Source organism: Musca autumnalis, unplaced genomic scaffold, assembly GCF_047663935.1.
Source record: "Musca autumnalis isolate F117 unplaced genomic scaffold, ASM4766393v1 scaffold_3, whole genome shotgun sequence".
Taxonomy (NCBI): Eukaryota; Metazoa; Arthropoda; class Insecta; order Diptera; family Muscidae; genus Musca; species Musca autumnalis.
This window is the reverse complement of record NW_027411866.1, coordinates 117,412,042-117,484,130: the sequence shown is the minus strand read 5'-3', so window position 1 is coordinate 117,484,130 and position 72,089 is coordinate 117,412,042. Positions and strand designations below refer to the sequence as shown.

Genomic DNA, 72,089 nt, shown 5'->3' with positions numbered 1-72,089 from the left:
TTGGTAGGGAATAACAGAATCATTCTCGTAGCCTTCCATGCCCACCATGCCATGTCCCATCTACCAGCCGACACTCGATGCAGTGAACTTACGGACCAGATAGACTGCTCCGAATTCAAATCTCCCTGACATCACCATCGTCAGCTGGTCATTTCTTGCGTTAACAGCCAGGCAAACTAAGATCTCACTTGCGTCCGATCACATCCCTATAGTGATCACAGAGAAGAAGCCCAGTGACCTTGTGGTCTAAGACAAGCGATCGTTCATGAACTTCAATAAATCAGACTGGCAAGGCTTCATGAATCACGTTGACGGAATTTTATGTAAACTGCCGCCAAACTAATGTACCAGACAGGGTAAAAATTAACTGAAAACGGGTATACTCAGTGTGGACAGACGCTATATACCAGCACGGGAATTCCAAATTATAGGTCACACTTCCCATCGGCAGCAGTCGGTTTAACGGACATAAGGGATCAACTATACCAAGTTCAGCCAGATGATCAACGCATTTCGATTCTAACGGCAAATATAAACAATCTCATGAACCATAACCATAACATGAAGCTGGTTCATGAAAAGTATCTGTTTTGAGTAAAGACTAGAGTTGTGCTAATTCAACTATATGGAACGATCTAGTTTACTACCTAGTTCCAATCGTCCACATCGCTTGAATGAAAAACACTGTGTATATGTAATTTCACACTTTGTTTGACGAACTCATATGTTTTGGAACTAGGACAGTGAACTAGGAACTAGATTGCCTTACTCTAGTAAATACTAAGGTAACATAGCAGCGGATTTAGTGATGTACAGGTAGAATGTGGCCAAAAGAGGGCTCTCCTTAGAAAGGCCAGGAAAGTAAGACCGGAATTGGTACCTCGCAATATACCCCCACACAGGTTACTTACTTAGTTGGCCTATTACAGAACATTTGTAATAAGAAAAAATATTTCCATTCCTTTCTATTTGTTGCTTTGCTTTTTGGAATACCGCTTTTTTTTCCATATATTTTTCCACTTGTTTGTTCCATCGAAGGCTTAGCCTTGGTATTTATACGCCTTTTTAGCGGGTGACATGGCCTTGCCCACGTAATCGTTGTTTCTCGGTACGAATAAATATACTGATGTCGTTGTATAGTAGATATACACGCTTCGGAACAATATATTAGCACGGGTAGTATCAGTGTTTTGTTTGCCGAGATGTGGCTTTGCTTTTAAAGTGCTTACCTATGCCAAAGTAGCATCGGTTGGCCAAGCTCCATAGACGCATCGCGCGTCGACACCATCAACTTGGTCTTCTCGCCGTTTACCGCCAGACCCACTTTAGCAGATTCTCCTTCGACCTTCTTAAAGTTATCAGTTACTTCTTATACTGATCCGCCCATGTTATCTATGTATATCGCCAGCATAAGCAAGTAACATGTGGCTACTGGTGTAAATTGTGTCAATTCTTTTAACTTCTGCATCTCGTATAACCTTTTCCAGTAGTAAGCACGTTTGGTACTAAACTCTTGGAAGAAGTTCTTTCCTATTTTAACTGAGGACTGAGTATCAGTTAATGTGATTTTATAAAGCCAAGCGGAGATACCAAACATGGCTTGAAATACCTTTCAACGTAGGGACTGTCGAAGGCTGCTTTATAATCGTATATGTATGTATATATATATATATATATATATATTTGCTATAAGTCAATTTTGATCGAATAGCCTTCAAATTTAATATATACTATTTTCTTATGCCCCTTAGTAGCTCTACCGATTTTCACAAAAATCGGTTCAGATTTGGATATAGCTCCTATATATATCTTTCCCCAATTTTACTATAAATCGCTCAATTTTTGATGAATAGCCTTCAAATTTAACATGGGATGTTTCATCAGGCCATGGTTCAGTTTTACCGATTTTGATTTGATTTCGCAAAAATTGGTACAGATATAGATTTAGCCTCCATATATAGCCTTCAAATTTAACATGGGGTGTTTTCTTAAGCCCTTTTTAAGTTTCACCAATTTTGACAAAAATGTATGTAAATGGGGGCTATATCCAAATCTGAACTGATTTTTACGAAAATCGGTGAACCTATCCAGGGACATAAGAAAATATCACATATAAAATTTGAAGGCTATTCGATTAAAATTGACGGAGTTATAGCAAATTCGGGGAAGATAATATGGGGGCTATATCCAAATCTGAACCTATTTTTGTAAAAATCGGTAGAGCTACTCAGGGGCTTAAGTAAATATTACATATTAAATTTGAAGGCTATTCGATCAAAATTTACCAAGTTATAGCAACATCGGGGAAAGATATATATGAGGGCTATATCCAAATCTGAACCGATTTTTCTGAAATTCGGTGTAGCTGTTTAGGGGCCTAAGAAAATAACTCATATTAAATTTCAAGCATATTCGATCAAAATTTAACGAGTTATAATCGGGAAAATATATATAAGGGGGCTATATAAAATCTGAACCGATATATCTCAGAAGGTTGCTGGGATGGGCAGAATGTTTTTACACATTTCCCTTCAGAAGAGATGTCCAACTAACGGAAATCAAGAGCCAAGGTCGCAATAGGTGGCAATAAAAAGATATACTCTACGAAATATTAAGAATTTATACTTTTTAAAAAAATAGAACATTGGTGGCGTTTATTTAATTGGGATAGCTGTTACAATTTTGATTTTTCAAAATAGTCTGGCTTAATCCCTTTTGTTGTTTTAATATTTAAAACAACAAGTTTATTAGTGGAGAAGGTTTGGCATTGTTCGCCAAGGGGTAAGGCAAGGAAGACTAGTTTCGATCCACGCCACTGGATCTCATCAGTTCCCTTTGTTTCTTATTTGTGGATATTCTCCACCGAAGTTATTTTTCAATAACTTCTTCAACAAGAAACTTTTTATACCCAAACATCAATCGTCAGCTCGAAGTATAAACGTTAACAAAGAAAAGCATTCAATGAGAAGTTTTTCTTTGGTAACCTAACACAACTCCGACGAAAGTGTTTACGAAACAAAGCAAACCTTCTTCCACTCGTATGTGTCGTTGATTTTTCAACAAATGCACATACCCAAATGCTGTTTGGTAGCTTATATACCAACAACACACAAAACCGTGCCAGTGTTTCTCAAATAGAACATTGGTGGCGTTTATTTAATTGGGATAGCTGTTACAATTTTGATTTTTCAAAATAGTCTGGCTTAATCCCTTTTGTTGTTTTAATATTTAAAACAACAAGTTTATTAGTGGAGAAGGTTTGGCATTGTTCGCCAAGGGGTAAGGCAAGGAAGACTAGTTTCGATCCACGCCACTGGATCTCATCAGTTCCCTTTGTTTCTTATTTGTGGATATTCTCCACCGAAGTTATTTTTCAATAACTTCTTCAACAAGAAACTTTTTATACCCAAACATCAATCGTCAGCTCGAAGTATAAACGTTAACAAAGAAAAGCATTCAATGAGAAGTTTTTCTTTGGTAACCTAACACAACTCCGACGAAAGTGTTTACGAAACAAAGCAAACCTTCTTCCACTCGTATGTGTCGTTGATTTTTCAACAAATGCACATACCCAAATGCTGTTTGGTAGCGTGGATCGAAACTAGTCTTCCTTGCCTTACCCCTTGGCGAACAATGCCAAACCTTCTCCACTAATAAACTTGTTGTTTTAAATATTAAAACAACAAAAGGGATTAAGCCAGACTATTTTGAAAAATCAAAACTTTTTAAAAAAATATAAATTTTTAGTTCTTGATAACGGTACTTTGCCCATGTGTAGTTGATGTCAACTTTTTGTACTAAAATTTTTTATTAATAGCCCACCCATCAAATCCCCATCCAAAACTTTTATTACTATCAACAAACTTTTCAGAAAATGTTTTTTTAAATGTCGTCTAATTTTCATATGATTATCGCTTTAGATTATCTGGGAAATATTTTTCCTATTTAAAGAGCTATAACTTCATTATGGATGCACATATCGACAAATTTTTTTCAGATTCGTTGTATCGAATGTGTAAGAAAAAAACATAAACATATGTAAAAGTTAACATCACATTTTTTGATTTTTGTCCACGCGGCAACACTGTGCGCCGTTCGGACTCGTCGATAAACTGTAGGTCCCATATCATTGAGCTTATATGAATCGGATGAAAGGAATTTTCTACTTTCCAGAACTTGAGCTCAATTTCGTCGCATAGTTTAATAAATGCGCCTACTTTACAGCCTAACACAATGTAGGGTACAACACAAGATACAAATTACGCATCATTTAATTAAGTAAATGCCTTGTAAACTACAAAAATTGCGCCAAAAAGCACGTGCCGCTTATGGTAAACGTTGTGTGTTTCCTTAAGCTGGTCACCTAAATTAGATTTTCATTTTTACTATAGGAGATTTTTAACCCTCTATTCATATAATAGGAGACAAATGGGGTATATAATATAATGTAAGATACATACAATGGTTTCAGAAATAAAATGAAAATGTCTAGAAATCATCTTAGACAATCTCAGTTAATATTCATCCCACCACATTGATTTTTATACCCTCCACCATAATCTGAAGGATATAGATAAATTTGTCATTCCGTTTGTAACAAATCGATATATTCATCGGAGGCCGTACAAAGTATATTTTCTTGATCAGGGTAAAATTTTAAGTCGATATAACCATGCCCGTCTGTCCGTCCGTCTGATGAAATCATGATACAGCTCGCAATTTTTAAGATTGAGTTTTGTAATTTGGTATAGAAGTTTCTATTACTCTAGGATATTTGGTATTGCAAATGGGCTATATCGGTCGACGTTTTAGCCCCCATATAACGGTACCGCCCGATTTTTGGTATTTTGAAGGTTTTAGCCTCAATACCACACCGAAATAGCTGGAATTTGGTATTTAGTCTTAGTTGGGTTTATAAAACTATCCCCCAGACTTTTGCCGGTACAGATCCACGCCTAAATATAGCCTCCATAGAACGGTACCTCCCGATTTTTGGTATTTTGAATGTTGTGGCCACAATAATCCACCGAAATGACTGAAATTTGGTATTTAGTCTTCGTTTGGGATATAAAATTTTCTACATGAAATGTGTGGGTATAGGTCCACGCCCTACCTCCCGATTTTCGGTATTTTGATAATTGTGACTTCAATATTCCCCCACAATGGCTGAAAATTGATATTTAGTCTTCGTTGGAAGTATAAAACTTTCCCCCAGATATTTGTCGGTACAGATCCACACCTTGATATAGTTAGGTATAGGCCTACGACTTCATATTGCCCCCATAGGACGGTACCTCCCGATTTTCGGTATTTTGAAAGTTGTGGCCACAATAATCCACCGAAATGGCTGAAATTTGGTATTTAGTCTTCCATTGGTTATAAAATATTCCACAAGTCAATTATCAGTATAGGTCTACGTCTTCCTATATCCGCCATAGAAGCGTATCTCTTGATTTTCGGTATTTTGAAGGTTTTAGCCACATTATCTTACCGAATATTCGGAAATTTGGTATTTAGTCTTCTTCGAGTCTACAAACTTTTCGTCAGAAATTTTTCGGTATAGATCGATGTTTTAATATGGCCCCCCCCTAGAACGGTACCTCCCGGTATTTCGGTATTTTGAAGGTTAGCCACATTGTTTTGCCGGTATTTCTTCATAAACAAAAGGTCCATTTTACTTCAATATAACTCGTGGTGGAGGGTATAACAACTTAACGGCATTCTCACTTGTTCAATTGTCCTATTCTATTAGCAACGCCATAGACAGAAACAAAACAAAATAAATATTATATTTAATTTAAAATACATTAAATATATATTAAATGTACAAAATTAATAATTATTAAGCACATCCATTAGTTTGGAATTAAAATGTAATATACATGTATGTATATGATGCAAATTTCAAATACAGCGTATGAGTAAATGTGGTCCAGTTATATTTAAATCGTTCTATAATAAAGTTGTGAACTTAGTATCAAAAATGTTAAGTCGCAAATATTTTATGAATTTCGTATTTTTAATCGCAGTTTTTAACGGTGTTGATTATTCGCAGGTAAATTAAATAGTCTCCTTATTATCGATTTAATTTTGTTGTTTTTCTCTTTCGAGTCGAGCTAATTGATCAAAGGTTTTTGTAAATGAATGAAGAATGTAAGAGAAATTGTAGGTCCTTTGTTTAATGGGTCTGGGTTCTCCCATAGGATCTTTGTCATTTTATAGCCACCATCATAGTATGGATGGTACACTGCCGCTCACTTGAATATAACCCCCTTGCAAAATTTTTTTCATCCTCCATTTTTTTCAGAATTATACAAGATATAAAGTTTTTAATTTTTATTATATTTTGCTTTATGTGTTTGGAGTAAACCTAGTCATTCATTTGCTTTGAAATCCAATTTGTATTAGAATAATACAAGGAAAACAAAATAAGGTCAAAAATAGAAGTAAAAACTTGGGAATACAGAAAGATTGCATTAGAATATCGATGTATATTCACTCTATATTGTAAACGAAGTAGTTTCAGCAATATTCAGTAAAAGTATATCCCTCCTCATTAAAGATACACCCGTATATCCTGCTTTGGCAATGATTCTTTAAATAATCATGTGTAATGCCTAACAAAGCTTGCTTTTTTCTTTGAACAAGTTTATGTTTGAAAGCATGCTGTCTCATTTAGTCGTATATTTTACGCATAAGTCATTCCCATACATTTTTGAGAATATTTACTACTGTAGAATATGACCGCCCTCCAGGATATCCGCATTTCTTTCCAAAAATTCAAGTTTTGATGACTCGAAGTGTACAAAAGTTTATAAAATCTTGATGAAATTGCCCCTCGGGATATCCGAAAACGCTTCTCTACTGGAAATGCTTGTTTTCAAACTCCTTTGTAAATTGTCCTGCGCATTTAGGGTGAAATAAATTGACGCCCAAGTCCTTCTTAATTGAATGAATATGAATATAATAAAAATTAAAAAAAATAATATGAATATAATAAAAATTAAAAACTTTATATCTTGTATAATTCCGAAAAAATGGAGGATGAAAAAAATTTTGCAGGGGGTTCTATTCTAGTGAGCGGCAGTGTATATAAAGTTGGTTTTTCCGTTTGTATCGCATTGAAATATTCATTTGCGACCCTATAAAGTACATGGCGATTTCTGAGTAAAATCGGACACTTACAAAAAGTGGCTTCTGATTTACGTTATTTTTTACTGTGTTGGTGCTGCTCAAATAGAAAAATGAAGAAGTTTTAGGATAAAAAGTATCTTTTTATTTTTATTTTGTTTTTTTTTTTTGTTTGTTTTCAAAATGGTCTGGCTTAATCCCATTGTTGTTGTTTTAAAACAACTAATTTATTAGTGGAAAAAGTTTGACATTGTTCGCCAAGGGGTAAGGCAGGGAAGACTTGTTTGGATCTCATCAGTTCTTTGTTTTTAGTTGAAGAAGTTATTGAAAAATAACTTCGGTGGAGAATATGCACAAACAAGAAACAAGCGAACTTATGAGATCCAATGGCGAGGATCGAAACTAGTTTCAATGCATTACCCGTTGGTGAACAATGCCAAACATTTTTGCTAATAAATTAGTTGTTTTAAAATATTAAAACAACAACAATGGGATTAAACCAGACTATTTTGAAAAAAAAAACAAAATTGTATCAGCTATCCCAATAAAAAACGACACCAATGTTCTATTTTATTATTGGTAAAATAACAAATGTTCGTACAGGTATAATGGAAACATTTTATACACAAATTTAAAAAAAGTGAAAAATGTAACTATTCAAATCCCACCGACAAATAGGACTTAAAATGTTTGTAATTAATCGTAGTTAAATACAATTTATATAAAATCGGAGTACACAAAAATTGATAAAAATTGATTTTAAACATTGAATCGCGAAAATTGACTCAAGCCCACAATGATTTTTTAATTTCTATTAGATATTTGATAAAACAAGTAAAGAGTTCTGCACGTTCGGCCTGCACCATAAAATATTCTTAACTAAAATGGAATACTTAGTTTCATTTTAGGTACAAACATTTTTCGATAACAGATACCCCAAATGCCTAAATTATCTAATATAAATAATATGTTAAATCAGGTGGTACACTTATATGGGGGATATATTAAAGTGTGGACCTATCTTGACAATTTTTGCTGGAAAAGTTTTATAACTGCAGGGAACTTCTAATATCAAATTATGGGTAGTTCCGTTATATAGGGTCTATCAAAACATGAACCTATGTTGACGATTTTTAGTGAAAAAATTTCGTGACCACTGAGAACCTCAAGTGTCCAATTACAGATAGTTCTATCAAAAATGGATCATTGAACAGACCCTTAACCGAACTTAAACCAAAATGTTGATCATTTGCGTGTGTACCACCTACTAACGTGTGGACCGATAGGGCCCACTTTTGAACATAAACTAAGTTTGGACAAAATATGTCGAGATATTTTTATCTGGACGAAATAGGTTGCTCCGTTTATGAGATATTGCGCGTAGCATTTTAGTGAATATTTCGAACTTTTGTGGGGGAGGTACCGGAAGGAGTGGACCTATAATTTCATCTAATATTTGAGGAAATATTACGATATGCAAAGGGTGCACTAACGCAGTATACGGCTCGAGAGTTGCCGTGCGCACAAGACACTGCACATACTGGCCGTAAGTGGTTTTTACAGCTTTCGGGTCATTTTGTCAAGAATTATGGAAAACGTTTACCATCCTAATGGGGGCATACAGGTTGTTAAAACAATAATCAAAAGAATTCGAGAGGAGGTCTTAAACACATTTCCGAAATTTTGTGTTGGAGGTACACGAAGGAGTGGACCGATATAGTCCATATTCGAACTTTATCTATGTCTGGTAGAAATATTACGATATGCAAAGCATGAACCAAAATCGGTTAGTCCCCACGAGAGTTATCGTGCGCATAATTTTTGCGAACAAAATTGAACTTTTGTGGGGAGGTACCCGAGCGAGTGGACCGATATGGCCCATTTTCGAACTTAAACTAAGTTTAGACAAAATATTACGAAGGCCAAATTTTCGACCCTAGTAATTGCTTCGTACGAGAGTTATCGTGAGCACCAGCCAGCCAGACAGACATACGGTCAGACGGACGGACATTGCAAAATCGACTCCAAATAGTCTAAAATGGATTTCGTCCAAACATACTTGGGGTCTAAAACCATTATTTCGATGAGGCACATTTTGCCCGTATGGAAGTGTAAATACCCTCGTTAGCATAAATGCTGAGGGTATAAAAAAGAGGTACGCTCGGCGGGGCCGATCTTTTATATCGTCCACCATGAAATAAACTGAACTTGAGAACGGCTGGATCGATTTGGATATTTTGTAATGTTCGTCAGGGAACAACTTAGAATTTTATCAAAAGAAGAATTGACCAAATCCACTTTTTCAAATTTGTAATACCTACAAAACTAAGGAAGAATTAGATATTCTTTATGTTACGAAAGTACAAACGCCCACAATTTTAGGTGGCTACCAAAGCTGAAAACTTTGTGAGCTATACCACAACGTGGGTTAAAAACCTCTAAAAATGCAATCGGTGGTACCGCTCCATGAGACCACACCACAACATATACCTAGGTTCTCAATTTTTTGAGAAGATGTGTTTTAACCACTTTGAACCCAAAATTTCATTCCGAAAATGTATCTAAAAACGTCAAAATACCTTAAATCGAGTGGTACCGTTATATGGGAGCTAACCAAAACCTCTTCGATCCCTCAATATCAAATTAAAGCTAATTCGGTCTGAAATGTAGCTAAAAACGTATGGGGCCCTTTTTCAAAGCATAAACCCATATCCAAAAAATTTAGTAGAAAAGTTTTCTGACCAATACGCACCCTCAATACCAAATTATAGTAAATTATGTCTGCAAATGTTCCTAAAAACGTCAAAATGCTTGAAATCGGGTGGTACCGTAATATTGGGGTTCATACCAAAAAATTGATCTACGTTACAAATTTTTATACCCTCCACCTTAAAATAGGGGTATAATAAAATTTGTCATTCCGTTTGTAACACATCGAAATCTTCATAGGAGACCACATGAAGTATGTACGAGTATATTCTTGATCAGGGTAAAATTCTAAGACGATATAACCATTTCCGTCTGCCCGCCCGTCTGTTGGAATCAATATACAGCTCGCAATTTTTAAGATAGAGCGTCGTAAGTTGGTATAGAAGTTTCTACTTCTCATAGGACGTTTGGTATTGCAAATGGGCTATACCGGTCCACGTTTTGATATAGCCCCCATAGTACCTCCCGATTTTCGGTAATTTGAAAGTTTTAGCCTAATTATCACAGCGAAATGAATGAAATTTGGTACATAGTCTTCGTTGGAGGTACAAAATTTTCCCCCAGAAATTTGCCGGTATAGGTCCACGCCTTCATATAGCCCCCATAAAACGGTACCTCCCGAGCTCGGTTATTTTAAAGGTTGTGTCCACAATAACCCACCGAAATGTTGTGGCTTCAATATTCCACTGAAATGGTTGAACTTTGGAATTTAGTCTTCAATGGTGGTATAAAATATTCCTTCAGAAATATGTTGGTACAGGTCAACTTCTTATATAGCTTCTTATTTTCGGTATTCTGAAAGTTGTGGCTTCAATATTCCACCGAAATAGTTGAAATTTGGTAATTAGTCTTCGTTGGTAGTGTGGTATAAAATATTCCTTCAGAAATATGTTAGTACAGGTCAACTTCTTATATAGCTTCTTATTTTCGGTATTCTGAAAGTTGTGGCTTCAATATTCCACCAAAATAGTTGAAATTTGGTAATTAGTCTTCGTTGGTAGTGTAAAAATTTCCCACAGAAATTTGTCGGTATAGGTCTACGCCTTCATATAGCCCCCATACCTTCCAGTACCTTGCAATTTTCGGTATTTTGAAGGTTGTGGCCACAAGAACCCACCAAAACTGTAGATATTCGGTATTTTGTCTACGTTGGAGGTAAACAATTTTCCGATTGAAATTAGTCTACGTTGGAGGTAAACACTTTTCCGATTGAAATTCGTCGGTAAAGGTCCACGTTTCGATGTAGCCCCCCATAGAACGGTACCACCCGATTTTCGTAATTCTGAAGATTGTGGCGTCAATAGTTCACCGAATTGACTTATATTTGTTATTTAGTCTTCAACGGAGTTATAAATTATTCCAGAAGAGAATTATCAGTATAGGTCCACGTCTTCATATATCTCCCTCAGAAGCATGCCTCCCGACTTTCCGTATCTTGAAGGTTTTAGCCACATTATCTTACCGAAATGTCGGAAATTTGATATTTAGTCTTCTTTGAGTCTAAAAACTTTCCTCCAGAAATTTGTCGGTATGGATCGACGTTTTGATATAGACCCCATTGAACGGTACTTCCCGAATTTCTTTATTTGGAAGGTTAGCCACATTGTTTTACCGAACTTGCTGAAGTGTGGTTTTTAGCCTTCTTCATAAAGGAAAGAAACTAATTGTTTCTTTTGTTACTTTAATACAACACGTGGTGAAAGGTTTAACAAGTTCGGCCGTGCCGAACTTAACGCCGTTCTTACTTGTTCGTAGATATGTTTGCTGACCCTTTTGATCCTTCAGTTGCAAATTTTAGCTTATTCGGTCTGAAATTGTAGGTAAAAACGTCAAAACACCTAAAATCGGGTGGTATCGTTATGTGGGGGTTTTGGTACATCTTCGAACTTGACCTCCACGCAAAAACAAAGACGCATCTTTTCAAAATTTTAACATCCTATCTTGGATCAAGAAAATACATACTTTATGGGGTCACAGATGATTATTTTAATGCGATACAAGCGAAAAAAACAAACTTTACATACATATGGTGGAGGGTATATTAGACGTTCTACCGATCTAAGTAGAAATCGGCGATTGTTATCACTAATTTCTTGTAGAAAAGCTTCTCACTCGATTGAACATAGCAAAGAAATACGATCTGACACAACACGGAAGCATTACATTGCAAACTGCAATCATTGCATACAGCAAAATTAGGGTCACAACTATCCAGGAAGCTGAACGACATTTGCACTTCTCAGTATAAGATAAGTAACAAGTAACGACGTTGTTATACCCTTCACCACGAGTTGTATAGAAATAAAATGGAAAAATTAGTTTCCTTTCGTATATTAAGAAGACTACCACATTACATTTCCGCAAGTTCGGTAAGACAATGTGGCTAACCTTCAAAATACTAAAATACGAGAAGTACCGTTCTATGGGGGCTATATCAAACCGTCGCACAGTGCGAAATATGAGAACTTTAGTGGAACTTTACTCAAAAATTAAAGTACATAGAACTACCTATATTCTTGTTGGGATCTATTTGTCGTGGGATACTAAGACAAATGCCTCATATTCAGTTTTGTGATTTACCCCGCGAAACGACTAGAAATGCACTTAAAAGTTGCACTTTAGTTTTACAATATTTACTTACTTACTTAACTGGCCCATTAGAGAACATTTGTTCCACAAACCGAACTAAGAAAAGATCTTCGATCCTCTCTGTTTCGTGCTTCGCTTTTTGGAATACCGCGCCTTGTCATCTCTTCATCCACTTGTTTGCGCCATTTATTCTTTGGCCTGCCAATTCTGCGTGCACCCTCATTTGGCTCGAATTTATACGCCTTTTTAGCGGGTACATCATCGCTCATTTTTATTATATGGCTTAGACAACGCAATCGCTGCATCTCGATACGTTTAACTATATTGATGTCGTTGTACAGGAGATACAGTTCGTGGTTCATACGACGTCGATATTCACCGTCACCGCAGATCGGTCCGTAGATGCCTTATCTGCTTGCGCAAGTACCTAGGCTTCGGAACCATACATCAGCACGGGTAGTATCAGTGCTTTGTAAAGCGTTATTTTTGTTTGACGAGTCGTGGCTTTATTTTTGAAGTGCTTACTTAAGCCAAAGTAGCATCTGTTGGCCAATACAATTCTTCTTTTTATTTCACAACTGATGTCGTTTGTTGTGTTTACGACGAGGCATACGAAGTCTTTTACTACCTCAAAATTATAGGAACCAACTTCAACACTTGGTCCGATGACTCATTGCGCGTCGACACCATCAACTTGGTCTTCTCGCCGTTTACCGCCAAACCGACTTTAGCGGATTCTCCTTCGACGTTCATAAAGGTATCGGTTACTTCTTTTGCTGATCGTCCCATGATGTCTATATCATCAGCATAAGCAAGTAACATGTGGCTCTTGGTGTAGATTGTGCCACTTCTTTTGACGTTTGCCTCTCGTATAACCTTTTCTAGCAGGATGTTAAATAGATCACACGAAAGCCTGACTCCTTGCCTGAAAGCCGAATGAGCTTTGCGGCGATACCAAATTCAGATATGGCTTGGAATACTTTTGAACGTAGGAGGCTGTCGAAGGCTGTTTTATAATCGACAAAAAGGTGGTAGGTGTCGATCTGCATCTCTTGGGTCTTCTCCAGGATTTGATCTTCTGATCAATGGTGGACTTGTCAGGTCTAAAGCCGCATTGGTAGGGTCCATGATGCATACACCTTATCAGCGTGTCGCCTCCCGTTTAAACAGCTCTGCTGGTAGGTCATCAGCTCCTGCTGCCTTATTATTCTTCAGCCGGTTTATTGCTGTCTTTACCTTATCTTGGCCGCGTGGTATGCATTCAATACCATCTTCTGGGATTGCATCTGTGGTATCTTCGTCGACTTCGCTACTATTGGATACCAACAGTTTGGTAAAATGCTCTTTCCATATCCTAAGCACACTATCTGTATCAGTTACCAGATAACCTTGCTGGCCTCTACAGGAGGATGTAGCAGTTCCAAAGCCACCAGTTTGATTTTACTCTTTGGTAGAATTTTCGGACTTCATTGTCTCGTGTACATCTCGATTTGTTAACACTCCCGCTTTTCCATCTCTCTCTATTTCCTGCGCAAAAGACATTTCTCTTCTCTCCTTTTCTCCCGATACCTCTCTCGTGCGCTACGCGTTGTTACTGATTGAAAAGTAGCCCTATATGCCGCATTTTTTTCTTCGGTAGCAGCACGGCACTCCTGGTCATACCATGGATTCCTTGGTGGAGGTCTCTGGTATCCAAGTATGGATTTTGCGGCTGTTTGCATGGAGTGGGCAATGTTTTGCCATTGTCCTGATAAGTTATCGGGACGAGGAGTGCTTTGATTAAGCGGTTGGGCCAGTTGAATGGAATATGCTGTGGCTATCTGTTGTGATTGCAGCTTACCGATGTCCAACTTCCGTGTTGTGTCTGTTCGCACTTTGTTTGCTACGTTTAAACTGGTACGTACCTTTGCTGCAACAAGGTAGTGGTCAGAGTTTATGTTTGCACCTCGGAACGATAGTACATCCAACACGCTTGATGCATGTCTTCCATCTATCACAACGTGATCAATTTACAATATTTATTGTCCTTAAATATTGTTTCTAGATTTGCTTAAGTAATATAGTGATACAAACAAATGGTAAGTTAATTGACTATATTTTTTGTCGGTGTTATTGACATGACAAATTTTAAAATTCTACTAAATTATTTTTTTATATGTTTTGGAAGTTTTTTATTGTTGTGGTGAATTGCAGAATAAATCGCACATTTTCTGAGAGGAAGGATAGTTTTCTTTGGGTAAACCAAAAATTAGCACAGGTTTGCGCAGGTTTGAGAGATGTGCGACTTTTTCGAAAAGTCGTTTGAATATTTATATATCAATATTTTTGAAAATTTGATAGAAAAACCGGCATTAGACGTCATTATTGGTTTCGTTTATGCCAAAATGGCTTCACCAATTCTAAGAAATGTTGCTTTTTATAGCTTGAAGGCTATTCTTGCAAATTTCATTCACATTACATAAAAAAATTGTCAAATATGAGCAGGTTTCGCACGACATCGTCAATACCTAAAACAAATCATAGTTACATCAGATGCTATTAGGCGATAGCCTCATTTGTAGAAGCGTGTAATAAGATATACATATCCTCAATCGAAAAGTTCAATTTGTAAAATTGATGATATAATTGACACTATACTAAAAAGAAAAAATATCAAAAAATATTTTTTTGATTTTCATTTGTCAATGTTTGTGTATGTTTGGGAGAAGGGCGGTTCGGGCCAAATCAAGGATCTATGTTTTATTAGAACATTATCTATTGAACGAATACAAATTTTCAAGTAAACTAAACTAGATTGTTCAATGATTACCTAACACTTTCAAAATATCTCAAATGGGGGACCCCTTATATTGGAGCTATAGCAAAACGAGAACCTACGTTGCTAATATTTACCCAGTTGTTCGGGTAACTAGGGAATAACTAGCAATTTTGCTGGCTACTGGTAAACACCCCTAGTTACCGCCCAATCTACTCGCAATGTTATAGACTGGTGAATTTAACATGGGGATGTCATAGGAAGGGGTCTATTGCCCCCTCACTGCATTACCAGTAACCAGGCAATTCGATAGTCTTGGAAAGTCAATTGTCCCTTCATTGCATTACCAGTAACCAGGCAATTCGATAGTCTTGGAAAGTCAATTGTTCCTTCATTGCATTACCAGTAACCAGGCAATTGGATAGTCTTGGGAAACTCAATTGTCCCTTCATTGCATTACCAGTAACCAGTTAAATCGATAGTTAGAAATGATAGCCAAATTCACTAGTATGTTTTGATCAGCTAAATGTGTAAATGCTTAACTTGTAAAGGATATTATATCAGTTTAAAAAATATAATTATAACAGTTAATCTGTATATGCGCTAACCACGCTTTATTTAATTACATAACGTGTATATACATACATACATATATCACAAAGGACAATTTAATGTTAATCTTTTGATTCTTGTTATTGAAACTTGTGTGTGAATCCATGAACTAGAACTGTATATTTGGTCCTGGGAATGTTCATCTCAAGTGTCCTTCAGATAATTCAGAAGTACCTGAAATAAAATGTACAAAATGTAATGAGATAATAAAAAATCTATTGTCGCAAAAATATCGATACTTACCAAATATTTTTCTGTTCTTCACGTTTGTTGTACGAATCTTTATTTAACAACAACTTTTTGCACATCAACGCATCAAAATACGTCTTTTATAAATTCAGAAAAAAATTAAATTAAATTAAATTGACATTTTTTCTATTTTGTTTTCAAAAAGAGAAATAATAATTTTGAAAAGAGATTACAAGAGAAAAACTTTGTTGATTACACTATCCATCGGTAGTCTATAAAATATTCAATAGGTTACACTCCGCATTACCAGTAACTAGTGAATTAACATGGTAGGCAGGGAAGCCCATTTCCAGTGACAAAAGCAGGCTATATGCTATTTTGTGTGCCATTTTTGGGTGTAAAGTAACTAGGATCAATGAGTAACTAGTTACATAACTATGTCAATGTAGACAATTGCTATTTCTTGAACAACTGGGTAGCAAAGCGACTTTCTACCTGCGAAGAACAAAAAAATTTCAAAATACAATCAAATAGGTTGGTAAATGTGCTTGGAACCTTTAAAATATGTCATCTCGGCCGGTACCGCTCAATGGGGACTATACCAAAACGCGAACAGATATTGACAATATTTAGTACATATCGCTCATTTACTCCAAGAGTGGCAGAACTCAAAAAATGGGTTTTTTGAGTTAGCAATTTCTATTTTTTCTACGACTTCTACTTTGTATTGTGTCAAATTTTCATGCTGATATCTCTAAAACTCATCGAGCTACAGCTTATTTACTACGGGTCTGACATAATTCAACAAAAAAGTTTTTTGAGTTTATGAAGCACTAAACCACTTCAAATCATGCTTGATCTTGCACCGAAATGTAGCACTGATATCTGGCTAGTTATTTGCAAAAAATGGTTGAAGTAGTTATTTTATTTTTTGTGTAATATTATTTTTAAATAGGAAGCCCAAGTTTCAATCGTCAACTTAAAACGCGTTTTCTCGAAACTAGATTTTTTGAAATGTGTCACTCTTTGAGTAAATGAGCGATATGTTCTCCATCCACTGAAACCACAATATACCAATTTGCAGGAAAATTGGTTGAAAAACGAACCGAATAAGTAAAAACGGTCGCCACTGTTACATGAGCGCAACCGAAAACGGCGGTTATATCTGGTCCATATTTAGTTCCATGCTACGCACTTATATAAGAAACGTTTTTGCAAAATGTTGGTATCCTACGTCCTTTACATTAAAAGTTATTAGTACAGTTCCACTAATGTGCTCATATTTCGCACTGTGCGTCGATCTATACCTACAAATATCTGGCGGAAAGTTTTTAGACTCAAATAAGACTAAATACCAAATATCCGATATTTCCGTAAAACCTTCAAAATCAAGAATCAACCAAAATCAACCCGAAAATCAAGAAGTACGCTTCTGTGTGGGATATAGGAACCAACGGACCTATACTAATAATTCCCTTCTGGAATATTCTACAACCCCATGGATGATTAAATAACAAATTGCAGTTTTTCGGTGGGATATTGACGTCACAACCTTCAGAATTACGAAAATGGAGTGGTACCGTTCTATGAGGGCTGTATCGAAACGTGGGCCTTTACCGACGAATTTCAGTCAGAAAGGCCAACAAAGACTAAATACCAAATTCCAGCCATTTCGATGGGTTGCTGTGGTCACAATCTTCAAAATACCGGAAATAGGGAGGTAGCGTTCTATGCGGACTATCACAAGGCGTGGACCCATACCGACAAATTTCATGTGTGCTATATGAAGGCGAGGACCTACCCGACAAATTTCTGGTGGAACGTTGTATACCCCCAACGAAGACTAAGTACCCAATTTCAGGCATTTAGATGTAATAATGAGGAAAAAACCTTCAAAATTCCGAAAATCGTTCTATGGAGGCTTTTTATCAAATTTCAGAATTTGTACGCATTAAAAACCCTCTTATGTTATCATTTATGCAATACTAGAATGCTACCAAATTTAGTATATTTCATACATCTGGGTTTAAACTTCCAAAAGTTACGTCCCTATATTATTCCTATATACCAACCACGATTCTAATTTCCATCATTATCCGTTCCCCCAAACACCAATAATATTACTATTTAGTTCTTTACATATAAATACATGAAATTGTAGCAAGTTCAGCACCATTTAGTACTTTTCACTGTATGTATTTCCAATACCATCTCCATATCTTAACACTAAACACCAACAGTGACTCTAAGAACAAATTTTAGAAGTCCAGCTCTGTTCCTACACCCAATACCAAATTTAGAACGATTTGATACCAACGCTATACACCAACACTCACCCTGACTCCAAAAAATTACAGATTCCAACTCTAACCCTACACCCAATAACAAATTGAGTACTATTTAGTGCTTTTCGTGTATATATGGTACGTACTTCAACAACCACATAAATATGTATCTCAATCCTACATTGTCAATAATAAAAAAGAAAAACAATAATTTTAATTGAAAATTTCGGGTTTTCTACACTATCCGTTCTTCCAAATAGAAATTGCATCAAATTTAGCACCATTTAGTAATTTTCGTACCAATATGTATGACATTCTAAAACTACCTACCTCATTCCCACACTCCAACTGCAATCTTAATTCCAAATTTAAGGATTCCAGGGGCTCGATTCCTGATCTATGAAAATTTGAAATGAAAAATATTTTCTTTATAATTTTTTTCATTTGACATTTATTTCCTTTATAAAATTTTTCATTTCAATTTTTCATTTCACTTTTTCATAGAAACAGTAGCTTTGTTCCAGTACTTTTCTAATGGCAAAAGTAGTAAAAGAGCAAACTGTCAAAATTGCTCTCACAGCAGATATATTTTCAAAAAGTATGGGAACGGAAAAACTGTGAGAAATGTTTAAATGTTTCATATAAAAAATGGCAGACGTCATGTAAAAACATAACAACAAAGATATATTTTTAAGAATTTGTTATACCCTCCACCATAGGATGGGGGTATATTAAGTTTGTCACTACGTTTGTAACTACTCGAAATAATAATTGTAGATCCCACAAACTATATATATTCTTGATCAGCGTGCAATTCTACATCGATAGAGCCATGTCCGTCCGTCTGTCTGTCTGTCCGTCTGTCCGTCTGTGGAAATCACTCTAGCGTCCGAACGGATTGACGTAGGTGGATGAATTTTTGGGAAAATCTATTATTTGTACGTAGGACTTTTGGTATTGAAAGTGGGCTATGTAGGTACACGCTTTCGTATAGTCCCCATACAAAATGACGCGTGACGCGTCGTCGTTTTATGGAATTTTTAAGATATTTGTCCCATTTTACCACCGAATTGGTTGTAATTTGGTATTTTGTGTCTCCAGAGGCCAAAAAACATTCCTACCAAAGTTGGTTTATATAGGTCCACGTTTTGGTATAGCCCCCATATAACGCCCCATATAAAGTACGCGTCATTTTAATATATTTTGAATGTATTAGTCCCATTTGACAACAGAATCGGTTGCAACTTTGTATTTTGTGTTTCCAGAGGCTAAAAAACATTTCGACCATAAAATGTTTATATAGGTCCACGTTTTGATATAGCCCCCATAGGACGATATCTCCCGATTTTCGGTATTTTGAAGGTTTTGGCCTCATTATCACACCGAGATGGCTGAAATTTGGTATTTAGTCTTCGTTGGGGATATAAAACTCCCCCCCCCCAGAAATTTGTAGGTATAGGTCCGCGCCATCATATAGCTCCCATAGAACGGTAACTTCCGATTTTCGGTATTTTGAATGTTGTGGCCACATTAATCCAACGAAATGGCTGACATTTGTGGTGGAGGGTATAAAAAGTTCGGCCCGACCGAACTTAACGCTTTTCCCACTTGTTTTATTTTAATTGTTTAACATGAAAGGACACTTGCAAATTAGCTATAGGAACCAACACCAATTTTACGCATTCCTCTGATCACTTTACAGCTGTATGTAGTACGAAATTTTAAGATTAAAATCTCTCCAGGAAAGAGATCGAAATTTAGTGTTAAATGGCCTCAGTAACTACTAATGGAGAATGCCGTTTGCAAACATTGGGTTTTGCTGCACCCAATGTTTGCAAACGGCATTCTCCTGGTCAAGCTTTTCCTTTTTTATTTAAAATAAAAAACAATATTTTTATGAAAACCTGCGTTTCTTTGCTAAATGTATGATGATGTTCATCTGATTTATAAAATGCAATTACGTTGTGAAACAAAATATAAAGTATTTAAAGAAAATTTAAAATACATTTAAACCAGGCCTGCTCAAGGTGCGCACCTGAGCTGTCGGTGTGTGTCAATTTTCTCACACACACAATTTAAAAAGAGAGCTTTTGTTTTTGTTTTGAATATTTTCAAAATTAAAAATCAGTCTCTATTGAACATTCAATGAGGAAGGTTCTGTTTTCGAATTTGTCTATGAATTTATATGCGTACACTGAAAAAATGAATGAAGATACTGAATACGAATTTTTATTTGCCTAAAATTTTTACGGCAAATTAGAGTGTTTGGTTTGTCAACGCACTTTGGTTTGTCACGAACTTGATTTGCAACAAATTATAACATCAACAGTCACATTTGGTCAAAATAAAATAATTATTCTACTCTATATTTTGAAATATAAAATAAAAAAAAAAAACTGTTACGATATTTCTCTCCCGGGGGGCCCGGCGTTATGGAATTTTCGGCGGTGGAATTTTCTTTATTTTTTGGACCTGCAGATGCCTACAGCTAACGAAACTGGGTGGAACCCATCGATTTGCATTCACTTTCCTGAGCTAAAATATCAAATTTTGGATTGGAAAGGTAGAATTTTGAATTATCTTTACCATATTTCCTCTGTTTCGGCCTCATAAACCTATTAAATGTGACTTTTTTGTAATTTTATTGCAGTATAGAAAATTTTGAACATAATTCAGTATAAAATTTTGTCTTTATAAATTGTTTCTACCGATTTCTTCATAAAAATATGTTTTGGAGCTCTAAGCCTCGATTTTCATCAAATTTCAAGGCCCTAATACAAATTTTTGCACAATATTTGTTGGCAATCAACACTAACGGCATTTATTTCTAATTATAAATAGTTTTTTGTTAAAGTTTACCACATCTAACAAAGGATTTGTGTAAATTCTTAGGATGGTTCTATCCTGGTGAACCATTAAAAAATGCTAATATTTTGACATTTTTTCATAAAGCGAGTGAAAAGTACCGTTATAACGCAAATGTGAAACATGTTAGGTATTGAAAATATCGGCTACTATATACTCTACATGTCCACAAAATTATAATTTACAATTCCTCTCCTTTCGTCAGATATAACGGTATTTGTTAGCAAATATTGGTTGGTTCTATTCAGATGAACCGGAGTGTATTTGAAAATATAAAAATAATGGACAAGTAAGGTTTATTGAGCAATTTTATTCATAGTTCTTCTTAAGTTTTAATGTGTTGTATAAGCGTTTAATCGGAATTTTAGGCTGACTGTAAGTGTTACTGAGTTCAGAACAAAACGTTTATTTCTATTTATTTATTTAACGTTTGTAACATATTACGTCCAACACTTTGGTTAATAAACAGCATCCTGAAAAAAATGTTTGCGATATTTTGTTTTTGAAAGTTTTTATAAGAGCAATTCAACAATAAAAGATTAACACCGCTGCTTAATTTTTGTGGTTTTAAGTGTTTGTATATTTTCCCTAACACGTTTTTATTATAAACTGTTTTGAAATTCATAACAATTGCAAATTCTTTATTATGTTCCAAATTTGCAATGAATACACTATATCAACCATTTTTTATGATATAATTTCTGTTCCACCGCAGTGTCGTAAATGTCTATTGGACAAAGGATTTTTCTGTCGATTTTTATGTTTTGTTCGACCTTTCGAATGTTAATAAAATCAAGATTATTGAGCTTGAGGTCAATGTTTATATTTTACTAGCTGAACCCGGTACGCTTTGCCACTTCGAATAAAGTAAAATATGCGGCTACGAGCGTTTTTGAATGTTTCTGTTGAATTCGCATTTAAACGAATTCGCCGGTGACATTTATTCTTGAGCTCGAGTCGTCATAAAATTGGGGAAGAGTTCTTTGCTGCAATGCAAAGAACTAAGAGAACTGATGAGTCCAAGTGACATTGGACGAAACTAGTATTCTCTGCACTTCCCTAAAGAAAATAAATTTTAACTACCCCATTTAAAAATCTTGTTGTTTTCAAAATTTGAAAACAAAAAATCTGTGATTAAGCTGGGTCTTACTTCAAAAATATAAAGTAAAATATATTTTGACAAATTTATTTGTAGGCCAATTTTCGTCACTCATTCCAACATTCATTAAAATGGGTATATAAAGCGTGTTTGGTGCATCAAATACACGAAATCGGACGAATATATATATGGGAGCTATATCCAAATCTGAACCGATTTCAATATAATTTAGAAAATTTATTTCTAGACCCAATTCCGACACACATTCCAAATTTCATTGAAATTGGACATACATAGCGTGTTCAATGCATAAAATACATGAAAGCGGCCGAAAATATATGTGGGCGCTATATCCAAATCTGAACCGATTTCAATATAATTTGGAAAATTTATATCTAGACAAAATTCCTGCACACTTCCAAAATTTGGAGACATCATCTGTTACCATTCTATAGATATTTGCATAAAAAATCTAAATTTTTTTGGAGGTACCTCCGATTCTGATGCTATACCTCCGGATCAACGCGGAATTTCAGAAATTTTTATATTGCGCCCACCAGTCATTTCAGTTCGCAGCAGTCTAGTTTTCACCTTTTGACCCTTATGTCAGGAAATATGGTCTTGCCCACGAAAAACATAATACCGCTCTAAACACAAGGAATACCTTCAATAAAAATTTCTAAAGATCCTCAAATAGACCTTAAACTGAACTTAAACAACTATTTTGAAGGTTTGAGAGGGAGGTACCCCAGAATGGCCCATTTTCGAGCAAAAACTAAGTTTGGAAAAAATATTACTACTTCAAAGTTTGCACCAAATCCGTTCAAGAAAACTTGCACATACCACTTTAGCCAAAATTCTTGAAATTTGGGGGAAAATACCGGAAGAAGTAGACCGAAAAGCACCATCTTCGAATTTTGTATATACAAGGCTCGCTGAATGATTGCGATAAATAAAGTTTGGACCAACGTAGTATCCGGTTCGAACGTTGTCGTGCGCACTCGCCACTACACATGATTTACAGCTTTCGGGTCATTTTCTCTGGAAGTATAGACTTGCCTCTGAAAAACTTGTACTGTAGTAATAGGGGCCCCGAGAACACTTGTTGCAAAAAAGCAAAGAGTTATTTTTATTTATTAATGTATTTATTACATATTTTTACTTATAACTAAATTATTAGCATAAAGAAGTAAAGCCATGACCATTGAGGTCTTATGCTTACACAGCTTATTCAGGGAGGTCTTAAACTCCACTTCGCTTAAAATTTTTGAAATACTCTGCGGAAGTTTGCCGAAAGAGTAGATATGGCCCATCTTCGAAGTTGATCAAAATATCACGAAGGCCAAATTTTGGACCGAATCGGTTGATCTGTTTGAGAATTATCGTGCTCTCCAGGCAGCTACCCAGACGAACGGACATAGCTAAATCGACTCCAAGATTTCTCACGGTGCGCCTTAACAAATTTTAAATGGAAGGTGCCTACACCTGGAAAATTTTTGCAGATTCTGAAACTACAATGCTTATAGATGAGAAATATCAAGAAACAAAAAAATCACCGGAGGGATTTTCAAATAAATCGCGATTTAAGTTCACATTTTTAGGGGTTCTTTAGGTTTTCACGATTTTGCTTGGAAACCGCGAGTCCTATTAATGATATTTTCGTAGGTTTTACCGTTTTCGAGATATAGAAGTTCAAATGGAGACAATGCACTGACTGTATCGCCCCCTTATAAAACAATATCATGCTCAGTGCGCCTTAACTAACATTTAATGAAAACCGCTTACACATGGGATTTCGCGGATTCTGAAACAGCAATGTTCATAGATAAGAAAAATAAAAAAAAACCAAAAAATCGCCGGAGGGATTTTTAAATAAACCGCGATCAAAATTCACAATTTAAGGGTTTTTTAGGTTTTACGATTTTGCTTGGAAACCGCAAGTCTTATCGAAATGAGTGTAAAGAAAAAGTTGTAGCTGTGAAAATTCTCTACAATACTGGATGATTTGTTTTTTCCTAGGTTGTACCATTTTCAATATATATAAGTTTAATTTGAGAAATTGCAGTAATGGCATTGTTTTATAAGGAGGCGATACAGTCTGTGCATTGTCTCAATTTGAACTTCTATATCTCGAAAACGGTAAAACCTACGAAAATATCATTAATAGGACTCGCGGTTTCCAAGCAAAATCGTGAAAACCTAAAGAACCCCTAAAAATGTGAACTTAAATCGCGATTTATTTGAAAATCCCTCCGGCGATTTTTTTGTTTCTTGATATTTCTCATCTATGAGCATTGTAGTTTCAGAATCTGCAAAAACTTCCCAGGCGTAAGCACCTTCCGTTAAAATTTGGTTAAGGCACACCGTGTTCTTCCAAACACACTTTGCCCTAATGCCATCATTTTGATGAGGCACATTTTGGCTAAAGGCTGAGAGTATAAAAAATGTAGATTGGGAAAAATTGTGTTCATGGATTTTTGCTAAAAGAATATATACAGGCATAGTCCTTAGATTGGGTGTTATAATTTCATCTTAAAAGAATTTAAGATTAGGTGCTAGAATTTCTTGATGGATAGACTAACTATTGCTCAGCATTAGTTCTCGGCCTTTCTAAGGTTTTCCGATTGTATTTTCTTTTGGTCTTACCGAAGTGATATCACTGAATTTCATAACATTTACTGTAGTTGTGAATTATTTGATAAATGATACGCCCAAAAATAGATGGGATTATTAATATATTCATTGTTTTGACCATATATTAACTGTGACATATTGTCAAAAAAAAAAAAAAAAACAGCAACAAAAAAAAAAAACAATATAAAATTGGCCAAGAAGTCTTACGCCATTTGAATTAAAAAATAGTAATGAAAATGTTTTCATCAGTAAAATAAGTCTAAAAAAAGGTTTACATCTTTGCTAAATAAGACATTTTCGCTAAAATGAACTTTCAAAATTTTGGTCAGGTGGGCCCCCCCCGAAATGAAATCCTGGCTACGTCCCTGGTGTGCCCCTATACCTTAATTTCAGATAAATATCGGCTTACAGTGACTTCAAACAAATTTCCAAAATTTTTGAAAAAATAAAAACTATAAAAGCTTTTTGTTCGAAAGCTTTTTTATCGAATCGCTTTATTATTAAGATTTGATGTAATCTTAGGTAAAAACTCATCCAAATTTCATACAGGGATACGAGGTTGTAAAAAAGTCATAACCCTATTGTCCACCCTTCCGTTACCTCACACACAAATTTTCGGATAGCTTCACTTCAAGACCTTCTGTCGAATCACTTTGATTTTTGTTGAAACAACCTGCATTCGCTGCCTCAATTACGATGTGAAAGTTTTGTTCAGGGGCAAGTCCATACTTCTCGAGAAAACAGCCCGAACGGTGTAAGAAAGCCCTATGGCACCATCAGGATGTCGGAGTCTACGAGTCGGAGTCGAGCAATTTTGCTGGAGTCGGAGTCTGAGTCGAAATAAATAACTCGATTCTGACTCCGGGCTATTTTTTCCTACATTATAGAAATATAACATTAAATTCGGGACACCAATTTTTTTTTCAAAAAATAATTATTTATTTAATCTCCTTTGAAGTCAAATCTTTTCATCTCTATTTTGATTACAAAATGCATGTTGTGAATAGTTTATGGTTCAATTGATGCTTTAATTCTTTGCAAGCAAAAGTAAAGTTCTATGATATTCGAATTATAATTGGGCATTTAATGTTTCTGTACAAGTTCTACAGATCTTCTGTCAGAAAACCTACTGGCCTTCTCACAAAGGTCTATTTTGAAGAGCTTTTACATAAAATTAGATAAAATCTTAATTATTAGATGATACTATAAAAATCTAGAAAGGACATCAGAATCTAACAATTTTATTTGTCATATTTTGTTGGCCCGTTTAATGACAAAAACGTCAGTTTTTTATAAGCCAAACAATAATATTTTGATCTTTTCCGTCCACCATTTCCGTAAAATCTAATATTTTTTACAAAATCGATTGATTTTGATGTTCTTGATAAACCCACAAATATATATGGCAATCGGTTTAGTTTTCGAGTTGGCACCGCAAAACCCTTTTATAAAACAAGTAAGTTTTTATAACAAGTAAGGCGGACGAGGCCGATCATGTGATACCCTACACCACTACCGCTGGGCATTAGTTTTCACAGAATTTATTTATAAGATTGCGACTTTTTTAGACTTTCGGTCATACATACATATGTATGTATGTTGATACACATGATAACATACCGGAGATAAAGCTCATGCACACTCTTACACCTTCATTACTGGAAACCTTAGGGGTTATTTCCTAAGTTTATAATGGGTAGACTGACCGTTTATGTATCCATATTCATATGTGTTTCGTCAAACTATTAAAATTGGTATTAAAAAATAGCTTTCCGTGATTTTTACCAAATCGACCAATAAAAAACGGCCTATATTTCGAGGTATCATTTTACTTTTTACCAAAGGGAGCACAAGAACTTTAGGAACCCGTACATTTAAAATCTGGCATTGACATCTTCCTTGACCAACACTTTTACATTGTGCAAAATTTTTTCAGTATTGTACTATAACTGCGACCTCTAATGTTATTATGGTTACACTACACACAATTAAAACCAGGGCTTCGGAGTCGGAGTCGGAGTCTGGAGTCGGAGTCTAGCAAATTTTGCTGGAGTCGGAGTCGGAGTCTGGAGTCGTGAAAAAAAGCTCGACTCCGACTCCGGGCAAAATGTTTTTTTCTACATTTATCAAAAGAGTTTTTATTTTTTTATGATAGAGAGATTAACTTTATTAACATTTTGATAAATCGTTTATTCATTTTATAGGAAATCTATGAGTAAACTTGTAAGCAAAGAATTTATTATATTTAGTAATGTTCCATGACAATAGAATTATAATTGCATCTTTCAATATGAATCGATTTCTTAATATACCATCACATTTATGACAAAACTTATATACACTCTGGAATACTAGTTTTAGATCTCACATATTTATACTTCACAATATAATGTGGAAAAAGTATTATAAGTTTATTTTGTCCACAATTAAGGGGTTATGGTCACTTATTGTGCACGAAAAATGAAATTTTTCATGAATTTTTACAAGTAATCTACGAATTTTTTCCAAAAAATATTGTTTTCATCTGATTTATAATACCTTGAGCTACTTTCAGAATTTTTTTGTTTTTTTTTTGTTTTTTGAAAAATATTGCACTGTTTTCTGACAAATGGCCACCTACGAAACACTGTTTTTACTAAAGCAGTTTGCGGTGACCACTGAAGCTCGAAAACGAAATTAAAAAATATGCATTTAAAAAAAAAGGGAACTGTAGATGTCAAAATTTCGCTTTCGTAAAATCTGTAAGTAACAAATTACTGTTGGCATACCCGTCTTCATATTTCGACAAAATAAAACGAAAAAGATATGTGACCCGTCCCACAGAGGGGAAATTTGTGATAAAAGTTGATCAAAAGTCCTAGAAAGCTCATTTATACTTTGATTGATATAATATTTTGCACAAAGCATATCATCTGCACAAGGATTAATCCTATAGAAAATAATGAAAATCGGTCCAGATTTGGATGCAGCTTCCATATATATTCGCATCTGATATGAGATAAAAATGCACCAAAATCACTGAAATTTGACACATGCAACCTGAACTAGCCTTAAAAAACATTGAGCCAATTTTCAAACAAATCAGTACAGATGTATATATAGTCCCATATATGGTAACATGGGGCGCCTTCGCCACGTTTTTTTCAATATGTTCTCATACCGACACCGTTCAAGTTTTTTTAAATATTATTTTTGGTACAAATATTAGCATATCTTGACTATAAGTTTTGATATATAAATGTTTATAATGTTGTTTTTAAAATATTATTTTTGAGAATTTACAAAATGTCTAGAAAGTGGCGAAACCTCCCCACCCATGGGGCAGCTTCGCCATCGATATTGAACATTCTCCAACGGACTCTAAAACTGTAATTCACCATACTTCTTCCTTAAATATCAACATTATGCTAAAAACGAACATGTTGTCTATTGAATAATCAAAAATGATTTTAAAATTCACAAAAAGTAACCGATTCTAGCGGTTAAATGAAGTAGGTACCTTGAATTTAGGTACAAAAATCATAATATAACTAAAACAAGAAACGTTTAGGATAATACTTGATTTTAACTTCACATTATAGTGTGGTATATCTATGGAATAAAGAAGTTAAATAAAACATGACAAATTTCTAACATTAACCCTTCATTAAACTCACAATTTTGCCTTTAACGGATTTTTTCTAACACGTATATTTTGCGAGAAAATCGGCGCTGGCGGAGCCGCCCCAGTGGCGAAGGCGCCCCATGTTACCATACATATATTTCATTCCAAATTTTATTTTTTGAAATTTACTTAAATTTTTCTCAATTCACATGAGAAAAGCCGTGAATGTTTCTGAATAATGCAAACATATTTGATAGGTGTTGGTTTATTCTGATAAATAAGAGCCCCGGTTATAAGGCGGAACAAAATTTAGTGTGAGTAAACCTTGCAATTCCATATACAAATATTTCATATTTTAGTTGAGAAAAATTAGATTTTTTCGGAATGGCGCAAATATGCGCAATTTTTATACCCTCCACCATAGTATGGAGGGTATATTAAGTTTGTTTTTCCGTTTGTAACGCATTGAAATACTCATTTGCGACCCTATAAAGTATATATATTCTTGATCATGGTAAAATTCTAAGTCGATCTGAGCACGTCCGTCCGTCCGTCCGTCCGTCCGTCCGTCCGTCTGTGGTAATCACTCTAGCATCCACAAAAATGGAGATAGGACGCTGAAATTTTGGGAAAATGCGTCTTTTGTTTGCAGGCAGGTCAAGTTCGATGATGGGGTATATCGGTCCACGTTTTGGTATAGCCCCCATATAACGGTACCCCCCGATTTGCGGTATTTTGACGTTTTTAGCTACATTTTTAGACCGATTTAGCTATAATTTGACATTTAGGGTTCTTAAGTATCAATAAACATATATAACAAAAGTTGTGGATATAGGTTCACGTTTTGGTATAGCCCCCATATAACCGTACCCCCCGATATACGGTATTTTAACGTTTTTAGCTACATTATCAGACCGATGTAGCTATAATTTGACATTTAGGGTTCTTAAGTGTTAATAAATCTATATATTTGAAGTTGTGGACATAGGTCCACGTTTTGGTATAGCCCCCATATAACGGCACCCCCCGATTTCCGGTATTTTGACGTTTTTAGCTACATTTACAGACCGATTTAGCTATAATTTGACATTTAGGGTTCTTAAGTATCAATAAACATATATAACAAAAGTTGTGGATATAGGTTCACGTTTTGGTATAGCCCCCATATAACCGTACCCCCCGATATACGGTATTTTGACGTTTTTAGCTACATTATCAGACCGATGTAGCTATAATTTGACATTTAGGGTTCTTAAGTGTTAATAAACTTATATATTAGAAGTTGTGGATATAGGTCCACGTTTTGGTATAGCCCCCATATAACGGTAAAAAAAAAAAATTGTCAACATAGGTCCATGTTCGGATATAGCTTCCATGTAACGGTACCTCCCAATTTTCAGTAATTTTGCAATTTTAGCTACAATTTTTAACCGAACTAACTGTATTTTGACATTTGAAGGTTGTAGTGGTCACCACACATCTGCATCAACAATGTTCAACATAGCCCCAATATAACGATACTTCCCGATTTTCGGTACTTTGAGGATTTTACTTAAAATGTTTAACCGAACGTAGGTCCATGTTTTTGTATAGCCCCAAAACAAACCTCCCGATTTTCCGTACCTTAGCTTTATTTTTTGGACGAACTTTCTGTAATTTGAAATTTAAAAGTCAACAAAAATTCTGCAACAAAAATTGTTCATTTAATTTCATATTTTCGTATAGCCCAGATACCTCCGAACTAGCTGTTAATGACATTTGAAGTTCCCACGTTCTGTACCGATTTTCGATATTTTGAGGATTCTAGCTAAATTTTTTAACCGAATTAGGAGTTATTTGACATTAAAGGCTCCCATCAAAAACTGTCAACATAGGCCCATGTTTTATTATAACCCCTATATAACAGTACATCCCAATTTCTAGCCCACCAAAAATTGTCAACAGTTACATATAGGCACCATAAAAAAGGGCCTTCCGAATGAAGCATTTTATGTACATTATCTGACATTTTAACGTACTCACTTAAAGTTGGGGACAGGAATGAATATTTTATGGTGGAGGGTATGAAAAGTTCGGCCCGGCCGAACTTAATGCTTTTTTACTTGTTTATGATTGAATCTGATATTTGAGGCTCAATCGCATAAAACATTAGAAGAAACTATGGTCGGGAAACGACGGGGAAATAGACTTTTTCACTATTGAAATTGTAGTAATCTTAAAAATGATCATAAACAATTTTCATAAAGAGGATATGTTTTACCATTATTAAAGAGCAAAGATGTAAAATCAATCTGAAAATTTTAAATGCTAATCTTGTTCGGAGACTGTACAAAAACAATAAATCTTGAAAAATATAAGTTTTCGTGAAAATAATGTCATTTTAATGTTCACTTAATTTCTTAGTTTTCGAAAATTTACTTTTTGTTTTCAGTAAGGCTGAGTTCAATCGACTGCTGCATTGGATTGCTTAATCTTACAAAGTCGAGGATGGTTATAGCAAATGTAGAAAATAGTCTGGTTGCCGTTTATCAACATTTTTTCATAAAAAAAAAACGATTTTCATATTTTGAGTTTTGAGCAACTTTATGCCTACGTTTCCCCTCTGTGCGTCCGTACAAAAAAATTTAATCAAACTCGTCAGTTCTACTTGTTTTTGTTTTAAATTGATAATCTGAGGGTATACTCGTACATATATTTCGGCAAAATCTACTGAAACTTTCTAAATGCTATCTGTTGTTCTTTTTGATATAAGATACAGCAGATTCAATACGGAACAACAATTTTACATCGCATTGCATTACAAATTGTCTTAGAGAAAAGAACAGATAAGCATATAGGGTCCTAGTATAGGAAAAGTTGAAAAATTTTGCAAATTTCATTAATTTTTAGTGGTATAGGAAATTGCCCTCGGAGTCGACTCCGGAGTCGGAGTCGTGACAAAAAACTGGCCTGGAGTCGGAGTCGGAGTCGAAGGAAAAATGGCTCGACTCCGAAACCCTGATTAAAACTGTGGGATCCCTGTAAATATTAGGCTGTAACTCTGTTATCTGACCACGTACAACAACATAATTGATATTAATGGAAAGGTAAACAGTCTATCATTACAAAATTGGATAAAAATTTTGTTTTTCGAAAAACAAACTTATAATACCCTTTCCACATTGTGGTGTAGGGTATAATCATTACGTAATCATCGTAATTTTATGTTGTATGGACTTCGTTTTCAACTATAAGCTATTCTGCAAAAACTTCCTAGGTGTAAACCCCTTCCATATAAAGTTGTTTCAGGCGCACCGTGATATTAGACAGTAATTCCTTTATCTAACTGCTACATTGATATAATTTGCATCACGTGAGAGGTCAAGAGTTGGTTTTCAAGTTTAGTTTTCGTTGTCCGAATATGCCCTCAGAATTTAAATTACTGATTAAAAATTAAAATTGGTTATTTTTCCCATAAAAATTATGGTCAATTTTATACGCTAAATACTATCCGATCATTATCGACAATTTTTGGGACTATACTTGACCAAAACTATTACCTCGTTCAAACATTTGTCAATATTGAACTATAACTGTGATTTCTAGTGTGATTAAGGTTACACTACCCACAATTAAAACTGAGGGATCCCGGATTAATAGGCTGTAACTCTGTTATCTGACCATCAACATAATTAGCATCAATGAAAAGGTCAAGCCTTCCTCTTCTAAATATAACTTACGTTGTTTTAACATAGTTTCCAGGAATAAAGATAAAGTAATTTCACTAATTACTTTTCCAATTTTCACAGAAAAGTTCAGGTTAATTTAACACGCTAAACATAATCTGATCATCACCTTAAATTGCAAGCTACTTCTCTGTCGTAAACCCAAACATACTCGTATATAAATTTTCACGCCATTGCGACCTACAAACCCGATACAAAATTGGATAAAAAAAATTGTTTTTGGTCCATTTCACGCCCTAAATATTTCACGATCATCGACAAAAACTATAGGGATCTATTCTGGTCTGAACCCGTTCTCCATACAAAATTTTGTGAAGATTTGTCTATAATTTCAGCCTGTAGCGTGGGTACAATTTTTAATGGACGGACGGACGGACACACATCTCAAAATCTCTTTATCTCGTCGAGATATGAATTTTGGTATACCACATGGGGGTCTACGACGAATATTTCGTGGTGTTACATGCATTTTTCGAAAAACAAACTTATAATACCCTTTCCACATTGTGGTGTAGAGTATAAAAACGGTTTTCGTATACCTCAATTTGAAAACTTCGTGGTATTTTTCAAATTAAAATTCAGAAAGCAGATTTTGTTACGTTCTTTCAGATAAAAGAAAATCTAAAAAAATTGTAGTTTTCGTGGATAAAATTCATGAAAAATGGCTTTTTAAGGCTCTCGAAGCATTCTAAAATATTGGCTTATAGTACGTTTATATATAACAGGATTTAATAAACCCACTGGGTTTCGAATGACAATTCCATTGTGTATACATCAAATAAATCCTCATAAAGAAGGTTAACCCTGCAAAAAGCTATAATATAACCGGCTATTACATCAATGTTAAAACCTTTTCATGAATTGCTTATAATTTTTACCGCATGCAGTTTTTATGATTTGTATTGCCCCTTCATTTTCACATATTTTGAAAGCTTAAATATTTTCTCACGGGGAAGACTTCCTTCCAAAATTTAAACCGAAAAAAACTTTCTAAATGGTATTTTGTTGACCTTTTTATACCCTCAGCATTTATGCTAACGAGGGTATATACACTTTCATACGGGCAAAATGTGCCTCATCGAAATAATGGTTTTAGACCCCAAGTATGTTTGGACGAAATGTGTTTCAGACAATTTGGAGTCGATTGAGCAATGTCCGTCCGCCTGTCTGTCTGTCCGTCTGGCTGGTTGGAGCGCACGATAACTCTCGAACGGATGAACCTATTCGGTTCAAATTTTGGCTTTCGTAATATTTTACCCAAACTTAGTTTAAGTTCGAAGATGGGTTATATCGGTCCACTCCTTCCTGTATCTCCCCCCCCCAAAAATTCTAAAATGTTCGGAAAATTTGTGCGCACGATAACTCTTGCAGGGAGTAACCGATTTGGTTCATACTTTGCCCCTCGTAAAATGTGTACCAAACTTAGATAATGCTTCAATATAGACTTAATCGGCCCCCTCCTTCGGTTACCTCCCACACAAAATTTTGGAAAAGTTCAGTTTAGGACCATCTCTCGAATCGCTCTGATTTTTGTTGTAGCAACTTGTATTCACTGCCCTCCATACGACAGTACAAGTTTCATTAGGGGCAAGTCCATACTTCCTGAGAAAATAGCCTGAAAGTTGCAAAAAACCCCTATGACACCGTGTGAGGTGGTTGGAGCGCAAGAAAACTCTAGAACGGATCTGCCGATTCGGTCCAAAATTTGGCCTTAGTAATATTTTGTCCAAACGTAGTTTAAGTTTGAAGATAAGCCATATCGGTCCACTCCTTCAGGTACCTCCATCACAAAAGTTCAAAAATGTTCGGAAAATTTGTTCATACGGTGACAATTGAAGGGAGTTGCCAAATTCGTCCATACTTTACACATCCTAATATATCTACTAGATATAGATCAGGTTCAAATATGGACTATATTTGTCCACTCCATCCGGTACCTCCCACACAAAATTTCGGATAAGTTCACTTTAAGACCAGCTATCGAATCACTTTGATTTTTGTTGAAGAAACTTGCATTCGCTGCCTCAATTACGATGCTAAACGTTTTTTCAGGAATAAGTCCATACTTCTTGAGCAAACATCCCGAAGGGTGATAAAAACCCCCTATGACACTATATGTAGTGGCTGGAGATCCACTTTCATGATGGTCAATGTAGATCCAATCCTTTTAGTATCTCCTCCGCAAAACTTTTGATCTCTAAAACCCCTAAATACATACGTTTTTTGTGAAAAAAACTGTTTTAATATATACAGGCTGAGGGTATATCTCTGTCGGCAAAGCCGACTGATACCTTTTTACTTGTTGAATGTAAGATTCAGTAGAAATAATATATATGGCAAAAACCAAAAATCCTTTGCAATTCCATTTGAAAAAAATTAAAAAAATTTTTGTGAGCACATCTACAATTTTTGGCATAGAGGTTAAGAAAAAATTGTGGTTTCAAATCTGTTCGCGTTCGTAAAATTGGCCGATGCGCGCAAAAGTTATAGCGGTTTTTATTCTCATATAAAGAAAAAATATTTAAAAATGTCTTATTTGTTGTTTTAGAAAATGTATGCATAAATCGTTAACAGTATTCCATATCTATTCGTAGATGTTTAAATAGTTATTAAATTTAGTATTTAAATTTATTATTATTTTCGCGGAAAATCAATAAATAGTAAAAAAATTTTGAAGTAAATCCAAATTATCCTTTCCCAGAGTCCGAACAAACCCTTACATAATAAATTAATTGGGTATATAAATTGCATATTATAGCAACAACAAAAGAGAAAAACTTATTGTTGGAAAATATTGTTGCAAATACATTTTATGGTTCGATTCGAAAAATTAGAAAAAAATACTCGGGAGTTCTCCAACTATTTCGCTAAAATCCCATACAATAATTAAGTGTATTGCTAAAACTTCATCAAGAAATATGGTTTACCATCGTGAAAGCTTATTTGCTTACTTGGATAACTTATAAGGATAGCAAATTAAGAGTAATATTGAAATTACAATCATTCAAAAAATGTGTAAATTAAAAAGCCTATTATTCGCGAAGTCAGTGAAACATCAGACAATGGTATGAGGCTGATAGACTTTGCAGCTGCAAAAAACATGGTAGTTAGCAGTACCAGATTTAATCATCTCGATATTCATAAGGGCACCTGGCTGTCTCCAGATCAAAGAACAAGTAATCAAATTGATCATGTTGTGATAGATGGAAGACATTCATCCAGCGTGTTGGATGTACGATCGTTCCGAGGCGCAACCATTGATTCGGACCACTACCTTGTTGCAGCAAAGGTACGTACCCGTCTAAACGTTGCAAATAAAGCAAGAACAGACACAACGCGGAAGTTGGACATCGATAGGCTGCAAACACAACAGATAGCCACAGCATATTCCACTCAACTAGCCCAATTGCTTAACGCGACCACTCCTTGTCCCGATAACATAACAACACAATGGCAACATATTGCCCACTCCCTGCAAACAGCCGCAAAATCCATACTTGGATTCCAGAGACCTCCGCAAAGGAATTCATGGTATGACCAGGAGTGTCGTGCTGCTACCGAAGAGAAAAATGCGGCATGTAAAGCTACTTTACAATCAGTAGCAACGCGTAGCGCACGAGAGAGACATCGGGAGAAAAGGAGAGAAGAGAAAAAAATCGAGATGTACAGGAGCCAGAATGAAGTCCGAAAATTCTACCAAGGAGTGAAGCATCAAACAGATGGCTTTGGTACAGGCACATCCTCCTGTAGAGACCAGCAAGGTAATCTGGTAACAGATACAGATAGCGTGCTCAGGATATGGAAGGAACATTTCTCCAATCTGCTGGTATCCAATAGTAGCGAAGACGATGATACCACAGATCCAATCCCAGAAGATGGTATAGAATGTATACCGCCCGGCCAAGATGAGGTAAAAACAGCAATCAACCGGCTGAAGAATAATAAAGCAGCAGGAGCCGATGGCTTACCAACCGAGCTGTTTAAAACCGGAGGCGACGCGCTGATAAGGTGTATGCATCAGCTAGTTAGCACCATCTGGCAGGAAGAACGCGTACCCGACGATTGGAACCTGAGCATCCTATGTCCCGTCCACAAGAAAGGAGATAAGACTGTATGCTCAAACTATAGGGGCATAAGTCTTCTCCCTATTGCCTATAAGATAGTGTCAGGGATATTGTGCGAACGACTAAAGCCAATGGTCAACGAAATAATTGGACCATACCAATGTGGCTTTAGACCTGGCAAGTCCACCATTAACCAGATATTTACCCTGCGGCAAATCCTAGAGAAGACCCAAGAGATGCAGATCGACACATTTCACCTTTTTGTCGATTATAAAGCAGCATTCGACAGTCCCCTCCGATCAAAGGTATTCCACGCAATGTCTGAATTTGGTATCCCCGCAAAGCTCATCCGGCTTTGTAAGATGACTTTAACTGATACTAGGTCCTCAGTTAAAATTGGAAAGAACCTCTCCGAAGAATTTTGTACCAAAAGAGGTTTCAGACAAGGAGACAGCCTTTCGTGTGATCTTTTCAACATTTTGCTGGAAAAGGTAATACGAGATGCAAATGTCAAAAGAAATGGCACAAATTACACCAATAGCCACATGTTACTTGCCTATGTTGATGACATAGACATCATGGGACGATCAGTAAAGGAAGTAACTGATACCTTTATGAAGGTCGAAGCAGAATCTGCGAAAGTGGGTCTGGCGGTAAACGGCGAAAAGACCAAATTAATGGTGTCGACGCGCAAAGCGTCCATAGAGCTCGGACCAACCGTGGAAGTTGGTACCTACAATTTTGAGGTAGTTAAAGACTTCGTCTACCTCGGCACTGCTATAAACACAACAAACAACATCAGTTGTGAAATAAGAAGAAGAATTGTATTGGCCAACAGATGCTACTATGGTCTAAGTAAGCAATTTAAAAACAAAGCCACATCTCGTCAAACAAAAATAACACTATACAAAACGCTGATACTACCCGTGCTAATGTATGGCTCCGAAGCATGGGTACTTGCGCAAGCAGATAAGGTAGTGCTTGGTGTGTTTGAGAGGAAAATTCTTCGAAAGATCTACGGGCCGATTTGCGTTGACGGTGAATATCGACGTCGTACGAACCACGAGCTATATAAGCTATACAAAGAAATGAATATAGTTAAACGTATCGAGATGCAACGATTGCGTTGGCTAGGCCATATCATGAGAATGAGTGATGATGAACCCGCTAAAAAGGCGTATGAATACATGCCACATGGCGGTGCACGCAGAATCAGCAGGCCTAAGCTTCGATGGAGCATACAAGTGGATGAAGAAATGAAAAGGCGCGGTATTCCAAAAAGTCAAGCGAAAAACAGAGAGGAATGGAGATCTTTTCTTAGTTCGGTCTATGGAACAAATGTTCTGTAATGGGCCAACTAAGTAAGTAAGTAAGTAAGTAATTATTCGCGAATTAGTTAAAATCAGTTGATGCGCATCCGTTTTTTGATACAGCGAATCAAACTCTTTCAATATTTATGCATATTTCGATGGTTCACTCAGTGGTCAAAGAGTGCCGCCAGTTGCGTCACACAATGCAAAAAACCTTAAAATGGGTAAAAATCGGGCAATTTGCATACGCGTCCTGTTTCAGTAGCACCCATCAAAAACACTTCAATATACACCTATTTCAAATAGATTCTTCAAGAACCGCGGATGTGCCTCCACATTCTGTTTTGCGTAAGATACCCATGATACTAGCATATCACTGTAATTTATGACACGCGTTTTCGCAAATATTATAATCGGGTATAAAGGATCCCATTTACTTAAAAAATTTTAAAGAAAATCGCGGTTTAATACGCCGGGTTGTCAAAATAAATTGTTGCCAATTGTCGTATTTCCAAGGTATCTATATCCGCGGTATTAGTGGATGGATTCGATCGCGGAAGGTCTCATTAGATCCGTCGCGAAAAAAACTAAATTCACGCGGGGTACAAAGGAAATTGAATGACACTTGTAAATTCTAAACGCAAAAAATACATATGTTTTTTAAAAAAATTCACGCATCAAATATTGGCCTTTAGACTCCAATTACTAGGACGCTGTAAGGAGCACACTCATGAGATATGCATTAAACGACGTAAAATCACGAGTTCTATAATCCTATTATGAGTTTTGAATATTATCTTGTTGCGCGTCCGAACTATTAAAAAATTCAAAAAACCCCGAAATTCCGGCTTCAAATTGTTAGCATCAATTTTAGGTGGATGCAGTGGATATATCGAAAAATGATACACTAGTATCATGTTGCCCATGGAGCATTCTGTCATTTTTTTTTGTGCATAGGACTATAAAATGTAAGGTTAAGCTAGAAATCGGAGGGGAACATAAAAAACTTGTTGCCTTCTACCCATTTTTACCTATTTTTCTACATAGATGCCAACACATCATCCACGTAAATTAATTTTAATGGCCGACCTTATGGGATTCCTCCTAAAACACCTCATTTTAAAGAATTTCATTCATACTATATCGAGTATGTTAACAGTTCGCGAATTCTGAATGGATGAAACTCGGATTCATCGATTGTAAAACATTTTTGGTTTTTGCCATATATGAATGTTACTTCATATTTGTGTTCCGTAGTTGAGTACTAATGCCCTTTCTAAAGAATATGTTAGGAAAAGCCAAATATTTGCCTATATGGGCCAAATATAAGAAAATGTCAAACATTTGTGCAAGTTTAATTAATTTTAGTGGTATTGGAATTTACCCTCGGAGTCGAAGCCCAAGTCGTGTAAAAAACCGGTCTGGAGTCGGAGTCGAGCCAAAATTACCTCGACTCCGAAGCCCTGGGCACCATATGTAGTGGCTGGAGAGCACGATGACTCTCGAGCTGATTAACCGATTGGTCCAAAATTTGGCCTTCGTCATATTTTGTCCAAACTTAGCTTCAGTTCGAAGATGGTCCATACCGGTCCACAACTTCCGCAACTTCCCCCAATATTTAAAAAAATGTCACTAAAATGGTATGCACTGATACTTTTTTACTTGTTTTTTTGTTCATTTTGACCAATGGCAGCGACCACTGTGGAATATGATATGATTATTTCCTTGATATTCAACATTTTACAATTATATTACAAATAACTTAAAAAAACTAATTTAAATGAAATTATATTCACACATTGACTTTATTTAACAGCAATTTCGTTTGAAATTCACAAAGATGGAGTGTGAAACATCGAACAAATCTGTGGTCACATTTGATATATGTAAAGTAAAGGCGGTATCCAGAAACCTTCAGTATATTTCATTAAATATAACATTTGACGAATTACTGCCAATAACTGATATCAATGTATGTTAATAATAATGTGCCTCACATTCGGTATTATACTTTTTTTAATTTTATGTCTTTAATTTTTATTTTTATTCAAGGGTACTGTAGAATTTTTAAAGAGAGCTAATGGCTATAAACCTTTTTTTGTACAATTTCAAGTTCAGCTGTGATTCCATAAAACGTCTTAATCCAGTGACAAAAATATTCTGGCGGTGGTTCCAGGAAAAAAGTAACTTTGGACAAATGTGTCCACTTAAAGTAAGTAAACAAAAAGTACGTTTATATTGCTTTAAGTCAAAATTATTGCACTTTTATGGGACAGTACCGAAAACAACTTTTGGTGGTGAGCATTGGAAAGCGGTGTAATAAGTGATGCATTGTCTCTGTGTCTTAGGCGGCTTCGCATAGCCTTCAGTAGTAAGCAATTATTCTAGATATTGTAATATCCCTACTGCTACACTTAGGTTAGGTTTATTCAGGTAATTAGATATTAGTTTTAACTGCTGCATAAAGTGGTACTGAGGTGGCCTGATCGAGTGTGACTTTGATCCGCGACGAACCATTTCATACGATGTTACAACGACCTGGGAAGTTCATTCATATACATATAATCACTGACTTCGAAACGTGACCGCCAGTGGAGTGCTCTTTGTGGCATGCCGCTTTACGGTTTGCATAAATACGATGTCTTGCACACGCAGCACTTAACACCACCCGTTGTTGTTCCAATTCCGAGGTAAGATCGAGGAAATAGTGGATTTCATGAGTCTGGAGAATATCAGTGTAACGGCGGTTAAGGAAAGCAAGCTTAACAACAAATGCGACTGCGATGGTTACAACGCACTGAGATCCGACCAGAAGTGAAGGTTGGGGATTAGCTTTCCTATTGCATCAGACTGTTCAATACAGATTTATCTCGCTTGTGCCGGACTCTAATGACCCGTACATGGAATAGCAGTCAGGTGTAGAATTGCGAAGGTAGAGTTGCTGAACGTATACATCCCGCCGATAAATGGCTGTACTCCAGGTTATAGGCCCAACATTAGTCCGCTCAGGAAGGTCATAAACGTCTGGTCTTGGGAAACTTCAATGATGATTATGAGTTGTAGCACTCGGTCTTCGAAAATGACAAAATCGGGTATAGTGCTGGCTGAGCAGATTGATAGCTCTACGTTTTGCACGGTCAATAAAGTCACCCCTACCAGAATTAGCGGAGGGTGTCACAGTTCGCCAGACAGAACCATCGTGTCACTTTGAATCAGACCATCTCCTCGTAATTGTCTATATCAGCAAACCGCCCGATTTCATCACCTCTGAACGGCGCACTCTCAACAATCATGGGAAAGCCTAGGGAGGTATGCAAGGGAGGGACCATGGTGGTCCAAGCACCCAGGAAATAAAAATTGTTTATACATTTTTAAACATCCTTCTTTAAAAATGTAATATTGTTCTATGACATCTCCTGTATTCCGCCTCCTCCAGACGACATTGAGATCGTATTGTATTGTATACGGATGATTTTGGATCTTGACGTCCGGTACCTTCCCTGATAATATGTAATATGTAAATATCCTCCACTACATCTACGGCCACGCTGTTCACCACATGGATGCCAAAGGTAAGAACAGAGTTCAATGTCGTGGTCGATGGTAGCAGAATTCCGACCACAAACTACCCCAAATTCTAGGGGTCACTTACGACAGAATGCGGACGACATGAAATCCTCAAGTCCCTAGGCAGTACTCGGGGTACAGATAAAGAAACCTTTTTGAGCACATATAATGCGATATGTCGGTCTGTGGTAAAGTATGCGGCGCAAGTTTGCCCCGAATATAAGTGCAACGCGGTGAAAAATATTCAAACCTGTCAGAATGCCGCCTTGAGAACTGCAAAAAGTTGCCTTTGCATGTCTTCGTATTAATGAGAGACAAATATCCTTCCGGTACAGCAACACAATTGCAGGCTTATGTTGCAGTATATGGTGGATAGAACCCCCATCCCTGGAATGTCAGAAGGGATTGGCATGATCTAAAAGGAGAGGTCCAACGTTACAAGCAGGTTTAAGTAACATTCACACGGATGCAGACGATGATGCCACAAACAATTATTGTGGGAATGCGGTCCTCCGAGAACATCCCTCATATATCACAACTTAAGAGAGTCAGCTGCCACGACAAACCAGAGTAGTTTTGGCACAACTACGCTCGGGATGGTGCAACCGTCAAAATTTCTATAGCGCATCATGTAACACAGGCCCGCACTGGACATTTTCAACTGCCCTGCCAAACCTACTCAACTAACTCCAGTAGATCTTTGGTTACATCACTTCGAAGCAGGCACATTCCTAGAACAGGAGATAGACACCAAGTCAGATTAAGCAGAAGAATGAAATAACAAATATAATATAAAACACTTTTACAACAACAAAAATGTCTCACAGACGGTCTTCGATAAACTCCCACTGTCGGGGTCAGACTTATCATACCTGTCACCCGAAGTTCTTATGGAACCATTAGTATATGGGTATTTTCTTTTCACTGGTAACCGTGAAAAGAGATCCGGAAGGTACTTTGTGCATTTGTTTAGCTTCAGAATCTACCTTTGCAGTGGTATATATCCGTTTGTCAGTCTTTTAATAACATAAAAAGAGGCTACAAAGTGTATAACTCGGATTGGGCTTGTGGTGTGGTTCCTCCTTTGACCTATTTTCACCTTGTTATTTGGTGGACAAGGGTTGGCTTTTGTTAAAAGCACACGCCCAGCTATAGAGGCCGGTGCTGAGTCAGTTTTCCCAGCTTTTTGCATCCTTGATTCGCTTTGGGGCTGATTCACGTATTTTGATTTCGCGTCCTTCAACTTTGTGTTCTGTGGGTGTGATGGCAAATCCAAAATCAACATAGCTCCCGATGTACTCTTTAGGTGGTTTTGTGGTTGATGCGGTCGGAATATTCTCAGATAATTCCTTAGTCGACGGTCCCTCCTCAATTGATTCCTGCCTCCGTATTTGAGACTGTCGTGGCTTCACATGGTTAGCGCCTTCTACTGAATCTGATGTGAGTTGATCTACGACTACAATCGATGGTATCTGGTACAAATATATAACGAGAGAAAACCACGAACAAATCCGTTTGACACTGAACCTGATTTTTATTAAAGGCACGTGGTGAAGATTATTCAGACCGTTTACTCTGCGTTAAAAAATATAATATAAGACATCCTTCAGGAATCTACATACAACATGTGATGAAATTAATTGTAATATTACTAACACCGTGATAGGATTTTTTTATATACTCGTATATTATTTGTTTGTTGATTATTGTTCCAAGTATTTATTCATCTTTATTTTCAGACACATTTTCAAATACCGCAAATGGAAAATGTATATTTGGAGCAATCAATGAAACAGTTGCCTTTACCTGGTGGAGACTATGCCTGTTTTACTAACTGGAATCTCAACAATAAAACACAGTTATCTGTAAAGGTTTATGGAACTGTATCGTAGACGATTTATTACTTTATTAATAATTCTGAATTAATAATTTTTTAATTAACATTTTTTTTGCATTGATAAGTTAACAAATATAGCGATAATAAAACAATAGGTCCCAGGAAATCGTAAACAAATATATAGCATTTTGCACCATGGGACATTCCTGAAAATTTTCTGATAATTTCATGATACTCGGTTAAGTAGTTTTATAGATATTAAAAAACGTGGGCGTGGTCAAAGTATATGTTAGAAATATGTTTGGATCCAAACAAATATTTATTTGTTTGGATTGATTGCAAACAAATATATGTTTGGATCCAAACATAATTTGTTTGTGTCCAAACAAATATATGTTTGCAACATTTTGTAACATATCTCAATTTAATATGTTTGGGTACCAACATACATATTTTTTATGTTAGAACATATTTTTTATGGGTGGAGAAAATTTTGGTCAATGAGAGTAACAATAGGGCTCTCGCAGCTGCGGAATGCTGTTTTATAATAAAGAGCTGTGTGCATGTGCATTGTTCCGATTTCGTTACGATGTCGGTGTGATTGGTTTGCTGGGCTGTTATTCCCTACATTTTCATCGGTCTCACCAACACATTGACAATGTATCAACAAACCACAACACAACCACACAATCGTCTCACGATAACATTGAGACTTTAGCTTTGTTCCCGTACTTTTTAATAGTAAAACTCGTAAAAGAGAGAAAAATTGTTGTCACACAAGTTTTTTTCAAAAAGTTCGCGAACGGAAAAATGGAAAAAACGTCAATAAAGCTGGAACAAATGTCAAAGTCGGCGCATCAGCCAATCAGACGCCGGCATCCATGTTACTATTTTTACATGCTCAAATTTGTCGAATAAAAAGTTTTTAAAGAGAGCGTCATTCAGCGCCATTTTTGTTTAAGGAGAAGTGAACATTTTACAACTTTTTTGTGTACGGGAACGGGTTTTCGTGTTAAATGTGTAAAAGTCGTAAAAATTGTAAAAACTTTTTAGTTCTGGAACAAAGCTTTTATCAAGAAACCACACAAACACACAACAACTACCGCTGTCGCAACAATTTTGTTAGTTAACTGACAAACCGAAAACAAACAAGTACAGTGCGTTCTGTGTCGAAAAAACAAAGTTCGTATAGTCAAATACTTCGATAACAACTACAGTGAAAATCTTTAGAACAAGGCTGCTCAAAGGGCGCACTTCTGCTCTCGGTGTGTGTCAGTTTGTTCACTCACACAATTGAAAAAGAGAGCTTTTGTTTTTGACATGAAAATTTTCAATACACAATTTTTTTTCCATTACACAAGACAACCCAACAAACAAACATTACTCGAACAAAACCTCATATTTCAATTATAAATTCTTGTGTAACCAGCAAACCAAAATCGGAAGATGAACTATCGTATAAAACTCTGATTTATTTGCCGACTTTCGGACAGATTTCGGTTCGAATTCGGAAGTAAAATCTTATGAAATTCGAAAGTGTTTGCCGACTTTCGGACCGAATTTGGTCCGAAGTCAGATGAACTATCGTATGAATTTCTGATTTATTTATCAGCATTCGACCAGAATATGTTTTTATTATTAAAAGATGTTGAAAATACACAGTTAATTCATGAAATATCGAAAAAGTTTATCTACTATAAGCATATTAAAGGTTTTAATATCATCTTATGCTATGTTAAAAGCGCGACTTGGTGCAAAAACAAACTGTGGAGAACAACAAATTCAACACGATCTGTGAAATATGTAAAACAATTGTTATTAATATACGAAGTGTTCAGAGCACACTTCGCCTAACTCCATAAAACAAAAAGTTGAGAAAAGTAATGATGAAATGTATATTGTTTTTTAAAATTCCCCTGATAATATGTATACAAATATATAATGTAGAATGCATAATAGCAGGTATAGCTTTCATCTAACGGTATATAAAATAAAATAAAAAAAATAGTCAACAAACAATAGTTAGTAATGTTGTGGTAATGGTGGTGTTAATCGAAATGTGCACTGAAAAAAGTAATAAAGTTAGGTCTTGAATTTTTTATTAACGAAAAACTTAGTTTTATACACATATATTATAGGTTTTACATAAAAATTAATGTTGGCAGTTCGTTTATAAAACAATATTTGTAATTAATTCATGTTAGTTTTATGTTAGCGGCATTCTTCATTGGGGCGATTCAGCTATATTATAAATAATGTCTTCTCCATCAGTATGTAAGGATTCTTCATTTTGATTTGTTAACAAGTTCTTATAAAAATCGTGTTTAACCGGAGGAAAATATTCCATTTAAGAGAAATTAGAAAAATTGGTTTTTGGAAGTTCCCTGACATGTTTTTATTAGTTTGGAGATTTAAGTTCCTCAAAAACAATTCACTAGTTTAAACAATTACAAAAATAGAAAAAAAAATCAATAATATTCACATAGCCCATATTTATATTAGGCAATTATCCCTGCAGCAATTTTCAGTTCGATGGAGAGAGAGGTGAGGTACATATATGGGAACCCATTGCCTCTCAACACCCTCTTTTACTTACGAACTGACAATTGCCGCAAGGAAAATTGCCTAATATAAATATGGACTTATTTGTGTTTCAACCAGAGATGGTCTACTTTTTTAGGTTTTCGACGGTCACAAAGTTGTAAACGTCAAAAACCTCATATACCAGTAGAAAACGTATAAAAAGTAGTAAACGTCATAAACCTCAAAAATGCTTCGTTATCACCACATTTTTTACTTCAAACTAATTGCAAAAACTTGTTTTATATTAAAATGCATAATAAAAAACTCAAATGTAATTTTCTTTAATTTTTTAAATAACTAAAATAATTGAACAATAAATTGGATGACGCACGCCATCTACCGTACAATCTGCACACTTCCACTACTTTACGTGTGTTGCATCCATGGCGAAATAAAAAGGTGTAACCCCAAAAACAGCTGATCATCATACCCCAGCAAAAAGTTTGCATCCGCGAATGCAGTTGAATCACTACATGTGTACGGTAAATTTGCCGTTGGAGTACATCTTTTCCTATGAATTCACTTATGAATTTTACAAGAGAGCGCGCAGCTATTATGCACTCCATTTTGCTTCCACAGCACACAGCTAGGATGCACTCCATATTCGATCCAAATCACAGCTTTTGTTGTAGTGTTTTGGATTGAATTTAAAGGCACTCTTCGGATTGCATTTTTAATCAGTCCAAAGATGCAATTAAAATGCAAGCCATTGCGAAATATCCCAAAATAAATAAAATGCATTTATTATTTGTGTAAAACAAGAACACAAAGAACTTTATTATATAAACACAAATAAAAAAAAACTTCCATTAAATTCAATCACATTTGAGCTTACTTCCTCCGTTCTCGATTTAATCCATGCGCATCTAATTTTCTTTCATCATCCTAAAATTGTTTTATGTTGCCTTCCCATCACTAGTTCAGCTTTCGACATGGACTCCAACCCCACTCCATTAAAAATTTCCGTCTCATGAATTACCGCAAAAATGTTCGCAACTTAAGCTGTTATTTCTTAATTTTATAACAAATTCTTCGAAATGTATACACTCTTGTTTATCTTTTGAAGAAATGTGTAGGGTTCAACCAACTGTTTTTTTTCTGTAGGGATCTCTATAGCAACTGCTTATAAAATGTATCGAACGGAGTGCATTTTTCATAACTCTGTTGGACTACATCGAAAGATGTTGTGAAATCATAACTCCAATTGCATAACTTCCAACATTTTTTGCTGGGACTTGTTGTCAAAATGCATTATTGTGAATAAAATCTCATACAAAATGTAAACAAGCATTTCGCACTAATGCATTATTGTGACCAAATTTGAAGTTTGGTATGATTTGATGGAACACCTTCTTATTCCACCATGGTTGCATCTGTCTATACGTCATAATTACCTAAAGACCATCTATGGTTTCAACAAAAGCCGAAAGAGCATTGCATGTAAAAATGTACACGTTGCGAGCAGAGCTACATTTGAATGTGAAGTTAATAGAAGTGTGCACTGAAAAAAATTGCATATTATTCAGTGGTCAAAAAAAACCTTGTTATTTAAAGGTGATCATCTTTATTATTCATGAAAGATATTATAATCATAAATAGATATGGCTATATCAAAGGCTTTGACACTAAAATCTCAAATTTTTCAAAAAGTGGAGTTAGTCGAAGTGTGCACTGAGCGGCTCATATGAAACAATACATGTCTTCACATACAAAAAATTTTGATACACATAAAAGTGTTAAGAAACTTAACTTTGGTCATTTACAAGAATAAAACATATGACTTTCCACGGAATAGTGTTGAAGTTTGACGAAGAAAATCTTTACGTTCATTAACTTTATACAAATAAAGAAATATGTAAGCAACCGATCACTATTAATAACATTTAAACACTATCATGCATCAACACGCATAACAAAAATAAACCAAATTTGTTCTCCGATGCAGAAATTAAAACCCGAGCACTCAATTTTTCGTTCGTACTGCATCAACGTCGGCACATCAACGATTTCACATTTACAATGTGCGAGCGTCGGAAAAACCTTCCGACTTTGAGCAGACGCGTCGGACGTCCTACATTGTGTTTGCTGGGTAGTCACTGGAGAATAAACGAAACTTGATTCTCTTGAAAATGATGAATGTGTATGCTTATTATTAGCTTATCCGTGTAATTGTAGAATGTATTTATACGAATTGTTTTTCGTAAGTTTTATAAAATCGGACTGAATGGTATGTTGGGAAACTATCAAAATGTTTGTGTTTCAAAACCAACAGGCCTACTTTAGAAGAAACGGTAAGTTACAATATTACAAAATAAAAGAATTAATAAATAAGCAAAATTTGTCTCTGCTTTGTTTGGTGGTGTGTGGTAGTTGTTAGTCAATAAAAACAAAAACTCGGCAAAATCGTTTTTTAATCTCTTAGAAAAATCAATATTTTTTTTGTTGCATTATGAAAGGCGTTGTTATGTTTGGGACTGCTTGCAAACAAATATATGTATGTTTGCTGCAAAATATGTTTGGGACATATCGCTCATTTACTCAAAGAGTGACACATCTCAAAAAACGTAGTTTCGAGAAAAACGCATTTTAAGTTGGCGATTAAAATTTGACCTTCCAACTTAAACGGATTATTACACAAAAAATAAAATTACTGTTTGGACCATAGTTTGCAAACAGCTAGCCAGATATCAATACTAAATTTCTGTGCAAGATCAAGCAGGATTGGAAGTGTTTTAGTGCTTCATAAACTCAAAAAACTTTCTTGTTGAATAATGCGAAACCCGTGGTAAATGAGCTGTAACTCGATGAGTTTTAGAGATATCAGCTTGAAAATTTGACACAAGATAAAGCAAATGCCACAGAAAAAATAGAAATTACTAACTCGGAAAACGCATTTTTTGAGTTATGCAACTCTTTGAGTAAATGAGCGATATGTTAGAGAGGCCATTTTTCTCTGCGTGTAAGTTTGTCGTCATAGTCAATTTAAAAATAAAAATTATCCAAAAATAACAATTACCAACGAACGAAATTTGATTTTTGTTTATAAAGATTTGAAAATAATAAGTAGGTAAGGCCATGTTTATATTATAGTTTTTTGCAGGGTTAACCTTCTTAATCAGGATTTATTTGACGTATACCCAAAGGAATTGACATTTGAAACCCAGTGGGTTTGTTAAATCAGGTTATATATAAACGTACTATAAGTACGAGACACAACCACATTCCTGAATAATTTCAGGATAATCGGTTAACTAGTTTTGTAGTAACAACATATTTAAAAACGTGGGCGTGGTCAATTTTTCTTTCCATAAAAACCTAAGTTTGACTATGACGAACATTTAAAAATAAAAATTATCCAAGTCGGTCCGCCCGTTCTCAACTAATGCAACAATTACCAGCGAACGACATTTGATTTTTGTTTATAAATATTTGAAAATAATAAGTACTTAAGTAGGAGACACAACCATAATTGTCTAAAAAATTAATTTTCAAAGCGACACATTCTTAATTATTATAAATATAGTTGGAAAAAAAAAATAAAAATATGAATGTCAAAATTTTGGTACAACATCTGGCAACACTGACAGCTATGATATGGACCTTTTTAAATATATATTAGTTTTTGTTTCATTCGAACGCGGTGCTCTTATGAATAGCTTTAAAAGTCGGAACATCTGACTAATATTTTTTGTTGTGACTACAACCTACATATATTTTAAGTACAAGTAAATATATTCAAAATATCGCGAAACTAATACGTATAGCAAAATATTATAGTGGATTTTGAAAGAGGAGATAATACTTTAATTTTCATTAAAAATAGTGTTTTAGCGTGTTGTGGAATTCTAGTGAACTGCACATTTTCTGAGTGTATTTCGTAACGCCAAATCGATCATATACTTAAATTTTACCTAAAGTTTTAGTCATGATGCCCACCAGCGCCCACCTCGGGAATAATTTTCCAAAGTAGGTCATGGGTTTAAGATTATTCAGTATTAAAATCAGCTGCCATCTAGTGCCAGACTATAAATGGTGGGTCGCTGACTAAAGCTGCCCTAGAATAGGGTTTCTATGGATATATTAGCGTATAACTCCGTTATCTGACCACGTATATTAACATCAGTGGCAAGATGAAGAAATCTTCTTCCAAATTTGTCTTACGTTGGCGGTACGTGCCTTCCACGCTATAAGATCTATATTAAAAATTTTACCAATTTTCAGACAAAAATATTGATCTTTTTATCCGCTAAATTGATTGGATATTATGTTGTTTTGGAGATTGTTTTGTTTCCCCAAGCCTGTTTTTGCACCATAAGATAATCGGGACCTTTGTTCATGTCATTTTGTATTAACAGCATAAAACAATTCTTACCGTATGCCCCCTCCAGAGGGGAAAGGGAGAATGTTACGCTCGTGGTTTCTTAAAACACTCTTCCAAGCAACACAAAGCTGTAACCGGCGCATTGTCTTGATTTTTACACTCTAAATACTTTTGGCCACTTTCTCCATACAAGTGGATCTCTGTTCATTGTTAAAAAATAGGTTATTGGGAAAGTTCCCCGCCCCTTCCGAAATTCAACAAAATTTGTAGCCTATTTTCACCTGGGGACATCCCTGTACATTCCCTGACAATTTCAGGAAAATCAGTTAATTAGTTCTTGTGGAAAAGATTAAAATTTAAAAAAGTGGGCGTAACAGTGGGCTTTGTCAAGTTTTCTTTGCATAAAAAGCCTAAGTTGGGTTATGACGAACATTTCAAAAAAAAAAAAAAAAATTATCCAAATAGGTTCAGCCATTCTCAACTGATGCCATTACCAACGAATGACATTTGATTTTTATTTATAAAGATATAGCATTTTTAAAGATATAGGTTATAGTGGAAGTACTCCGCCCCTTCCGAAATTCAACAAAATATGTAGCCTATTTTCACCGGGGGACATCCCTGTACATTCCCTGGAAAATCATTTCAGTAGTTTTTGTAGAAAAGATTAAAATTGAAAAAATTGGGCGTAAAAGTGGGTGTGGTCATTTTTCTTTAAAAACCTAAGTTGGGTTATGACGAACATTTTAAAAAAAGAATTATCCAAATCAGTTCAGCCGTTCTCAACCATAACCAACGAACAACATTTGATTTTTAGTTATATAGATTTATTTATTTATTTAATTGTTTATTTACAAAAAAAAAATTTTCTTTTTCAAATTTATACTTTGATATATTTTTTGTTAATTTTCCTTATTTTTAATTACAGTTTACAGTGCAGTAATACAGACAGAGATAATTACAAACTTGTTTCGTATACACCTTGACTATATGTTGAATTATCATCTGAAGTAGAACTAAGAGAAATATCTGATATATTTTCCATTTGATCCACAACTGAAATTATTTCATTGAATTGTTTTTCCATTACTTGGCGTTTTTCACATTCGATAATATATTCTCGTAAGAGAAAGTTTTCACGTTTTATGCGTTTCACTAATTTTGAGGATACATCTGGTATGGCCCATGCAATTATGGTTTGAAGACCACCAATGACATTCTGCAGAGGTTAAACAGAAAAATAAAAATAAATTCAAAACAATCAATATGAACAGCAATATTATTCTTACCTGGAAGATGACAATAAATGCCACACGTGCCAATAGTATTTGCCAATAGACAATCGGTCTCTTATAGGGCCTTTCATGCCAAGGAGGGTTACGGAACTCTGTATAGCGACACATTGTAACATTGCCGAATTTGCCATCACCTAAATTTGGTTGTGTACTAAAGTGGCTGGTATTAAAGTATGCCAATGTAAAGTTAAGATAACCGTGTAATTCATTATCATGCGTCGTATATCTATAAACCAATTTAGGTATGAGATTCGTTGAGAATGCTATGATCATAGCACATGTGGCAACAGCTAATCGTGTTAACACCGCCATAATACCAAACCATACACCGATGTTTGAAGTTCTTTGGGCAACTGGGCGTCGTATAAATTTTAACATTTTCACAGCATCAGTTCGCACCTCTATGGCATTGTTAATTAATGCCAAAAGCGGAGCCAATGGAAATGCCACACTGAAGAGAGTAATAAACCCGTATTGCATTACTAAAATGGAAAGAAAAACATGTCACATCATCCACAGAACATAAGTTCTTATTGCATCTTACCCATTTCCAAATATTCACCAAACAATAAACGACTTGTCCATGGCTCCAATGGATAATCGGCCGTCCATTGGTTATCCGCTTGTAATTTCTTAATACTTTTCCGGCTTCCTCCACCAAAATTCAATTCTTTGCACGTTTTCTTTAAAATCGGCAATAAATTCTCAATCAATGCATTCATTAACTGTTTACCAACTGTAATTATCACCAATTGTATACACAATTCCATTAGACATCCACCCGGATAACATTCTTGTTGACGAAAAGTAAAGATTCGATTATATTTCATTGGATAGCCGACAAATTTACCCTTCACAAAGGCAATATAGAAAAGTGAGAAATAGTAATTGACGAATTGAAAGATGTAAATTTTGATCGTAAGACTTTCATCATATTCCGTTTGGGTGCGACAATATTCACGGTTGGTAAGTATCTCGGCCAGATAGCCATAGGCATAGTGCAATATTGTTATAATACTCAAATCAATCAAACCGGCGGTCATAGGTTGAGCCATAACTTTATATGTTGTTGAATTGTCATCTCCCAAAACACTGTGCGATGCTTTTTGAGCCATACGATAAATTATCATAGCGACAATGGCCATAATTGATATACAAATCTGCAAAAAGGAAAACATAAAATGTGACACATATTTGAGCTCAGATTTTTTAAACTTACCGACAAAATTGCCACGCTGTAGCTAGTAAAAAATGCCGAAAACTTAACTGACCAAAATGGAATTTCGGGATCAATTAAATTTTGTCCATCTTTTGTTTGAAATTTCTCCGCTAATTTTTTATTCTTTCTAAGCTTTTCTAAATATTGTGGCCTGGGATGTTCAACTCCATGTGTATATTCGGTGAGGCCCCAATTGTGTACTAGATTTGCTGAATATCGTTTCCATAGTTCAAGATAAACGACAGCTTAAATAGAATAAAAAACATGTTATCTTAAAAACTGTTACATATCAACAAATTTTCTTTTTCCCTCCACCATAGTATGGAGGATATATTAAGTTTGTTTTTCCGTTTGTAACGCATTGAAAAATTCATTTGCGACCATATATACAGTAGTTTTAACTTAGCTTTCGCTGCGTTTTGGCGTTAGTTGCACAATTTAATTTTTCTTGCGTAGAACAGATATGCTTTTTTTCAAGTTTATTTAAGATAACTACATTTTTGGCTTACATGCCCAAAAATGTCTGCAATTTTTCAATGTGCAGGTAAGCCACCATGGTGCAATGGATTGCAATGCTAGGCAATATCAAAATTTCAACGGTGGCAAAATACCCCTCACTAATGTTGCCGACATTTCGTGAGTATTTCAGCCATGTAAAACTTCTCTACAAATGGTGTCTTAAGACACGCCGTTCGGCCTCGGCTATAAACTGTAGGTCCCATATCATTGAGCTAATATGAATCGGAGTGCACTCATTAATATGAGAGAAGTCTCCCTTGTCCCGCCTGGGGTGTTTGTGGAACAATTATTATATTATAGGTAAAACTACTGTAGTATAGTATAGTGTCTTACAACACTACTTGCCCAAAGATTACGCTGAGGGGTATTTTTGCAACCTTATGATGTGTGGCCTAGGAATCGAACCCAGAAATTCTGCGTACAAATTAGGTGCCACATTTCAATCAGCAACTTAAAACGCAAATATATTACAACTGTTGTGACATCTATACTCTCTCTACTATACATTTGTAACGTTTGTAAATATTTTGCTTAAAACAGATATAAATCTGCCATATAAAGGGTGTTTTTTTAAGCTGGATAGAACTTTAAATTGTAAAAAGTAACACAAAAAATTAAATTTTGATGAAACTTTTTTTATTTGTTTCAGTATACTCTGACAAATCATCATGAAAAGACTCACGCTTGAACAACGCTACGAAATTATCCAAATTTACTCTGAAAATCAGTCGTCGATTCGCGCAACTTATAGACGACTTCGTCATTTGTATGGCGTACATAATCGTCCATCTGAACAAGCCATTCGTCGAACTGTGGATAGATTTCGTACCACATACTCTCTAGAGGATGCAATAACAATCCACAAAAGACCCTGCAGACTCCATTACATCCAGAAAAATGCACCGTATGGTGCGGTTTTCACGCTGGTGGCATCATCGGACCTTATTTCTTCAAAAATGAGGCCGGAGCTCGCGTTACGGTCAATGGAGATCCTTACCGCACCATGATCAATGATTTTTTGTTTGAAAATATGGATGACATTGATCCGGAGGAGATGTGGTTTCAACAGGATGGCGCTACGTGCCATACGGCGAACGCAACCATCGACTTATTGAAATCAAAATTTGGCGATAAGTTGATTTCGAGAAGTGGACCTGTCAATTGGCCTCCAAGGTCGTGCGATTTGACACCTCTCGATTATTTCCTGTGGGGCTACGTGAAGTCACTGGTTTATGCTGATAAACCAGCAACAATTGATGCCTTGGAGGCCAGCATTGTTCGTGTTATTCGTGACATACGGCCAGCAGTGCTCGAAAAAGTGGCCAAAAATTGGACGTCCATAATGCACTTCGTCAAGAACAGCCGCGGTGCCCATATGCCCGAAATCATTTTCAAATGTTAATGTCACGTATTGATCTTTCGAATAAAAAAAATTTTGATTACAATTTAATTTTTTGTGTTATTTTTTACAATTTCAAGTTCTATCGGGCTTAAAAAAACACCCTATATATATTATTGATCAGGATACAATTCTAAGTCGATATATCCATATCCGTATGTTGTAATCACTGTAGCGTCCGCTATAATTGTGCTACAACACTATATTTTTGCACCCGCTTGAGTTTCCCAGTAAAAAAACATCTACACAAAAAAACACGTTAATATAGACCCATGTTTCACTATAGCCCCCATATAACGATAACTCCCGATTTTCGGTATTTTGAGGATTTTGGCAACATTTTTTGACCGAACAACCTGTAATTTCTAGTTTGAGGTTCCAAGAGGTCACAAAAAATCTCCACCAAAAATTGTCAAGATAGGTCCATGTTTCGGTAAAGCCCCCATATAACGGTACCTACCGATTTTCGGTATTTTGAGGGTTTGAGCAAAGTTTTTGACCGAACTATGTGTAATTTGACGTTTGAGGTTCCCAGAGGTCACAAATTATCTTCACCAAAAATTGTCAACATAGGTCCATGTTTTGGTATAGTCCCCATATAACGGTACCTCCCGATTTTCGGTGTTTTGATGATGTTAGCTACATTTCTGACAGAAGTACCTGCAATTTCTCGTTTGGGGCTCCCAGTTGTCACAAAACTATTCTACCAACAATTTTCAACATAGGTCCACGTTTCGGTATAGCCCCCATCTCCCGAATTTCGATATATTGAGAGGTTTAGCCACATTTTTTTCGCCAGATCATGCTGTTGAAGCTTTCAAAAACCGTGTTTTGGAGGTGTCTCATTCGGAGTGGGAAGAATTCTTAAGAAACAATACAACTATTTTTAAAAAATATTTGTTTGGGATTGGTTGCAAATATATTTTTGGATCCAAACATAATTTTTTTGTGTCCAAACAAAAACAGTTTGCAACATATCTCAATTTTATTTGTTTGGGTACCAACATATTTTTTATGTTAGAACATTGATGCTCAAAATAAAAAAGAGAGTTAAGTAGTGAGAGAATCACAAGAAAGTTTGTATCAGCCATAGATGGGCAAAATGTCTCTTAAATAGAATTTAAGGGAAAATTAGAACGGGGTTTTTGTTAAAATTTGTTTGCTTTTTTAATATTTTTTAAACACAGACGGTATCTTAACAAGTCCAAAAAAATGTTATATTAAAAAAAAATGTGAAAAATTACCCGTAAATGTTTATTTATATTGTAACAACGCAAAAGAGAAACAAAACATAGCAACGCTGGCGTGCAAGAAAGCCCATCTATGGTATCAGCATTCAGTGGTTGTTAGAACTTCGACCAGTAAACATTAGGCGGGTGTGTGCGGTTTTGTTCAGTGTCCCACTAAAACTATGCGTGCAACCATGCACATGTTTACTTGTCGGCTGCTCAACGACGACTGATTATTATTCTCATTGTGAGTACACGTATCATGTAGTCACGTTAACGTATATGGATGATCTTGGCTGTGTTAGAACATACCCGCTTGCGACGAAAATTCCAATTGTCGCAATTTATGTAGTCCAGAACTAGTTCTAATCAGTACTAGTACAAATGTTGGCCCCTAAGTAATGCGAAGGGAACCAATTGTCACCTTTTTATCCCCAAGTAAACGAGGAGACGTCAGTTGCGACTTAATTAACTTAAACGACGAGTTTTATAAATAATTCACATTTTCATTTTCTTCATAACTGTAATATAATTGAGGCATCCAATAACAGAAGCTAGTGTTGATGGACTGAATATCTTCGTGCATATTATTCATATTGTTCTGGTATAAAAAAGGAATACGAAGGAAATGAAAATAGCAATGAAAATTCCAATTGTCACAATTAAATTAGTCCTAAACTAGAGGTAAGTGGTACTAGTTCACAATTGACCCATAAGTATTGCGAAGGGAACCAATTGACACCTGTATATCCCCAAGTAAACGACGAAGCGTCAGTTGTGACTATTTCCCACCACTTTTTTTATAAATAAACTGGTATATGACTGTAAACTTGGAACTAGTACAATACCACCTACAGGTAATGCATAGAGTGTCAATTGGTTACCTCCTATGACATCCCCATGTTAAAGTTTACAGTTGATTGCACTGTGAGGGGTCAGAAGTGGAACTAGTTACTGTAACGCTGAGAATCGACGAGTTCCAGATGCCGAACTAGCCCATCGCGCAAGCGGGTATTTTTTATGGGTGGAGAGAGGGTTTTTGTCAAAGAGAGTAACAACAGGGCTCTCGCGGCTGTGGAATGCTGTTTTATAATAAAGAGCTGTGTGTATGGTGTAATAGAAGACGCAGTAGCGAAGACGGGTCGGTAAAAAAGTTTGTTTTTTGGTGGTGTGTATGCGACCAAACACGTATGTTTTGTGCTTTGTTGTTGTTAACCAACGTAGCAAGCGAAGAGGAAAAGAAAAATGGTATAAATTATGTTGTTCTTCTTTCTTCAGTTTTCTACAGAAAATCGTTGAGTAAAGACGGTAAAGTGAGCGAATAAATCAGTATTTTGTGTTTTCTTAAAAAAATGGTGCTTTTTAGCAAATAGTTTACGAAATACTCGTATGAGCCCAAGAAAATTTGCAAATTTTCCAAAAAAGGAAATTCAATATGTGGAAGCTTGATTTTCAACGTAGTGGATCTAGTGTACTTTTTCGCTCGGTATAATCCCAAGAATCAGAAACGCGAAGCGCCCCTTATATTGCTGTTATCGCTCCACCCTAATGTATATTCATATATACAATATATTTTTACTGATTCTTTCGTTAGTTCTTTCTACTTACCCCAAATTGATATAAGAAATGCATATATCACAGTCATCTTATTATCAATAAAATAGTTAATTTTTGCAGCTCCACACGTGTCTTTCAGTTTCCAGTAATCACAATCACGATCACACTGTGGACACATCAAAGTGGTTGTATTGGTGTCACAAATTTCTCGGCTTAAATAATTACAACAATAGCAAAAATACTTATTACGCATATAAAATAAATTGTTTTATAGTATCCTTACCTTATTGGATCCCCATTTCTTGTAATGAAACCATAAAACAACTGAAGAATTCCAGCAATGCTAATTGGTATTAGCATGTTGGTGTAGAAACCCAACCATGCAAAATAAATGGCAACCTTGGCTCCGAAATATTCTTTAATTGCATCTAATGGCTGCTGACTAGAAGATAGAAGAAATACACTTTTTTAGCCTAAGAAAACAAGTTGTTGCTTTGAACTTACTCTTTCCACATTTTTAAATTTGCCCAGTATTTTAATAATACCTGGCGGGCTGCATCCTATGAAATAAATTAGGTAATTATCCAAATTTGACTATTTTGCACTTACATCATGTAAACTGTAAGCACTTTCATATACACGATCGGCTATTAGTTTTTCAATGCCCATATTATCTGGCGTTTCTTCACCTTCTACAAATCTTTGACGCTCCAGTATGAAATTTATTATATTTATTCTAGTTCCAGAATCAAAGAAATTCGGTAGATCACTATCAAACCTAAAACATGGAAAGGTTTAATGGTTCTTGTGGTCTTTGTAGATTTCACGAATAAAAATAGCGTCACCATATGGGGGCTATACATTGTTGTTCCATGCCAACAAAGGGTACTTACAAACACACATATTTCCTCTGAAATTCAGAATAAATTCGTTTTGTTTTTGTTGGATATTTACTGTCCTTCCATTTTTCTTTTTCAACGGAATTTATTTCATCTTTATATATACGGTTCTGGCCAGGTATCTGAAAGAACATTCCAAAAGTAATTAAAAAAAAACAAGTAAAAAAAGTAAAAAAACGGCCTGCAGTATGATTAACATTTTTGATGGACGGACGGATAAACACACATCTCAAAATCACTTCATTTCGTCGAGATATGAATTTTGGTGTTACATTGTGATGTAAGGTATAACAATACACCTTAGGAGGTACCGTTATATGAGGGCTATATTAAGACGTGGACCTACACCGACAAATTTCAGGTGGAAAGTTTTATACCCCCAACGGAGACTACACCCAAATTTCAGCCATTTCGGTGTGATAATGAGGCTAAAAGCTCCAAAATACCGAAAATCGGGAGGTACCGTTCTATGGGGGCTATATGAAGACGTGGACCTATTCCGACAAATTTCTGGTGGAAAGTTTAATGCAACCAACGTAGAGTAAATACCAAATTTCTGCCTTTTTGGTGGAATGTTGTGGCCACAAACTTCAAAATACCGAAAGTCGGGGGGTATGAAGCGTGGAGTGACAAATTTCAGGTGGAATGTTTTATACTGACATCGAAGACTAAATACCTAAAAAACCTTAAAAACACCGAAAATCGCGAAGTACTGTTCTATGGGGGCTATATCAAAACGTGGACCGATATAGCCCATTTTCAATATCAAACATCCTAGTAGTAATTTAAAATGGTAATTTGCAACAGACGGACATGGTTATATCGACTTAGAATTTTGTTCTGATCAAAAATGTATATACATTAAAGGGTCTCCGACGAATATTTCGATGTGTTACAAACGGAATGACAAATTTAATTATACCCTCCATATTATGGTGGAAGGTATAATTACAGCTGGTTCGGTTAAAAATGTTAGCTAAAATCCTCAAAATACCGAAAATCGGGAGGTATTGTTATATGGGGACTATACCAAAACATGGACCTTTGTGGGCGATGTTTGGTGCAGAAGTTTTGCGATCACTCGTAATTTCAAATGTCAAATTACAGGTAGTTCGGTCAAAATATGAAGCTAAAATTCTGAAAACACCGAGGTTCGGGAGGTACCGTTATATGGGCGCCAGAATTTATATTTATATTTTTGATGTCCTTTTTATCCTGGAATGCAATAATTTATAATTATTATATAAAGCCTATACTCTCCTCTTTAAAATGACACCAATACCAGCATCGTACGCAAGTACAAGTATTTAAAGTATTTTTTTGAAAAATGTTGACCTTTGAAATTTATTTGACCTCTCAAAGGTGAAAACGATGAGAAAACGAAAAATTAAAAATGCCATTTTGCCTATATTTTCAAACGTATATAGTCCGGTTCAAGTGTAATTTTGGCTGTCGGACAGTGTAATATAAATACTTTATAATACAAATTAATTATTTTAGTGTGTAACAAACGGAAAACAAGTAAAAAAGTATCAGTCGGCTTTGCCGACAGGGACTTTCCCTCAGCCTGTATGATTTTAACTTTTTCCTTAAAGAATTAATTAGGGGATTTTCAAAATGTTATGACCCTTTTTCGACGTATGAACTTGCCGACAAAAATATGGATTTTGATTAATGATCAAAAGTGTTGAGGAGGAGGTGCCTGAAGAAATGAGTTGACATTGTTCAGTTTGAAATTAGGTCTTATTTTTGGAGTCATTCATTTCGATAGATATCGCGCTCAGCAGTCATTTCAGCTGGTCACAGCAAAATTAGAGCTTCTGGACCATCACGGTGCTTTTGAAACAATTTTAAATGGAAGGTGCTTACACCTTGAAAGTTTTTGCGGATTCTGAAACTACAATGTTCGTAGATGAGAAAAATCAAAAAACAAAAAAAATCGCCGGAGCGCTTTTTAAATAAATCGCGATTTAAGTTGACATTTTTAGGGGTTGTTTAGGTTTTCAATAAACCGCAAGTCCTATCAAAATAGGACTAAAACAAATGTTGTAGCTATGAAAATTCTCTACAAGATTGACCTTAACGGTATTTTCGTAGGTTTCACTATTTTTGAGACATTGAAGTTCAAATTGGGACAATGCACTGACGGTATCGCCCCCTTATAAAACAATGTCATGAAGGGTGCGCCTTAAATAACTTTTGATGAAAACCTCTTACACAGTTAAAGTTTTTGTGAATTCTGAAACAGCTGTGTTCATAGATGAGAAAAATCCAAAAACAAGAAAAAAATCGATGTAGGGATTTTTAAATAAATCGCGGTCAAAATTCACATTTTTAGGTGTTTTTTAGGTTTTCACGATTTTGCTTGGAAACCGCAAGTCCAATCGAAATGGAGCTAAAGAAAATGTTGTAACTGTGAAAATTCTCTAGAGGATTGACGTTTATCGTTTGTTCCCAGCCAGTACCATTTTTGAGATAAAGAAGCTCAGTTTACATTTTTAGGTTTTTTTTGTTAGGGTTTCGCGATTTTGCTTGAATACGGTAAGTCTTATCGATATGGGACCTGAGAAAATCTTAAAGCTGTGAAAATCCTCTACAAGACTGGCTTAAGTAACATACTCTAAGTTGTAAAATTTTTTTAGATATATAAGTTTAAGTTGGGAATTTGCAGTCATGACATTGTTTTATAAGGGGGCGATACAGAATTGAATTTGAATTGTCCCAATTTGAACTTCTATATCTCAAAAACGGTAAAACAGACGAGAATACCATAAAGGACAATCTTGTAGAGAATTTTCATAGCTACAACATTTGTTTTAGTCCTATTTTGATAGAATTTGCGGTTTCTAAGCAAAATCGCGGAAACCTAAACAACCCCTAAAAATTTCAACTTAAATCGCGATTTATTTAAAAAGCGCTCCGGCGTTTTTTTTTGTTTTTTAATTAATAAACATTGTAGTTTTAGAATCCGCAAAAACTTCCGAGGTGTAAGCACCTTCCATTTAAAATTGTTTCAAGAGCACCGTGCCATTATATCAGGAGTCAATACGTCCTCGAAAAACATTATATCGCTGTAAACAGGAACACAAGGAGTACCTTCGTCAAAAATTCCTAAAGGATCCTCGAACAGACGTTTAACTGTACTTAAACAAAAAAATTAAGGAGTGGACCGATATAGCAAATTTTCGAACTTGAACTAGGTTTGGACAAAATATTACGAGATTAAAGGTTTTGACCGAATCGGATGCTTTGTTTATGAGATATCGCGCGTACCATATTATTGAATATGTTTAAACTTTAGTAGATATTATCTTCGAACTTTATCTAAGATTTACAGAAATATTATAAAATACAAAGTTTGGAACAGTATGTTGTTCGAAATTGTGCATGCGTACCAGCCAATATATGTGCTGGCCGTAAAGATTTTTGTAAGCTTTCGGACAATTTTCTCAGGAAATATGGACTTGCGCTTGTACCGTCGTAAAAAAGGCCCCGAGAACAATTTATTATTTATCTAAAGGTAGGGGTATAAAAATATTATTTCAAAGTGGTACGTGACCTTTTTTTACCCTCCATCATGGTAGTAGCAGGTAGTAGTATGGAGGTTATATTAACTTTGTTTTTCCTTTTATAACGAATTGAAATATTCATTTGCGACCCTATAAAGTATATATATTCTCGATCAGGATAAAATTCTGAGTTGATGTAGTCGTGCCTGTCTGTTGTAATTACCCTAGTGTCCGCAGGTCAAGTTCGAAGATATATCGGTACAACGGTACCTCTTGCTTTTCGGTATTTTGAGGATTTTAGGTACAATTTTTAACCGGACTAGCTGTAATTTGCACTAGAAGTTGTCAACCTAGCTTCATGTTAGGTATAGCCCCCATTTAACGGTACGTCCCGATTTTCGATATTTTGAGGATTTTAGCTAAAATTTTTAACTGTACTAGCTGAAATTTGGCATTTGAAGTGTTATGAAGGGGTCATATCACTACTTTACCAAAAATTTTCCCTGCAGTCACGAAACTTGTCCACCAAAAATTTTCAACATAGATCCATGTTTTGGAACAGCCCCCGTGTAATAGTACCTCCCGATTTTCGGCATTTTGAAGCGTTTTAGCTACATTTTTAACTTAACTAACCGTAATTTGATTTTTGATGTTTCATGTAGTCACGATACTTCTCCACCAAATACTGTCAACATATGTAGGTCCTTGTTTAGGTGTAGTCCCAATATAACGGTACTTCCCGATATTCGGTATTTTGAGTGTTTTAGCTACATTTTTCACTGAACTTACTTTAACTTGACATTTGAGATTCCCTGCAGTCACGATACGTGTCTACCAGAAATTGTCAACATAGGTCCATGTTTTAACATAACATAAGTTTATAACTAGGTATATCTCTCATATAACGATTCCTCCCGATTTTGAGGGTTTTACATTTTCTTGCTGTACTAACCGCATCTTGATGTTTGAAGTTTCGTGCAGTCGCGAAACTACTACCAAAAATTGTAGATATAGGTACATGTTTCTTTATAGCATCCATACAATGGTACCTCCCGATTTTAGGTAATTTGAGTATTTTACCTACATTTGTTGACCTACCTTCCTGTAATTTGACATTTGAGTTTCCCAGTAGTCACAAACCTGATCCAACCAAAATTGCCAGCTTAGGTCAACGTTTTTGTATGGCCCTATAAAACGGCAGCAACAATTCAGGTTATGATGGAAGGTACCACCATAATATGGAGGGTATAATTAATTTTGTCATTCCGTTTGTGACACATCGAAATATTCATCGGAGACTCTATAAAATATCAGCATAAAATTCTAAGTCGAAACAGCCGTGTCCGTCTGTTGTAATCAAGATATAGCTCACAATTTGTAATATAGAGCTTTATAATCTGGTATAGAAGCTTCTATTGCGCCTAGGATGTTTGGAATTGAAAATGGGCTTTATCGGTCCACGTTTTGATATAGCCCCCATAGAACGGCATCTCCCGATTTTCGGGCGTACAAAACTTTTCAACCGAAATTTGTCGATATAGGACCACGCGTTCCCCCATAGCACGGTACATTAAAATTTTCGGTATGTTGAAGGTTTTAGCCTCAATATCTGACCCAAATGGCTGAAATTTGGTATTTAGTCGTCGTTGAGGGTATACAACTTTCCACCTGAAATATGTTGGTATTGGTCCACGTCTTCAGATAGCCCCCATAGAACGATTTTCGGTATTTTGAAGGCTGTGGCCTCAACTTCCCACCGAAATGGCAGAAATTCGGTATTTAGTATTCGTTAGGTTTATAAAACTTTCCAGCTGAAATTTGTCGGTATTTTTCTTTATATAGCCCCCATAGAACGGCATTCACGAATTTTTGATATTTTGAAAGTTTTAACAGGGTACAAAACATTCCTTGCAAAAAAATCAGACAGCATACGTCCAAGTTTTGCCCAAGGCCCCATGTAATTTAAGATTTTTTTGATGATTTTAATTACATTTTCCTACCGGTTAGTAATTGGAATTTTGTGTTTCCAAATGATCGAAAACTTACTCACAAAAAACTTTCCATATACACATAATTAGGTTTTAGAACCGAGATTGCTGTAGTTTGTAGCTCTTTTACAGAGTGTTGCTTAATTTTCGTTCTGAGGTTGATGTACGAGTAAGTTAGTATTTTGGAATCTCAATGTGTAGAAAACCTTCACACAGAAAATTATCAGCATAAAGTGATTATTTATCATCAGTTAAGATATTATTCTCCTCCAAGGAATTATATTTAACGTAGAGAAAGATCTTAGTAGTTAGTAATTGTTAATATTTACTTCAAAAAGTTAGGCTCGGCCGTACTTAACGTCATTCATACTTGTTTAGTTCAAATCTACATTTTCGAGCAAGGTTCCATACCATTTGGCACTTTTGGTTCCCAGTGGTTAAAAAAAAAAATTGTCAACATACGACCATAGCCCCCATATAATGAATAACGAATTAGCTAAAACTAGGTATATAGGATTCCCAGGGCACAAAAAACTGTCCACATAAAATTGTGAAAATAAAATTTTCATATAAATTCAAAATATTTCATGGCGGAGGGTATAAAAAGTTCCGCTTAGTGCAATACATGTTATTTTAGACTAATAGTCATTATTTCCTGCTAGTGCAATAAATTTTCCTTCTGCAATAAAGCAAAATGTTATGACAAAAGAGATAATAGTGATAACGTCCTAGGAACCATCATCACGACCTAACCTACTCCATTAACCCTAGAACCTTTGTGGTTTGATCCATAGTCTGATTCTGTGTAAAAATATTTGTTTGCGTTTTATCCAATCCATGGCGCAATTATCCAATCTAATCATGTCCACACACAAATACATACCACTTTCATCGGCATTTTAATTTTGAGTATTTCGGCATAACGATACAAAACATCTTTGGGTGCATGTATCAACACGAAATGAACACTTTGCGTCTTATCGTATTCTAATTGGAGACCTTCTTTTTTAAGATTTGTTTCAAATATTTCACGTTTTCTGATATGATCTTCGAGTTGATCGGTACCAATGTAGGCCAAAACGAAATCCACTTCACGTACACCATCTTGAAAGGTACGACGCTTCTAAATACAAAAAAAAATTATTTTTGTTTACTCTATTGTAGTAGCATTTTATCACCGTTGCACAATTTCCATCCAAATTTAAAATAAAATTTGAGGCACTCATATAACTCATATCATTCGAACACATTTAGAAGAAAAACAAAACAAAAAACAAAACTTGAAGCATAGAAGGAACTACTCTGCAGTTTTTCGATGTTTCTGCTAATCCGACCGCAATTCAACTGAGAGCATTGCACTGATTTCAAATCGAATGACCACTTTGAACTTCAAACTTTGCTAGAAAAAAATGAGTGAGGAAGGAAGGAAATCTTACATGTGGTCTTTGGTTTTTTATCGGTTTATAATACTAAAAATAAATATTTTAAATATATACATAGTTTAGTAATTCTCAGTTGCTTATAGCGTATGAACCGCAAATGCTCGACTTAAAATAGCGCATAATAAAAATATGTTGTTTTTCTAAACCTCAAACAAAAGCAATGCACTATTACGTGAAAGATATTGTGCTCAGCACATACTTGAAGAATGTGTCAGTGAAATTACTAGCATTTTAGATTCTTTTGTCAATGAAGTTCGACCGTTATATCAATATCGTCGAGATAAACAAATCTCGCATAACCTTCTTTAGTACTGTTCGGATAGATCTTTATACCCTTCAGCATAGTATGGAGGATATATTATGTTTGTTTTCCGTTTTTAACGCATTGAAATAATCATTTGCGACCTATAAAATATATACATATATATATTCTTGATCAGGGAAAAAATCTGAGTCGATTTATGAATCCTTCCATCTGTGTTATTCACTCTAGCATCCACAAAATGGAGATAGGACACTAAAATTTTAGTAAGATAAGTCTTTTGTTTGCAGACATGTCAAGTTCGATGATGGGCTCTATCGGTCCACGTTTAGGTATATCCCCCATATTACAGTAACGTACGATTTCAGGTATTTTGGCGTTTTTAGTCAATTTAGGTTTCCTAGTGGACAACAAACCTTGCTTACATACTTACATAACAGAACATTTGTTCCATAAGCCGAACTAATAAAAGATCTCTAACTTTCTCTGTTTAGTGCTTCGCTTTCTGGAATACCGCGCCTTGTCATCTCTTCATCCACTTGTTTGCGCCATCTATTCTTTGGCCTGCTTATTCTGCGTGCACCACCATGCGGCCCGAACTTATACGGCTTTTTAGCGGGTTCATCATCGCTCATTTTTATGATATGGGCTAGCCAACGCAATCGTTGCATCTCGATACATTTATCTATACTGGTAGAATTTTCGGACTTCATTCTGTCTCCTGTACATCTCGATTTGTTCACACTCCCGCTATTCCATCTCTCTCTTTTTCCTGCGGAAAATACTTTTCTTCTTTTTCTCCCGATACCTTTCTCGTGCGCAACGCGTTGATACTGATTGTAAAGTAACCCTATATGCAGCATTTTTCTCTTCGGTAACAGCACGACACCCCAGGTCATACCATGGATTCCTTGGCGGAGGTCTCTGGTAACCAAGTACTGATTTTGCGGCTGTTTGCATGGAGTGGGCAATGTTTTTCCATTGTCCTGATATGTTATCGGGACGATGAATGCTTTGATTAAGTAGTTGGGCCAGTTGAGTGGAAAATGCTGTGGCTATATGTTCCCAGCAAAATGTTCGATGACAAATCATGAGTTGAATCATGGGTGCAAGTGACATGTCATAGATGAACATTTAGGTGAATCACCAATGACATTTACAAGGGAGTGACACACACTTTCACCAGTTCATTGTAATGGCATTTTGCACCAGTTCATTGTCATAGCATCTTGCACCAGTTCATTGCCATGGCTTCTTGCACCAGTTCATTTTCATGGCTTCTTGCATCAGTTCATTGTCATGGGTTCTTGCACCAGTTCATTGTCATGACTTCTTGCACCAGTTCATTGTCATGGCTTCTTGCACCAATGCTTTGGATCCGGATTTTTGCAAATCAGAAATAAAATTTGCAATACAATTATGTAATTTGTTGAATTAATAAGAATACAATGCACAGATGATTTGTATCGCCAGATGTTATTTTTCTTTATTTTGTATGTCATTTTCAAAAATATATATTATATTAATCTGCAATATCATATTTATCTCTTCCAACGCCTGCAAGTTATTTCTTTCAACTTGGGGGGTTCCGTTTTTCCAATACTCGTATTTGATAAATTATGTGTCAATCTCTGAACCAAGCTCATCATTTGGGAAATCTAGTATAAATTTGAATTCTGTTATGTTATTTCAAAAGAAAAAACTTATCCTGTAATAGTTACCATGTTATGGTCTCTTTTATACTTATTTTACCGATCTTCTACTTTGCTTCTCTAACTTTGGATGCCATGTTTTATGATATCATATTGAACTTGATCTTTCCATTGGATTTTTGTTCTTCCCTCGGGTGGCGTAACGTCAAATGGCTCGTATTAATATACCGGTGGCATCTTTATCCATCCTGTTAACATGGCCCAACCAACCCAATAATTGCAGCTTGATATGTTTTACTATATCGGTGTTGTTCGGCTAGTGGAGCTCGTGGTTTATAGACCGGGTATTTTTCATACTTCTTTTTAATATCCACAAAACGAAACAGGTTTCCAAACACAACATATATTTTTCTTTTCTTTTATATCAATTTACATTGTATTTTTAACTAAAATATATAAATTTTGCCACTATCGATCACTTTCATCTGACTTTTATTTTCATTTTAACAATTACTTTTGCAAGTACACAATTATTCGGGTACATGAGTATTTGATAATTTATTGTGAGGGTACTTATCAATTTTTTGTGAACTCATGACAATATTATGACAAAGATCGGATCTTTCACCACTTCAATCTCACTCATGAAAAAGATCGGATCTTTCACGACTCCTTTCGCACTCATGCAAAAGAACCAGTGAAATCATGATTTCACATGGAATCACTTCCATTTAATTTTGCTGGGTTGTGATTGCAGCTTACCGATGCCCAACTTCCGTGTTGCGTCTGTTTGCAACGTTTAATCTGGTGCGTACCTTTGCTGCAACAAGGTAGTGGTCCGATTCTATGTTTGCACCTCGGAACGATCGTACATCCAACACGCTTGATGCATGTCTTCCATCTATCACAACGTGATCAATTTGATTTCTTGTTGTTTGATCTGGCGACAGCCAGGTGCCCTTATGAATATCGAGATGCTTAAATCTGGTACTGCTAACTACCATGTTTCTTGCAGCTGCAAAGTCTATCAGCCTCATACCATTGTCAGGTGTTTCGCTGTGGAGACTGAATTGTTGGGGCAAAGATATTCTCCTTTCCAATTTTGGCATTAAAATCGCCTAGTATAATTTTAATGTCATGGGAAGGGCAACGGTCATAAGTTTCTTCTAAGCGCTCGTAATATATCTTTGGTATGTTCGTCCTTGTCTTCAGTGGGAACATGAGCGCAAATAAAGCTGATGTTGAAGAATTTTGCTTTTAATCGAATTGCAGCGAATCTTTCATTCACTGAGGTGAAGCTGGAGACCAGATGTTTTAACCTCCGACCAACTACAAATCCGCAACCAAACTCTTGCTTTGTGTCATGGCAGCTATAATACAGTGCGTCACCTTTAGGTGTTGTTGTGACGCCTTTCCCGTTCCATCGTATTTCCTGTATGGCAGTAATGTCGGCCTTGTATTTTTCAAGTAAATCTGCCAATGCGTAAACCGCACCTTCTCTATAAAGAGTGCGAACATTCCAGGTGCAGATTCGCAAATAATGGTCCTTAAAACGTTTGCAGGGTTCGTCAACTTTAGAGGGGTTTGTTTTTCTTTTCTTTTGTTTTTTCATAGTAGGTTGTTTTTTTAGGGGAGGGTTACTAACCCGACGCCCAAACCCCACGTCACCCCACCTAATTAGGGACAATAAATTCAATTTGATAAATTACTCGATTGCATTTAGAAATGTGAAGATTTTGATTAAATAAATTTCTTATATAAGGTATTGCTAGATGCACTATCGACTGATGTCAAAACGTACTGAGATTTCCCCATATTTGGGGAAGTACAACCCACTACTCTAAAAATGGTCCAATCAGCCTGGCCAGCCAATTAGGGGCATTAGTAGTAAAATCAACTTAAATGTTAACTGATGCACATTTTTGTACAAAAATTGCTTGCTTTACACCTACCGCAAATCCTTTTAAGGGGCCGAAGTTTTACTATAATCCCTAATAATGTGCTTTAGGTTTTATTTTCCGTTAATTCAGTAAAAATGATATTTATTTGGCTCTTAATAAACAAATTATATTTTTAGTAATCCCAGACAACTTTCCGAGCCACACACTGCAATAACCGCTCCATACTGGGTGTAGATTTCTCCTTAAATTACTTATTAACCAGTTTGATGAGTCATTAGGCTGAAAATCCCATTTTTAAGGATGAGTTATGAGGCATTTTTAAGTTATGATGTCATAAGCATGCCGACATGTTTTAAAAAAGTATTTGGCTCTACCTATAAAATTGACCAAAATTTAGATGAAGGATCATTTAAACGCACAATTTTTACAAAGGATGAACAACACCCAACATTGATGGAAACCCCAGGGATCCTTGTGTTAGCTTTTGTATGGAACAAAGTACATTTTCACATTGAAACCATTCGATACTACTCATTTTTCAGGGAAAAGATATTTATATTGCTGGAAAAATTATACGGTGCCTATAAACAAAATGTTGGTTTAATTGTATAGTTTTAAAATGGCACACACAAATGTTCCTCCATGTCGAAAAATTCCAGTTGCTGAAATAAGTGCAAAATATTTTTGACACATTAAATCAGCATGCTAATGATCAGATTAACATATTTTTTATTTAAAAAAGCCTCATATATCATTCCTAAAATAGGATTTTCACCCTAGTAACTCATCCAAACTGGTTAATAAATAACACTGGTCAACACGACTTTTGCTTCAACCGAAGTTGCGGTTGTTTCTAGATGAAATCGGCGAGTTATTTTCAAATCCGGTCCCGGTTTTTCTCCATCAGCTCTTGTTTTTGAGATATAGCTCAAAATCGGTTTTTACGAGTTTAACCCAGACTTTCGTTATTTTCGGATACAAACAAACATTTTTTGTGGGTTTTTCGACATTAATATATTAAAAAGATGTTGTACGCTCGATACAAACCGTTTTTGAAATAGTTATGGTGAGTATATATCAAAAAATATAGAAAATATACGACGGACCTTGTAAAAATTGCATATTTTGAGTACTTTAAGCTGTAATTACGTCATCGGGGGAAGTCATAGGATCTTCATATGGCAATGCGGATATGCTTAGGGTGTCTACTATATAGTCCAGTATTCAAATATATAATATAAAGTTCATAGCGCCCATGATTCGGCCATAACCTAAAAATCGCCATGAAGACTGCTAAAGGGAAATCATTTACCAGTGATATCATTACCACATAAGCCATTTACTTTTCAATGGCATTCTTCATGATGGTTTTTAGGTTATGGCGGAATCATGGGCGCTATGATCTTTATATTATACATTTGAATACTGGATTATATAGTAAACACCCTAAGCATATCCGGAGTACCATATGAAGATCCTATGACTTCCCCTGATGACGTAACTACAGCTTAAAGTGCTCAAAATATGCAATTTTTACAAGGCCCGTCGTATATTTTCTATATTTTTTGATATGTACTCACCATAATTATTTCAAAAACTATTTGTATCGAGTGTACAACATCTCCTTAATATATATATGTCGAAAACCCCACAAAAAATATTTGTTTGTATCCGAAAATAACGAAAGTCTGGGTAAAACTCGTAAAAACCGATTTTGAGCTATATCTCAAAAACAAGAGCTGATGGAGAAAACCCGGGACCGGATTTGAAAATAACTCGCCTATTTCATCTAGAAACAACTGCAGCTTCGTCTGAAACATTCAACTTTTTCAATTTTGTTGAGCAGTGTAATTTAAGAATAAATGTTCACCCAGTATGGAGCGGTAATTGCAGTGTATCGTTCGGAATGATGTCTGGGGTTACTTGAAATATCAATTTTGTTTAAAGAGCCAAATAAATCTGCATATTCGTGGTGTATTAATGGAAAATAAGGCCAAAAACACATTATTATAGATTATAATAATAATTCGGTCCTTTAAAGGACTTGCGGTGGGGGGTAAAGCATGAAATCATCTGAATACACTATTAACTAACTACTACAACTAAATACAATCCTGGTATAAAAGTGTGTTCCAATTAACATTAATATTGATTACTACTGTTGTCCCTAATTAGCTGGCCAGACTAATATGGACCATTTTTAGAAAAGTGGATGAGATACATTACTAAGGTTTACACGGATAACGCAGACAACGGGCCAGCAACGCGGACCGGATCAGCTAGTAACTTAGTAAATTTCTTAGGCTTCGTTTTCCTACTTATAACAACTCCTCTAATTTGCAAGGGTTACCAAATATTTTAGTTATAATATTGGTCGAATTGAAAATATTTAATATAGATGTATGGATTTCCTTAAAGTTTTAGTTACATTACATATGTATGAATCATCCCTAGTACCAAAGTGAAGCCTGCAGTCTTGCGGAAATCTGCGGTTTGGACAGTTATGACCAAAAGTTTAACTCAGTTTTTATGCGCTGAATTTATATTTTTGGAGTATTTTTAAGTAATTTTATTAACAGTTTTTATACTCTACACCACTATGTGGGGAGGGTATTATAAGTTGGTTTTGGCCAAAAAGTTTGTAACGCATCGAAATAATGGTCGTAGACCCATACTTATACACTCCACGTCAGTAGAATAGAACACCTAAATTTCGGTTAATGTCAGCTTATTTATTCCGAAGAGAATGAATCTGCGTTTTTAATTTTGTATTGGATCTAAAGTCGATAATGTTCCATATCAAACACAGAAAAAATAATGTTTCTAGTTCTTCGCGAAATGATTTTCTGATCATTTTTCCGATAGTACTATGAAAAATAGGCATTTATTTTTGGTCATCAGGATAGAACAGTCATTTTATTTACCCGAATTTTTGAGATATTAACGCCGAAATTTCTTTCAGTCGATAAAGCAAGGCTTTCTAATCATTTTTCACCAAAGAAAACCTACAAATTATTCCGCGGACACCGAAATAAGAGCGTTAAAGGGTTTAAATTGACACATATTTGAAACATCTCGGAATATCAATAGGAGTCGCTGAATTTTGTCGTATTTCTTCACAATAAGATAGAATATGACACAGACAACCTCGACGGATACAATCGAGTGCTTCGGATGCTGATAAGATGGAACATTTTTAAAATAATTATGAAAAACGTCAAAATTTCTTATAAAATCCCTGATGTTTTGTTCAATAAAACGGGTTTTCCGCGAACAAATTTGCCGTTCAACGGTTTGGAAATATGCTCCAGATTTGGAGATAATCGATACGAAAACAAC

At 35.5% G+C, this 72,089-nt stretch overlaps 1 protein-coding gene across 1 annotated transcript; it reads right to left on the bottom strand.

The window, feature by feature from the left end:
* Positions 1 to 50,689: 50,689 nt before the first annotated feature.
* Positions 50,690 to 64,840, bottom strand: LOC141399995 (anoctamin-2-like). The gene is made up of 11 exons (XM_073979386.1): positions 64,672 to 64,840; positions 64,377 to 64,616; positions 57,991 to 58,118; positions 57,707 to 57,875; positions 57,602 to 57,657; positions 57,381 to 57,539; positions 57,149 to 57,309; positions 52,394 to 52,638; positions 51,719 to 52,334; positions 51,169 to 51,656; positions 50,690 to 51,098 (listed from the first exon to the last, which is right to left on the bottom strand). Exons 1-11 carry the CDS (start codon positions 64,741 to 64,743, stop codon positions 50,838 to 50,840), a joined length of 2,595 nt encoding a protein of 864 aa, XP_073835487.1. The 5' UTR covers positions 64,744 to 64,840; the 3' UTR covers positions 50,690 to 50,837.
* Positions 64,841 to 72,089: the final 7,249 nt, after the last annotated feature.

Excerpts from the sequence above, each read along its gene's own strand:
- LOC141399995 (XM_073979386.1), bottom strand. The coding sequence starts at position 64,743 with ATGTGTTCGAATGATATGAGTTATATGAGTGCCTCAAATTTTATTTTA. Across the intron at positions 57,876-57,990 it reads CAGAGGAAATATGTGTGTTT|GTTTGATAGTGATCTACCGA; the intron begins GTAAGTACCCTT and ends TCCATGTTTTAG. Across the intron at positions 57,540-57,601 it reads AATTTAAAAATGTGGAAAGA|TCAGCAGCCATTAGATGCAA; the intron begins GTAAGTTCAAAG and ends TCTATCTTCTAG.